This window comes from Macaca thibetana, chromosome 5 (assembly GCF_024542745.1).
Source record: "Macaca thibetana thibetana isolate TM-01 chromosome 5, ASM2454274v1, whole genome shotgun sequence".
NCBI lineage: Eukaryota > Metazoa > Chordata > Mammalia > Primates > Cercopithecidae > Macaca > Macaca thibetana.
Window position 1 is genome coordinate 122,307,462 of NC_065582.1, and position 72,089 is coordinate 122,379,550.

The 72,089-nt window shown below is 34.4% G+C and overlaps 2 protein-coding genes and 1 long non-coding RNA gene across 4 annotated transcripts; 2 read left to right on the top strand and 1 right to left on the bottom strand.

The window, feature by feature from the left end:
• The first annotated feature begins 19,986 nt into the window (after positions 1-19,986).
• Positions 19,987-28,088, top strand: FDCSP (follicular dendritic cell secreted protein). Its single transcript, XM_050791451.1, has 4 exons — positions 19,987-20,021; positions 25,048-25,101; positions 26,864-26,896; positions 27,914-28,088. The coding sequence occupies exons 2-4, from the start codon at positions 25,048-25,050 to the stop codon at positions 28,079-28,081; spliced, it is 255 nt and encodes an 84-aa protein (XP_050647408.1). The 5' UTR covers positions 19,987-20,021; the 3' UTR covers positions 28,082-28,088.
• On the bottom strand, positions 27,688-35,925 carry LOC126955167 (uncharacterized). Its single transcript, XR_007725820.1, has 4 exons — positions 35,790-35,925; positions 30,680-30,739; positions 28,825-29,050; positions 27,688-28,067 (listed from the first exon to the last, which is right to left on the bottom strand). It is a non-coding gene; the product is annotated as an uncharacterized LOC126955167 (long non-coding RNA).
• Positions 32,282-48,160, top strand: CSN3 (casein kappa). Of its 2 annotated transcripts, XM_050791435.1 has the most exons (6): positions 32,282-32,355; positions 36,317-36,370; positions 38,501-38,562; positions 41,544-41,576; positions 45,395-45,890; positions 47,996-48,160. In XM_050791435.1, exons 3-5 carry the CDS (start codon positions 38,509-38,511, stop codon positions 45,854-45,856), a joined length of 549 nt encoding a protein of 182 aa, XP_050647392.1. In that variant the 5' UTR covers positions 32,282-32,355; positions 36,317-36,370; positions 38,501-38,508; the 3' UTR covers positions 45,857-45,890; positions 47,996-48,160. The 2 variants fall into 2 exon arrangements, with proteins under 2 accessions (XP_050647392.1, XP_050647391.1); XM_050791434.1 differs by lacking the exon at positions 32,282-32,355 and having other exon boundaries at positions 36,299-36,370.
• Positions 48,161-72,089: the final 23,929 nt, after the last annotated feature.

The window sequence follows — 72,089 nt, forward strand, 5'->3', positions numbered from 1 at the left end:
TAGTATAACATGTTCTTTGAAGTGTACTACTTCTGCATATAGTTTTTAAATAATTTTTAAAAGAAAAAAATATATTTACTTACATGTTTACCAATTTCAGTGCTCTTCCTTCCTATAGGTCTGAGTTTTCATCCACTATAATTTCCCTTTTATATCAAGAAATGTCTCCAAAATTTATTTGGTTTGTATCTGATGGTCATAAATTTCCCCATTTTTTATTTATTAAAAAATGCCTTTATTATGCCCACATTTTGTAGATTTTTTTAAAATATAGAATTCTAAGTTGACTGATTTTTTTTCTTTCCACACTTTAAAGTTGTTCTAACATTATCTTCTGGCCTCTATTGGTTTGGATAAAAAATCACCTGCCATTCATATTGATGTTCCCCTGTATGCAGTGTATCTTTTTCTAGAGCTGCTTTTATGACTTTCTCTCTCTCTTTGGTGTTCAGCTGTTTGACTCTAGGAGACTTAACTGTGGCTAATTTTGTAGGAATCATATTAGGTGTGCACTTTGCTTTCTGAATCTGTGAATTGATTTTGATAAAAATTGGAAAAGTTTCATCAGTACTTCTTTGACTATTTTTCTGTTTCATTTTTTTTCTCTTCTCTCATTCTTACAACTCCAATTACATGTATATTGGATTAATTGATACTATTTCTTAGGTCATTGAGCCTTTGTTGATTTATGTTTTCTGAGCACTTCAGTTTGAAAATTTCCATTTACCTTCAGCTTCACATATTCTTTCTTTTATTAGAGCCAATCTGCTTCTGCTACTGATACCATCGAATAAATACATCCAGTTTTTAAAAATTTTAAGTTTAGGATTTTTTTATTTAATTTTTGACACTTTTCTTACAGTTCCAGAAATTTTCTAACTCATCACTCGATATACTCAGCATATTCCTATCAATCTTTTAGCATGTTTATTCTAGTTGAAGTGTCTTTTTATTATTATTACAATTTAAGTTCTAGGTACATGTGCACAATGTGCAGTTTTGACAAATAGGTATACAAGTGCCACGTTGGTTTGCTGCACTCATCAACTCACCATTTACATTAGGAATTACTCCTAATGCTATCCCTCCACCAGCCTCCCACCCCCTGACAGGCCCTGGTGGGTGATGTTCCCCACCCTGTGTCCAAGTGATCTCATTGTTCAATTCCCACCTATGAGTGAGAACACACAGTGTTTGGTTTTCTGTCCTTGCAATAGTTTGCTGAGAAAGATGGTTTCCAGTTTTATCCAAGTCCCTGCAAAGGACATGAAATCATCCTTTTTTATGGCTGCATAGTATTCCATGGTGTATATGTGCTGTATTTTCTTAATCCAGTCTATCACTGATGGACATTTGGGTTGGTTCAAAGTCTTTGCTATTGTGAATAGTGTCGTAATAAACATACGAGTGCATGTGTCTTTATAGTAGCATGATTTATAATCCTTTGGGTATATACCCAGTAATGGGATGACTAGTCAAATGGTATTTCTAGCTCTAGATCCTTGAGGAATCGCCACACTGTTTTCCACAATGCTTGAACTAGTTTACAGTTCCACCAACAGTGTAAAAGCGTTCCTATTTCTCCACATCCTCTCCAGCACCTGCCGTTTCCTGACTTTTTGATGATTGCCATTCTAACTGGCGTGAGATGGTATCTCATTGTGGTTTTGATTTGCATTTCTCTGATGATCAAGTGATGATGAACATTTTTTCATGTGCCCGTTGGCTGCATAGATGTCTTCTTTTGAGAAGTGTCTATTTCTATCCCTTGCCCACTTTTTGATGGGGTTGTCTTTCTCTTGTAAATTTGTTTGAGTTCTTTGTAGATTCTGGATATTAGCGCTCTGTAGGAAGAGTAGATTGCAAAAATTTTCTTCTGTTCTGTAGGTTGCCTGTTCACTCCAATGGTAGTTTCTTTTGCCATGCAGAAGCTCTTTAGTTTAATTAGATCCCATTTGTCTATTTTAGCTTTTGTTGCCATTGCTTTTGGTGTTGTAGTCATGAAGTCCTCGCCCGTGCCTATGTCCTGAATGGTATTGCCTAGGTTTTCTTCTAGGGTTCTTATGGTTTTAGGTCTAACACTTAAGTCTTTAATCCATCTTGAATTAATTTTTGTATTAGGTGTAAGGAAGGGATTCAGTTTCAGCTTTCTACATGTGGCTAGCCAGTTTTCCCAGCACCATTTATTAAATAGGGAATCCTTTCCCCATTTCTTGTTTTTGTCAGGTTTGTCAAAGATAAGACAGTTGTAGATGTGTTATATTGTTTCTGAGGGCTCTGTTCTGTTCTGTTGGTCTATATATCTGTATGAGTAGGAGTACCATGCTGTTTTGGTTACTGTAGCCTTGCAATATAGTTTGAAGTCAGGCAGCGTGATGCCTCCAGCTTTGTTCTTTTGGGTTAGGATTGTCATGGCCATGCGGGCTCTTTTTTGAGTCCATATCAACTTTAAAATAGTTTTTTGCAATTCTGTGAAGAAAATCATTGGTAGTTTAATGGGGATGGCATTGAATCTATAAATTACTTTGGGCAGTATGGCCATTTTCACGATATTAATTCTTCCTATCCATGAGCATGGGATATTCTTCCATTTGTTTGTGTCCTCTTTTATTTCATTGAGCAGTGGTTTGTAGTTCTCCTTGAAGAGTTCCTTCACATCCCTTGTAATTTGGATTCCTAGATAGTTTATTCTCTTTGTAGCAATTGTGAATGGGAGTTCACTCATGATTTGGCTCTCTGTTTGTCTGTTCTTGGTGTATAAGAATGCTTGTGATTTTTGCACATTGATTTTGTACCTTGAGACTTTGCTGATGTTGCTTAGCAGCTTAAGGAGATTTGGGGCTGTGACGATGGTGTTTTCTAAATATACAATCATGTCATCTGCAAACAGGGACAATTTAACTTCTTCTTTTCCTAATTGAATACCTTTTATTTCTTTCTCTTGCCTGATTCCCCTGGCCAGAACTTCCAACACTCCTATGTTGAATAGGAGTGGTGAGAGAGGGCATCGTTGTCTTCTGCCAGTTTTCAAAGGGAATGCTTCCAGTTTTTCCCATTCAGTATGATATTGGTTGTGGGTTTGTCATAAATAGTTCTCATAATTTTGAGATACATTCTATTAATACCTAGTTTATTGAGAGTTTTTAGCATGAAAGGGTGTTGAATTTTGTCGAAGGCCTTTTCTGCATCTGTTGAGATTATCACATGGTTTTTGTCATTGGTTTTGTTTATGTGATGTATTATGTTTATTGATTTGTGTATGTTGAACGAGACTTGCATCCCAGGGACAAAGCCGACTTGATTGTGGTGGATATGCTTTTGCATGTACTGCTGGATTCAGTTTGTCAGTATTTTATTGAGGATTTTTGCATCAATTTTCATCAGGCATATTGGTCTAAAATTCTCTTTTTTTGTTCTGTCTCTGCTAGGCTTCAGTATCAGGATGATATTGGGCTCATAAAATGAGTTAGGGAGGATTCCCTCTTTTTCTATTGATTGGAATAGTTTCAGAAGAATGGTACCAGTTCCTCTTTGTAACTCTGGTAGAATTCGGCTGTGAATCAGTCTGGTGCTGGACTTTTTTTGGTTGGTGGGCTACTAATCATTGCCTCAATTTCAGAGCCTGTTATTGATCTATTCGGAGATTCAACTTCTTCCTGGTTTAGTCTTGGGAGAGTGTATGTGTCCAGGAATTTATCCATTTATTCTAGATTTTCTAGTTTATTTGCATAGAGGTGTTTATAGTATTCTCTGATGGTAGTTTATATTTCTGCGGGATCAATGGTGATATCCTCTTTGTCATTTTTTATTGTGTCTACCTGATTCTTCTCTCTTTTCTTCTTTACTAGTCTTGCAAGCGGTCTATCAATTTTGTTGATCTTTTAAAAAAAACCAGCTCCCGGATTCATTAATTTTTTGAAGGGTTTTTTGTGTCTCTCTCTATTTGGTTCTGCTCTGATCTTAGTTATTTCTTTCCTTCTGCTAACTTTTGAATTTGTTTGCTCTTACTTCTCTACTTCTTTTAATTGTGAGGTTAGAGTGTCCATTTCAGATCTCTCCTGTTTTCTCTTGCAGGGATTTAGTGCTGTAAATTTCCCCGTACACACTGCTTTAAATGCATCCCATTTGACTTTGTCTTTGTCATTTGTCATTGTCTTTGTCATTTGTCTTTGTCTTTGTTCTCATTGGTTTCAAAGAACATCCTTATTTCTTCCTTCATTTTGTTATTTACCCAGTAGTCATTCAGGAGTAAGTTGTTCAGTTTCCATGTAATTGTGCGGTTTTGAGTGAGTTTCTTAATCCTGAGTTCTAATTTGATTGCACTGTGGTCTGAGGGACATTTTGTTGTGGTTTCTGTTCTTTCACATTTGCTGAGGAGTGCTTTACTTCCAATTATGTGGTCAATTTTAGAATAAGTGTGATGTGGTGCTGAGAAGAATGTATATTCTGTTGATTTGAGGTGGAGAGTTCTGTAGATGTCTATTAGGTCCACTTGGTCCAGAGCTGAGTTCAGGTCCTTGATATCCTTGTTAACCTTCTGTCTCATTGATCTGTCTAATGTTGACAGTGGGGTGTTAAAATCTCCCATTATTATTGTATGGGAGTCTAAGTCTCTTTGTAAGTCTCTAAGGACTTGTTTTATGAATCTGGGTGCTCCTGTATTGTGTGCATATAAATTTAGGATAGTTAGCTCTTCTTGTTGAATTGATCCCTTTACCATATGTAACGGCCTTCTTTGTCTTTTTTGATCTGTGTTGGTTTAAAGTCTCTTTTATCAGAGACTAGGATTGCAACCCCTGCATTTTTTGTTTTGTTTTGTTTTGTTTTCCATTTGCTTGGTAGATATTCCTCCATCCCTTTATTTTGAGCCTATATGTGTCTTTGCACATGAGATGGGTCTCCTGAACACAGCACATTGATGTGTCTTGACTCTTCATCCAATTTGCCGGTCTGTGTCTTTTAATTGGGGCATTTAGCCCATTTACATTTAAGGTTAATATTGTTATGTGTTAATTTTATCCTGTCATTTTGATGTTCGCTGGTTATTTTGCCTGTTAATTGATGCCGTTTCTTCATAGCATCGATGGTCTTTACAATTTGGCATGTTTTTGCAGTGGATGGTACTGCTTCTTTCTTTCCATGTTTAGTGCTACCTTCAGAAGCTCTTGTAAGGCAGGCCTGGTGGTGACAAAATCTCACAGCTTTTTCTTGTCTGTAAAGGATTTTATTTCTCCTTCACTATGAAGCTTAGTTTGGCTGGATATGAAATTCTGGGTTGAAAATTCTTTTCTTTAAGAATGTTGAATATTGGCCCACACTCTCTCTGACTTGGATGGTTTCTGCTGAGAGATCTGCTGTTTATCTGATGGGCTTCCCTTTGTGGGTAACTCGACCTTTCTCTCTGGCTTCTCTTAACACTTTTTCCTTCATTTTAACCTTGGATTATCTGACAGTTAGGCCGCTTGGGGTTGCTCTTCTCGAGAAGTATCTTTGTTGTGTTCTCTGTATTTCCTGAATTTGAACATTGGCCTGCCTTGCTAGGTTGGGGAAGTTCTTCTGGATAATAACCTGAAGAGTGTTTTCCAACGTGGTTCCATTCTCCCCATCACTTTTAGGTACACCAATCAAATGTAGATTTGGTCTTTTCACATAGTCCCATATTTCTTGGAGGCTTTGCTCATTTCTTTTTACTCTTTTTTTCTCTAACCTTGTCTTCTCACTTTATTTCATTAATTTGATCTTCAGTCACTGATATCCTTTCTTCCACTTGATTGAATCAGCTATTGAAGCTTGTGCATGCATCACAAAGTTCTCATGCCATGATTTTAAGCTCCATCAGGTCATTTAAGGTCTTCTCTACACTGTTTATTCTAGTTAGCCATTTGTCTAATCTTTTTTCAAGGTTTTTAGCTTCCTTGCAATGGGTTTGAATATCTTCCTTTAGATCAGAGAAGTTTGTTAGTACTGAACTTCTGTAGCCTACTTCTGTCAACTCATCAAAGTCATTCTCCATCCAACTTTGTTCTGTTGCTGGCAAGGAGCTGTAATCCTTTGGAGGAAAAGAGGTGCTCCAATTTTTAGAATTTTCACCTTTTCAGCTCTGATTTCTCCCCATCTTTGTGGTTTTATCTACCTTTGGTCTTTGATGTTGGTAACCTACAGATGGGGTTTTGGTGTAGATGACCTTTTGTTGATGTTGATGCTATTCCTTTCTGTTTATTAATTTTCCTTCTAACAGACAGGTCCCTCTGTTGCAGGTCTGTTGGAGTTTGCTGCAGGTCCACTCCAGACACTGTTTGCCTGGGTATCACTGGCGGAGGCTGCAAAACAGCAAATATTGCAGAACAGCAAATATTGCTGCCTGATCCTTCCTCTGGAAGCTTCATCCCAAAGGTGCAGCCGCCTACATGAGGTGTCTGTCGGCTCCTACTGGGAGGTGTCTCCTAGTTAGGCTACATGGGGGTCAGGGATCCACTTGTGGAGGCAGTCTGTCCATTCTCAGAGCTCAAATGTGGTGCTAGGAGAACCACTGCTCTCTTCAGAGCTGTTGGACAGGGATGTTTAAGTCTGCAGAAGTTGTCTGCTGCCTTTTGTTCAACTATGCCCTGCCCACAGAGGTGGAGTCTAGAGGCAGTAGGCCTGGTTGGGCTGTGGTGGGCTCCACCCAGTTCAAGCTTGCCAGACATTTGTTTACCTACTCAAGCCTCAACAATGGCAGACACCCCTCCCCCAGCCAGGCTGCAGTCTCACAGATCCATCCTAGACTGCTGCGCTAGCAGTGAGCTAGGCTCTGTGGGCATCAGAGCCATCAAGCCAGGCATGGGAGATAATCATCTTGTCTACCGGTTGCTAGGACCTTGGGAAAAGCACAGTATTTGAGCAGGGAGTCCCATTTTTCCAGGTAGTCTGTTATAGCTTTCCTTGACAAGGAAAGGGAAATTCCCAGACCCCTTGCATTTCTGGGTGAGGCAATGACCCACCCTGCTTCAGTTCACCCTCCATGGGCTGAACCCACTGTCCAATCAGTCTGAATGAGACAAACCAGGTACCTCAGTTGGAAATGCAGAAATCACCAGTCTTCTGTGTCAATCATGCTGGGAGCTACAAACCAGAGCTCTTCCTATTCAGCCATCTTGGAAAGGTTGGAGCCTAGATGAAGTTTTTATCTGCTGATTTCAATATGTAGGTTGTCTATGGATCTATACTGAATGATTTTTGCTCTCAAGTACAGGTCACATTCACTTGCTTCTGTCATATATGTAGGGTTTTTGTTTTGTTTTAGTTTTACTTTGGACTGTATGTTTGACTTTGTAAATGATTAGATAGAAACCCTGTATTCTTTCATCTTCCTCTGAAGAGTGTTGCATTGCTCATATTGTTCTTGTGGAGGTTTTGGTTTTGTTTTGTTTTGTATTATGTTTTTTTTAAAAAAATTATTTGCATATTTTTAAGTACCACCAGAGCTCTTTTGCTACATGAATATATATTGTGTAGTGATAGTTCTGGACTTTTAGTGTAACTATCAGCCAAATAAAGTACAATGTGACTATTAAGTCAGTTCTCACCCCTCAGCCCTCTCCCACAATCCCACTTTTCTGAGTATTATTCCATACTATATGTCCTTGTATACACATTATTTAGCTTCCACTAGTAAGTGAGGACATGTGATATTTCATTTTCTGCTTCTGTATCCAACTGAATAATCCATTTAGAAGTTTGATGGTACATCAAACCCAACCTATTAAAAACCTAACTTATTTATCCCTCTTTATATGCTCCTCACATTTATTTAATCCCTCAGCTGATGATCATCAATCACTCAGTTATCCAAGCAATCAATCTAAGACTCATCCTATTTGTTTCTTGTGCCTTCTCTTCCACATCAAATGGTCATTTACTTTTTCCTTCTTGTAATGTCCTTGAATAAATATCTTTCACTTCTTTGCCTTTTCCTTAGTTTCGTTTCTCATTCTCCTAGAGTGTTACAGTAGCCTCTTACTTAGAGTCCCTATTCCCAGTATTTTTCCTCTTCAAGATATCTCCCTCAGTCACCCTATAATGCTCTTTAAAGTAGCTTTCAAACTTTTAAAAAAAAAAGCCACAGTAAAAAAAAAATACATTATATACCATAAATCAGTCTGCACACACACACACACTGAAACAAGAGTTTAATAAAATGATTTTTATCTTGTTTACATGAGGAACATACTGAAATTTTCAATTTTATTTCAGGGATGTTATATTTTAACTAGTTTTTTACATGTCTTTCATTCGACTCTAATTTATGTCTCTTAAATTCAAGTAGTGACCCAAAAAATTCATACCTCAATGAAAAGAGAAAGACTTAAATAGTAGCAGAATAATAACAATCTAGAAAATGAAATGAACTGCTCAATGTATTATTCTTACTCATTTGAAGGTTTAAAATATTTTAAAATAAAATATTGAGGAAAATTATTTTTCTGAAACATTTTCTTCCTCATTGGCTCCTAAGCTCCATTAGAGCAAGGATGATGCATTTTAAATTCTTAGGTGTTGGACACCTAGCATAACGATTGCTGTATAATAGGTAATCAATAAATACTTGTTTTTCAAAGAATATGCATTTGACTAGTTCCTAATATATTTGGAAAAACAAGAAAGAATTCTGTTTTGAAAGGAATAAGATCAGAGGACTCCACTCTAGAAAAAGAAAGGCTAATTTGTATGAACAATTGAAAGTTGTTATAATGAAGTTCACTGGACAACTGCCCAATACCTTCTGTTACTATTGTTTATAATATACTTTTGCACTAATGGATAAAAATATGACTTAATACGAAAATATTTATGCCAGAATTTTGTATGAAAAGCATTCTTTTTCAGTTACATAAAAAAATACAGTTTTCAGAAATTAAAGCCAATCTTTATCCACTTGCAAACATGTAGGCAAACCACGAGACTCAGTTTTCATACCTTTGGTGTATAACTAAATGTATTTTAAATATTCAGTTTAATATGTTGACTTCATAATATTAAATGTTGTGTCGTGTACATTGCAGATAGTAAATAATTGTCAGCTGTATTGCAGGAATATTCCTCTCTTAGTCATGTTTTTACCTTCAAAGAAAATAAAAATTGCTAGTTTTTCAGGACAATCTCCCTTTACAGATTATTTTAACAGTGAATTTGAGTAACTGAGGAAGAGAATAAACAATTTTCATTGAACATTCTCAAGTTATCAGATACGTTTGAAATAACCTTTGTAGTTCATTTCAAGGTGACGCTGTCGGCTCTGGATTTGTGGAAGGTTTGTATTATTTTCTTCAGGAAAGTACTTTGGTAGAAAAACCCAACAAAAAGAAGCTATATATTTCTTATGTTGATTCTTCTTTCCTGCACAGAACTGGAGTCTAGTGAATACTTTTGCTTTCTTGATCTTTGGCTCTCATTTGTGTTGGCTCACAGGTAGTTCTGATCAAGCCAGGAGGTTGTTGCATAAATCTGTGACTATCCTGTTATTAAAATTCTAGCCACCACAAGGCAATAGGAATAATGAAGTCAAGGACGGATAGCTCCAAGCTAAATGAGTTAGGAAGAACTAGAGATTTCACAGATAAGACTGTGTTTAGATATGTAGATCCTCCCCTTTATTAGTTGTAAGTGGACAAATCAGGCTTTCTGAGTCTCAATTTTCATCTCTAAAGGGAATTGTCTCTGGAATTGAGAATACAGTGAAATGAAAGGTATAAAGGCACTAATCATGTGTCTGACATCATTAATGGTGGTTTCTGCAGCATCAGAGGCATTGGCTCAGGATATCCTTTAAGTGTAGCTTTCAGTAGATCAGACTTCTTGCTGCCACCCATTTTCAGGGGTCCTCAGTTAGGTTCGCTGGCTAATCTGAAGGTGTATGACAGCCACTTAAGTAGTAACTGGAATAAGATAGGCGCTTATTATGTTAATTAAATCTGAATGTAAGTAGGCGAATTCTGAAATCAAGCAGTGTCAGGTAGGGGTAATTATTCTTTCTGGTTGGCGATCTGGTTATGTGACCTCCACACAACCTCCCAGTATTGTCTAACTAACTGTAATCCTGGCTGAATTTATGCAGTGCAAGCTGGGGTTGCCTTCTTGTGTGAATCTTAATTTAATTGGCAAGAACGCAAAATATAGAAAAGTCTAACAATGTAAAAGTTACAGCTACAAAAATCCCCTCTGCAAATTCTTCAGCACATGATTGTCCTTAAAAGGCAAGGGCAATTGAAGGAACAGCAACCAGGATGTTTTACTGGAAAGAAAAGTTGTGAGTGGCTTCATAGGAAAGAGGTTGGACATGTTATATGAAAAAGTCATAGGTTTATTTGGAGGGATTCAGAAGGAAGAAGTAAAAACTAATTTATCAAGGTGTTAAATTACTCTATAAGAAACACTTTTTAAAGAATGAAAACATCCATCTATGCAGATATTCAAGGAGTGGATAGATGACGAGAGGCTGAATTACAGCAGAGGGGATTTTTGTGTAGTCATTGGAATTTATTAAACGAACTCTCTGTAATTCCCCTTTCAACCATAATATCCTCAGACTGGGTATTACAGGGATGAGAATTATCTACTGGAAGAGGTTAAGCAACTTACTAAATACAAAGGCACCATTATCATTAAAGGATTAGACATTAGTACTAGGGAAATGCCCCCTATGGGAAGTCTTAGCAGTGGACTAACTCAGTATTATATCAATAAGAGAGCAGAAATATTTTATTTCATGTCTTTTGGCCTATAGATTTTGAAAAATTCAAAGCATGCATACTTTTTAGGCAATCATCCTTCTCTACTGTGAATTGGAAACCATGATAAATGATCTGACCTTTACCAGGCTCGCATATATGTCAATACTAAGGAGCAATTTTTAATTTTAAAAAGGATTTGAGAGACTTTCTAAGAGAATAAACACAAAACAATCCATGAATTCTTATTCCGTACTCTATGCCCATGTGTACACATTATTTAGCTTCTACTAATAGGTGAGGACATGTGGTATTTCATTTTCTGTTTCTGAGTTGCTTCACTTAAGAAAATGGCCTGCAGTTTATTTTACTTATTCATATTCTTATTTAACTTTTACCCTTAGTGCTAGGGCAAAACTCAATTCTATCAACATGGTGTTTGCAGTTACAAGGTTGCTTTTCTGGTAAAAAGCCAGGGATGTTTATCAGATTCAATAAAAAGCCAAGGATGCTTATCAGGTTCAATAAAAAGCCAGGAATGCTTATCAGTTTCCTCCAGTTAGGTAGGATTCTAACTGCTTGCTCATCTCCACTGCAAAAGGAACTGCTGAAATGACTGCTCAGTTTTTTTTTTTTTAGTTTTCCAGCTATTGGTTTCCCCTGGGATCCTTAATATCTTGTCTTGCATGTGCATAATTTATGGGTCAGCCAAGGATTTGGAAGAAATACATACACAGATTTCAAGGCTCCTAATTCAGAAGTTCTCACCTTTATGGGACTTTCTCCCTCAGCCATTCCCAAACTCTCTCTTTTGATGCCTCAGGCTAAAAAGACTGTGACTTCCTTCTTGAAGTTTCTGCCCTCACACTCTGAAGTTGGGAAATGCCTACAAAGGGAAACACAAATAAATGTTTATCTGACATTTCTCTCAAAAATCAATTTCCTTGAGTTTCTGCCTGTATTCCGTCACTGTTCAATGCCTTCAAAGTGTTTTTTTTTTTTTCATATTTTGTCCAGAGTTTATCATTATTAGTAACAGAAAGTTTTAGGTCAATATAAGCTTCGTCATTACCAAAGGATGCAAGTCTATATTCTGAAGGTTTTTCTCTCATGAGTATCTCTTCAATCTCTTTCTCTTTGTCTTCATTGTCACTACTCTCCTAAAGGTCACCCTCTTTGCTTGGGAGGATCAGGATACACAATGCTTTCATGTTCAGTCTTCTAACATAGAATGATCCATTCAGAAACGGAAGCCTAACCATGTTCCTCCCTTCATTAAAACCATTCAATATCTTCCAATTGGTTTCTGTTTAAATTTCAAACTGTTTTATTTGGCTTAAAAGGTCCATAATCACTTGGTCCTGGTGATAAATGGTCTGTCATTTACCTTTGTTGATTATTACACTCTAGCCAAAGTAAATTCCTTTATGCTCCGTGGAATATGCCTTGTACCTATGATCTCTAAAATTTCACACTCTGTTCCCTCTGTCTGGAGCATTGCTCTTGATCCTCTTAATTTGGCTGATGCCTTATTGACTTTCACATCTTTACTTTTGTGTATTTCTATATGGTACTGAACTTCCTCAGTCATTTCACATAGAAATTCTGTTGTTATTTTTGTTCAATTTGTCTAAGAAACTTTATAGCCTCTTATGGCTCTAGGAAGGTAAGGACGATGTCTTCCCTGAATACTGTATTACAGTGCTATGCCTAGTGCCTGGCATATAATTAAAACACGATAAATGTTTAATGAATTAACAAATATAAACTACTTTGGAAACAATCTTATTCTATCCATAATTTCGAAACTTAAATGGCAAAGGTCAACAGCTGGCCAGTCACGAACTAATTTATAAGTCTTACAAATCATAAGACATGAAAAGTCTACCAAAACAATTTCTATATCATATCAAATTTTATTAAGAATTGTGGTGGGAAGCCGAGCTGAGCAGATCATGTGGTCAAGAGATTGAAATCATCCTGGCGAACACGGTGAAAACTGGTATCTACTAAAAATACAAAAATTAGCTGGGGGACGTGGTGGTGGACACTTCCAGTCCCAGCTATTCGGGAGGCTGAGGCAGGAGAATCGCTTGAATCCAGGAGGCGGAGGCTGCAGTGAGCCAAGATCGCACCACTGCACTCCAGCCCAGTGACAGAGCGAGACTTCATCTAAAAAATAAAAATAAAAAAATAAAAAATTGGTTGGTTTCAAAACTTCACTTGTCTCAATCAAAAAGTACCACCTTTTAAAATATATAGTTATTATTTAAAGCATATAAAACTAAAAAACTACGTTGTCAACTAGTCTTTTGTTTAAATATATTTGAATGAAACCTCTTTTTCATTATAAAAATTGTTTTTAAAATAATAGCTAATGAAATTATTTAAAATTTTTGCCATCCCTCTGTGATTCACTAAGTGGACTTTCCCCTAACTCATTTCATGTTCTGTGTTTTGTGGTTAGAAACTGATTAATTCTGAATTCCAGTTACACAGTTTACAGATTTGTAATCTTAAATACCTAACTTCCTAAGCACATTTTCTTCACCTGTAAAATGGGGCAATTTTATAATTTATCCTATGTACATCTATGGTGAATGTGTGTGCATGTACATATACACTTGTTTGTGTGTGGGGGAGGGGTGTGTATATAAAAAAGTGCTTGTCGATTTCATAAGCATTTTGACAATGTTACCTTAAATAATGTACACCTAGCAGGTCATTATCTAATTATATGAATCCCTTAGGATTTAGTGTAATTAGAATCTTTGTTAAATGCAAAAAAAAGACTTCTCATACTTAGATAATTCAAAGATAAAAAAAATGGGACAAAAACTTAAAAGTTTGGATAATTAATGTGGTGAGATCAGATATATACCCAAAGGAGACTAGCAGTTGAAGTTTGTACTTTTGACGTCAACACACTGCCATATAGAAAGCATCATTTTTTTTTAAATTGTTGCTGCTGTGTGGCAAATAGGAAAACATGTTATTGTCATTTTAATGTGGAAAAAACTAAATGTTTCGCCGGGCATGGTGGCTCACATCTGTAATTCTAGCACTTTGGGAGGCCGAGGTGGGTGGACCATGAGGTCAAGAGTTCAAGACCAGCCTGGCCAAGATGGTGAAACTCCATCTCTACTAAAAACACAAAAATTAGCTGGGCATGGTGGCAGACGCCTGTAATCCCAGCTACTCTGGAAGCTGAGACAGAGAATTGCTTAATACCAGGAGGCAAAGGTTGCAGTGAGCTGAGATCATGCCACGACACTCCAGCCTGGGCAACAGAGTGAGAATCCTTCTCAAAAAAATAAATAAATAAAATAAATGACTGTAAAAGGTTAAGAGATTTGTCCAAGTTAAATCTAGATGGGCATGATTCAGATCCATATGCATGACTCCTCAGGCCTCTCTCTTAAACTCTGCAAAAGAAGCTTGTAACTGGGAAAAATATCTACTCAGTGGAGTCACAGGAAGACTGTCGACAGAGCTCTGTGTAATACAGACATGGCACCAGTACAGTAAACCATGTTTTATATCAAAATACTTATGGTCTAGTCAAACATTATAGAAAATATATATGATAGTGTATAGAAAGGGGTCTTTAATTTTTGGTGGATTTATATTTAAAGCAATATTAGTTTTAAATGGAGATATTATATATTTTGCAAAGAGAAGTTTAGGAAAAGGTTACATAGGCAATTTGTAATATATGCAAAATATAGACCTTTCTACCACTTAAGCCATATGAGGTATATAAAATTATTAATAAAACGATATACATTCAAATAATACTGGTAAAATCATATGTTATGAGTGTGGGGGACAGTTAATAAGCAGGGCTTCTCAACTGTTGCTCTTCAGGCTTCAAGCTATGATATAAATGAAAAAAAAAAAAGCACTAAGAAATGTCCAAGACAGGTACTGAGGAGCTTAAATCCTTCACTCAATATTTATGAAGCACATAGTTGGTGCCAACGTAAGCCGAGCCCATTTCAGTGAGCAGTACGGTGGACATAGGGCTGTCTGGTAGTGGCTCTGGCAGTGGTTAGTAAGAAATCTGGGCATGAGAACTCTGCAACTACTTCCCTTTTTACAGCTGGGGCCAAGTATGCCCTAGAGATTCAGGAATTGACACCTCTTCAGATTCTACAACATTGACACACAGGGTTCTAATTATTTTGTAGGAATCCACAGATGCTAAGTTGACTTTTAGTTGAACGCATAATGTTAGGAGAGGCTTTAATGAGAATTCATGGATTAATTTGTATTTATTCTCTTAGAAAGTCTCTCACAGGCTTTTTAAAATTAAAAATTGCTCCTTAGTATTGACATATATGCGAGCCTGGTAAAGGTCAGATCATTTATCATGGTTTCCAATTCACAGCAGAGAAGGATGATTGCCTAAAAGGTATGCATGCTTTGAATTTTTCAAAATCTATAGGCCAAAAGACATGAAATAAAATATTTCTGCTCTCTTATTGATATAATAGTGAGTTAGTCCACTGCTAAGACTTCCCATAGGGGACATTTCCCTAGTACTAATGTCTAATCCTTTAATGATAATGGTGCCTTTGTATTTAGTAAGTTCCTTAACCTCTTCCAGTAGATAATTCTCATCCCTATAACACCCAGTCTGAGGATATTATGGTTGAAAGGGGAATTACAGAGAGTTCATTTAATAAATTCCAATGACTACACAAAAATCCCCTCTGCTGTAATTCAGCCTCTCGTCATCTATCCACTCCTTGAATATCTGCATAGATGGATGTTTTCATTCTTTAAAAAGTGTTTCTTATAGAGTAATTTAACACCTTGATAAATTAGTTTTTACTTCTTCCATCTGAATCCCTCCAAATAAACCTATGACTTTTTCACATAACATGTCCAACCTCTTTCCTATGAAGCCACTCACAACTTTTCTTTCCAGTAAAACATCCTGGTTGCTGTTCCTTCAATTGCCCTTGCCTTTTAAGGACAATCATGTGCTGAAGAATTTGCAGAGGGGATTTTTGTAGCTGTAACTTTTACATTGTTAGACTTTTCTATATTTTGCATTCTTGCCAATTGAATTAAGATTCACACAAGAAAACAACAGCAGCTTGTACTGCATAAATTCAGCCAGGATTACAGTTAGTTAGACAATACTGGGAGGTTGTGTGGAGGTCACATAACCAGATCGCCAACCAGAAAGAATAATTACCCCTACCTGACACTGCTTGGTTTGGACTTCGCCTACTTACATTCAGATTTAATTAACATAATAAGCGCCTATCTTATTCCAGTTACTACTTAAGTGGCTGTCATACACCTTCAGATTAGCCAGCGAACCTACGTATCTGAGGACCCCTGAAAATGGGTGGCAGCAAGAAGTCAAGTCTACTGAAAGCTACACTTAAAGGATATCCTGAGCCAATGCCTCTGATGCTGCAGAAACCACCATTAATGATGTCAGACACATGATTAGTGCTTTTATACCTTTCATTTCATTGTATTCTCAATTCCAGAGACAATTCCCTTTAGAGATGAAAATTGAGACTCAGAAAGCCTGATTTGTCCACTTACAACTAATAAAGGGGAAGATTTAAATATCTAAACACAGTCTTATCTGTGAAATCTCTAGTTCTTCCTAACTCATTTAGCTTGGAGCTATCCATCCTTGACTTCATTATTCCTACTGCCTCATGGTGGCTAGAATTTTAGCAACAGCATAGTCACAGATTTAGGCAACAACCTCCTGGCTTGATCAGAACTATCTGTGGGCCAACACAGATAGGAGACAAAGATCAAGAAAGGAAAAAATGCTCACTGGAATCCAGTTCTATACAGAAAAGATGAACCAACATAAGAAATGTATAGCTTCTTTTTGTTGGATTTTTCTATCAAAGTACTTTTCTGAGGAAAATAATACAAACCTTCCACAAATCCAGAGCCGACAGCTTCACCTTGAAAATGAACCACAAAGGTCATTTCAAGTGTAACTAATAACTAGGGAATGTTCAATGAAAACTGTTTATTCTCTTCCTCAGTTACTCAAATTCACTGTTAAAATAATCTGTAAAGGGAGATTGTCCTGAAAAACTAGCAATTTTTATTTTCTTTGAAGGTAAAAACATGACTAAGAGAGGAATATTACTGCAATACAGCTGACAATTATTTACTATCTGCAATGTGCACGACACAACATTTAATATTATGAAGTCAACATATTAAATTAAATATTTAAAATACCTTTAGTTATACACCAAAGGTATGAAAACTGAGTCTCGTGGTTTGCCTACATGTTTGCACGTGGATAAGGATCGACCTTAATTTCTGAAAACTCTTTTTTTTTAATGTAACTGAAAAAAGAATTCTTTTCATACAAAATCCTGGGATATTTTCATATTAAGTCATATTTTTATCCATTGGGGCAAAATTATATTACAAACAATAGCAACAGAAAGTATTGGGTAGTTGTCCGGTGAACTCCATTATAACAACTTTCAATTGTTCATACAAATTAGCCTTTCTTTTTCTAGAATGGAGACCTCTGATCTTATACCTTTCAAAACACAATTCCTTCTTGTTTTTCCAAGTATATTAGGAACTAGTCAAATGCATATTTTTGCACAACAAATATTTATTAATTACCTATTATGGGACAATCATTATGCTAGGTATCCAACACCTAAGAATTTAAAATGCATCATCCTTGCCCTAATGGAGCTTAGAAGCCAATGAGGAAGAGAATGTTTCAGTAAAATAATTTTCCCCAATATTGTATTTTTAAAAATTTAAACCTTCAAGTGAGTAGGAATAATACAATGAGCAGTTTATTTCGTTTTCTAGATTGTTATTATTCTGCCACTATTTAAATCCTTCTCTTTCCATTGAGAAATGAATTTTGTGGGTCACTACTAGAATTTAAGAGATATAAATTAGAATAGAATGAAAGACATGTAAGAAACTAGATTAGAACATACCTGAAAAAATTGAAAATTTCAGTATGTTCCTCATGTAAACAAGGTAAAAATTATTTTGTTAAATCCTTGTCCTAGTTGTGTGTATATGTGTGTTTGTGCAGACTGAGTTATGACATATAATGCATTTTTTACTGTGGCTTTTATTTTTAAAACTTTGAAAGCCACTTTAAGGATCATTATACCATTGCTGTGGAGGATAGCTTGAAGAGGAAAATACTGGTGACAGGGACTCTATATAAGAGGCTACTATATAACTCTAGGAGAGAATGAGAAACCAAACGAAGGAAAAGACAAAGAAGATGGAAGAGATTTATTCCAGAGCATTATAAGAAGGAAAAAGTTAATGACTATTTGATGTGGAAGAGAAGGCACAAGAAAAAAACAGGATGAGTCTTAGATTGATTGCTTGGATAACTGAGTGATTGATGATCATCAGCTGAGAGATTACATAAACGTGAGGATCATATTAAGAGGGAAAAATAGTAAGCTAGGTTTTGAATAGGTTGAGTTTGATGCTTTGATGCTTATTCAGTTGGATACAAGACTGTGGGTAATTAGAGAAGAGTTTTAGCTGAAGGCAGAGCTTAAGGAGTCAGAAGTAGATTATATTACAAGAGAAAGTGAAGAGTAAGAAAACAAATTGTCAAGTATAATAAACCAAAGAAAAAGAATCAGTAAATAAGACCTATGGCTGCTACTAAAAGAAAAAGAACATGAAAAATTGGCTTAAAGAATCCAAGGAAGAGAAAAATAGATTTCTAGATGGGAATAGTCACAGTTAAATGTCAAAAGAATTGAAGTAACACAAGGACAGAAAATCATATATGGTTTTCACAATTCAGTGGCAATTGCCAACCTCCATTAGAGCAATTTCAGATAAAAGAAATTGAAGTAAAATACATTGAAAGATAGGTTTTAGGCAAGGAAATGGATAATACACATACACACACACAGACACACACACACACACACACACACACACACACACATCTGTCATCCCCAGCCCTGGGGAAATGTACTGTGAGCCCCAAATTGGTCAAAATAGAAAACAATATACAATAACATACCAGGTTTGATATGTTAAGTTTCTGATTCAGGCAGTTTTCTTTAAATCATTGAGATAAGATTAAACGTTAAGTTAGAGGTAAAGGAAGTTTAATGTTTCTCTGAAATTGTGCTGATTTTTCTCACCTTCTGTTACAGTGACAGTATAAGGCACTAGTTATAAATGTGGGTTTTAGAACCAAATGGCTGGTGCTCAATTCAGTATCTGACAGAGACTAGTTATAATACCCAAACTGATTACTAATATTCTCGCTTCTCAGTCTCAGAATGGGATGGTGTTGATCATAGTACTTTCCTCTTAAAGTGGTTTGGGGGATTTAATTATATTATATATATAAAGCATTTAAATTTGTGCTTCAGCACTTGAAGTTCTCAAAAAACTTAGCTGTTATTATTTTTCTGAGTTCCCTTGAGAACTGATTTCTAGAAAAAATAAAAAGAAGAAAAGGGACTTTGATGCACTACTACTACAATCTGGACTATATAACCTCTTTTGAAGTAGAACTTGAACTCAATAATAAAATATTCTTGAAAGCTCTCAAATGAGTTAAAGCTCAAATTTTATGACTCTTGAAAATGGCATATCCAATATGCATGCATATTTAAGGTAATTCTTGAATGTTTTGTGGGCTTTAGTTTCTAGTCCAGCACTTAATGATGATACCCTTTCTGTTGCAAGTGAATTTTTAGTTGAGAAACAGAGTAATAGTGTTCCATAAGGTAAACAAGATGCTGTGGTGCTCCAAAAATACAATTCACTCATCTATGAAGCTCTAATCCTGATAATAAAATGAAGAAGCTGAACGCAGAATCATGCAAAAGATTTTAATCCCATCTTTAACAATTTTTAGATTTTTTATTTTCTTAAGATTCCAGCACTATCAAATATGCTTTGCAATAGATTATAATCAATACCAGTAAAATGCTTGGAGGTATTTTAAATTGTGGGAAGTGAAGGAAAAAAATTGTGAGAGTAGACAATGGAACAACAACATGTAAAGTGATAAGCTTCAAATATACAAGACACAAAATTTGGAGATACAAACCACAAAAGATTTTGGTATTTGGTAGTTTCTATGAAACTAAACATTGGTTATTCCCCAATTTCAACATATTGTGATAGTTGATGAGTAATAACTGATCCTATGGGAGAAGCCTTTAAGCCACAGATTTCTCCACTCCATTATACCTTCGAGTATATAAAACAGCTGCAATATTCCAGGGCCAGACACTCGCCCTTTCTAACAGCGTCGGAGACAAAGAACTGACTGAAACGTTTGAGGTAAGAAAGGTCTTAAATATCATTGTAAACTAACATTGTATATCTATTTTGTAAATATAGATATATAGCATCTCTCCATATATTTTTCTTTAAATCATAAAAATTTAGATTATTGAGACTGTCATGTAATGGTTGCTTGAATTTGTACTTAGTAATTAGAAAATCACTTTTAGTATTCTGTTCGCAAAACTTATTTTTTTAAATCACTATCTTGTTGTAGTAAATATTTTAGAGTGACCATAAACGAATCTTTGTAGGAGCGGAACTCTGGTTGGGGAGAATGCGGACAGAGTGAGACAACAGAGCCTCAGGTTTATTTTTAACTTTGTGGCCATCAGGTCAGCAAAGAAAGGGAACATGCACCGCCAAAGATTCTCTAACGTCTGAGCAAGAGCCAATTTCTTTGGCCTCCTCTTTTATCTTTAAAATATATGCAGTACTTACATTCCATTCCTTAACATTTTATGTTGATTTTAATATAAAAGTCATTTGTCTTTCCCATAAATTCTTGAATAAAATTAATTTTCTAGGAAGATGCATCTAATTTATCTGGGGTATCAGTTATTCTATAGCACACAGCAATAAACTGCCATGGGTATCATGACTTGATAAGTATAAAAATAAAAGGAGATAACTGGTAATTATGCTATGTCCTGACTCTAAGATATGATCTGGAAGAGTCTGTGTTATGGTTTATTTACTTCTTTGCTTAATGTAGTTTTAAATAATTCTTGAAACCCGTTGAAAGAAATTGTAAAGGCCCTGCTTGAATTCTATCCTCTCCAAAACTATTTCCTCAACCTGTCTCTTTCTTCTTCTAAATACTCCCAATATTTTGCAATTTCTACATATGGTATATATCACACTTTGTATTGCATTATAGAAATATCTGTAACTGTCTTCCATGTGGAAGTCTCATATGGAAGAAATTATGCTTTCTCATTGTATCCCTGAAGGCACCCACCACAATGCTTTGCACATAGAAAGTAGACTATGTATATGTATATGTATGTGTGTGTCTGTGAGAATGCGTGAGTGTATGCATGTGAGTGCTTGTATAATTTTTTACTCTTGATTTCCTACATTAACAATCTGCCTGTAGAAGTCTGAACTTGACTGGAATTTTACATTCTTGTCTTCTCAAAATTATTACATTATCTGGTACTTTTTTGAATTTGAATTCAAGTTTTGATTAATATCAGAAAATAAAGGCAGAGATCAAAACATTGCTACATTTTTTACACTGTGTTCTTTTGTCTCATAGATATATAGGAAACATCAAAAGGTGATAAAATTTCCCTAGAATCTCCACTATCTCAAAGGTACTTCAAAATGATAATGACATTAAAAATTGACATTTTCCTCAATGTAAAATATTAAATAATCTTTAGAAAACTTTGTAATGTATTTACCTATAACAATGTAACAGTGAGCTTAAAGGATCCATAAATCAGGGACTTTCCAAACTGATATTACAGGTAAACTTCAGAGATACTGCAGGTTCAGTTCTTAACCACCACCACAGAATGAGTATCACAGTTAGGCAGGTCAAATGAATTTCTTGGATTCCCAATGTACATAAAAGTTATGATTATACTATAGCATTATATGTTAAGTGTAATAGCAGTATGTCTAGAAAAACAACATAAAAATCTTAATTAAAACATACTTTATTGCTCAAAAGTACTAACAATTATCTCAGTCTTCACTGAGTCATAATCTTTTTGCTGGTGGAGGGTCTTGCCTTGATGTTGATGGCTACTGACTGATCAGGGTGATGATTCCTGACGGCTAAGGTGGCTGTGGCAATTTCTTAAAATAAGTCAACAATGAAGTTTGACACATGGATTGACTCTTCGTTTCACAAAAGATTTCTCAGTAGCATGAGATGCTGTAGCATTTTGGAGCACATGAAGCATTTTGCCCACAATATTTCTTTCAAAATTGGACTCAACCCTTGAAAACCCTGCCACTGCTTTACCCATTAAGTTTATGTTTTTAAATCATTTACTGTCATTTGAAAAATATTTCACAGCATCTCCACCAGGAGTAGATTCGATCTCAAGAAACCACTTCCTTTGCTCATCCATAAGAAGCAATTTTTCATTCACTCAAGTTTTACCATTACATTGAAGCAATTAAGTCACATGTTCAAGCTTCACTTCTAGCTCTCTTGCTATTTCCACCACATCTGCACATTACTTCCTTCACTGAAGTCTTGAATCCCTCAAAGTCATCCACAAGAGTTGGAATCAACTTCTCCCAAACTCCTGTAATGTTGATATTTTGGCCTCCTCCTATGAATCACAAATGGTCTTAATGGCATCTGGAGTGGTGAATATTTTACAGAAGGTTTTTAATTTACTTTGCCCAGGTCCATCGAAGAAATCATTACCTGTGCCAGCTATAGTCTAACAAAATGTATTTATTCAATAATGAAACCTGAACATCAAATTTCCTCTTTGATTCATGGGCTGCAGAATGGATGTTGTGTTATCAGGCATGAAAAACGACATTCATCTCTTTGAACATCTGCTTCAGAGTTCTTGGGGGCTCAGATGCATTTTCAATGAACAACCATATTTTGAAAAAAATATTTTTTCCTAAGAAGTGAGCTGAAAACATTTAGTAACCCAAGCTCTGCTAGATGTACTGTCATCCAGGCTTTGTTGTTCCATCCATAGAGCACAGGAAGAGTAGATTTAGTATAATTCTTAATGGCACTAGGATTTTTGAAATGATAAATGAGCATTGGCTTCAATTTAGGAAACCAGCTATATCCCTTAAAAAGAGTCAGCCTGTCCTTTGAAGCTTTGAAGCCAGGCATTGTTTTCTTCTCTTTAGCTATGAAAGTTCTAGATGGCATCTTTTTCCAAAATAAGACTGTTTCATCCACAATAAAAATCTATTACTTATTGTAGACACCTTCATCAGTGTTCTTGGATTTTCTGGATAACGCTGCAGCCTCTATACCAACACTTGCTGCTTTATCTTGCACTTTTATGTTATAGCCAATCTCTGCTGGCTTCTGACTTTTCTTCTGCAGTTTCTTCACATCTCTAGGGCTTTGTATAATTAAAGAGCATAGGGACCTTGTTCTAGATTAGGCTTCTGCTTAAGAAAATGTGCTGTCTGGTTTGATCTATCCAGACAACTAAAACTTTCTCCTTATTGGAAACAAGATTCTCGCTTTCTTGTCATTCCTGCGTTCATTGTAGTAGCACTTTTAACGTCCTTCTAAACTTTTCCTTTGCATTCACAACTTGGCTAACTAGTTGTTGCAAGATCCTCCCTTTCATCTTATCTTGGCTTTTGACATTCCTTCTTCACTAAATCGTTTTTACCTTTTGATGTAAAGTAGGAGACGTGTGACTCTTCCTTTCATTAGAACACTTAGAGGGTATTGTAGGGTTATTAACTGGCCCAAATTTAATATTCTCATATGTCAGGAAATAGAAAAGCCTGAGGAGAGGAAGAGATAACTGGGGGCATGGCCAGTGAGTGAAGCAATCAAAACATTCACAACATTTGTCAAATAAGTTTGCCACTTATTTTTCCCATAACAGCCCCAAATAATTGGATCAAAGTAACACCACCAAAGATCACTCATCACAGATCACCATAAAAGATATAATAAAATCTTATTACATATTTATAATATCTTATAGATATTAAAATATGTTATAATACTAAAAACTACAAAATATTGCTAAGATTACCAAAATATGACACAGAGACACGCAGTGAGCACGTGCTGTTGGGAAAATGGTGCTGATAGACTTGCTCGATGCCGGATTGCCACAAATTGCCACTCAATTTGTAAAAAAAAAGATATGTATAAAGTGCAATAAAATGAGGTGTGCCTGTACATACGCAACACCTAGAATAACATCTCATACTTAATCAGTTATCAAGAAAAACTTTATAAACTAATAAATTAACAAATATGAGGCAAACTTCAAGAAAAGTCCCATAGCCAATCCACATTTTCAACTTGATTGCCTTTCCCAGAACCCCCCACATGTTCTCTAGCATATATGGCATTCACACCATGACAAAGAAGAGGATTAATGCCTAATGATACCATCCAATACAGAAAATTTCCCATTATTATTTGAAATCCAGTAATATGCACATTTATTGTATTAATGACAAATATTTATAAATGCAAATGTTCTATGTTTCATTGTGTACTCCATTATAAAATTATTGAATAAATCTTTAATTTAGCTCAGTTTTCTCAAATGTAATATTAATGAAATTGTAATTGATACATTTTAACAGTGTGTGATATGATGAGGAATCTACAGTGAAAATTAAAATACAATAAAATGCTTTGGAAAAGTCCTTTATTATTTATTAAATAATAAAACTTGAAAGTCAAAATTACCCTTTGATACATGGACTGCAGGATGGATTTTGTATTAGCAGGCATGAAAACAGATCCTTCTTCACATCATGGACTTTTTGGGGTTGCCTGGAACCAGTGCAAATAAATCTGTCAGCTACATTACTTTCATGGACATTAGTATAAGGAATGTTGAACTTTCTGAGATCACTAAATTCAAACTTACTTCTTACTTCCAAACTAACATTCTTACTTCCAAAGCTAACATTCTCTGTATAAACCAATGCATTATTTCTTCCAGGAACTATGTACTTTACAAGTACATAGAAGTATTATTCTTTTATTTGTTATTTTAAGTTCAGGGATACATGTGTAGGTTTGTTACGTAGGAATTATTATTCTTAAATAATATGTGAATGCTTATTTTTAAAGCAACCGGTGTAATATAGTTATGAAATTACAAAGCTCCTTTTATTTGACCTTAAAAAAGTTCTTTATTAACAAATAGATTGATTCTCTATGATTGTAAGTGACTTGCTCAAACTCAAAGAGCTATTTGTCGAATAATTCGTACTTTAACTGGATCTTTTGAATTCAGTCTTTTTGTTGACTTCTAGGATATTTATGAATAAAATGAAAGTTCTTCTTATTTTTTATTTTATTTATTCCATTTTGCAGATGAAGAAAGTTCTCCTGATCACAGCCATCCTGGCAGTGGCTGTTGGTTTCCCAGTAAGTATCGATTTCTACATTCCAAAATATTTATGTATAACCATGTACCACATATTTCCGTCAACCAGGAACCGTATATACAAGGATGGTCCCATAAGATTATAACAGAGCTACAAAGTACAGTGGCTTATGCCTGTATTCCCTGTAATTTGGGAAGTCAAGGCAGAAGAATCACTTGAGCCCATAAGTTCAAAAGCAGCCTGGGCAACATAGCAATCCTACCTCTCTTAAAAAAATAAAAAAGAAAAAAAAATCATGATGAAGCTGAAAAACTCCTACCACCTAATGATACCGTAGCCATCATTATGTCATAGGGCAATGCATTAGTCATGTGTTCACGTGTTTGTGATGATGCTGATGTAAACAAACCTACCCTCTGTCAGTCACATAAGAGTAGAGCACAAAAAATTAAGCACAGTTCATAATAAAATAATAAATATTATTGTGTATTTATTGTACTATGGTTTGTGTATTTATTGTACTATGCTTTTATCATTATTTAGAGTTTACTCCTTCTACTATTTTTTTAACATTAACTGTAAAACAGCCTCAGACACGTCCTTCAGGAGGTATTCATAAGAAAGCATTATTATCATAGGAGATGAATGTTCCACGTGTCTAACTGCCCCTGAAGACCTTCCAGTAGGACAAGATGGGGAGGTGGAAAGCAGTGATATTGATGACCCTGACCCTGTGGAAGCCTAGGCAAATGTATATGTTTGTGTCTCAGTTTTAAACAAAATAGTTTAAAAGTAAAAAAGAAAAAGCATATAGAGTAAGGATATAAAGAGTGAAAGTATTTTTGTACAGCTGTAAAATGTGTTTGTTTTAAGCTAAGTGTTATTACAAAAGAGTTAAAGTAAAATAGTTATAGTAAGCTAAGGTTAATTTATTATCAAAGGAAGAAAAATACGTTTTTATAAGGTTAGTGTAGCATAAGTGTACAGTGTTTACAAAGTCCACAGGAGTAAACAGTAATATCCTAGGCCTTCATATGCAATAACTCACTCACTAACTCACACAGAGCAACTTCCAGTCCTGAAAGCTTTATTTATGGCACGTAACCTATATAAGTGTATAGGTATCTTTTCCATCTTTTATACTATATTTTTTCCTGTACCTTTTCTATGTTTAGATATGTCTTAGATATTTTTAGATACATGAATACTTACCATTGTGTTACAACTGCCTACAGTATTCAGGATAGTAATAAGCCATACAGTTTTGTAGGCTAGGAGCAAGAGACTATACTATCTAGCCTAGGTATGTAGTAGGCTATACCATCTAGTTTTGTGTAAGTACACTCTATGATGTTTGTATGATGAAATCATTGAACTACCCATTTCTCAGAACTTATCTCTGCTGTTAGGCAATGCATGACTGTTTATTTTGTCTTGATTCATGAATCTTCAGGGTTTTTTCTCCTTCACATGCTGTATTCTGTAAGAATACCTAACACACATGCCCTTTTATCATTACACTCCAGAAAATATTATAAACCATATACCATTCAGTGCATAATTCAGTTCCACATATATTTGGTATAGTGGTGAATCTGAGCCATTTGAGAATACATATTAAGACTTTTCAGGAAAATCATTTCTACATTTTCTAGACAAATTCTGGGTATTTTAAAAAAATGGTTATTATGAAACAATATTAGGTAATAGATTGTCAAATTATTTCCCTCATGCATATGTATATATTTATTTGTGTGTTTTCATGAGCATGAGTTTAATTAACTTCACTGTTTGACCATTAGGTCTCTCAAGACCAGGAACGAGAAAAAAGAAGTGTAAGTTACCTTTTCTCTTTTTTACATGTAAGTTTTATGTGTGAAATATTCATAACTGTTGTTAAAGATATTGATTTACCTAAACCTCCCAAACTGTGGAGAGATTCATAAAGAGATTTTGGTATTAGCACTCAACAGAGGTTTAGACTTCAGGGATGTGAGCTCTGCCCATAGAAAGGAAATTATCTCCATATCTCATATCACGGTAAGAATTGGATTGAAATCCAAATCATTCTGTGACGATTTGGGTTACAATATTTTTTTCTAGATTTATCTAGCCTAATAACTCAGGCCTCCATAAGCTAAGGCAGAGGCCTTAGCTCTATGAAACTCATTTCAAAAAAAGTAAAAAATGAAACCTGAGCATTAAGAGATGTGGGCCGGCTTTGATGATCCTCCCAGTGGCAAATTCGCTCATGGATTATTTGAGTCTAAAGAGTTAACTAAAATTGTTTAATAAAAAGAAAATAAAATTCGAAGAGGGAAAGCCTTATTTAAAGATTTGTTTTTATTTATGGAAATCCTATTATCTGGAAAGCATGATTTTATCGCAAAAACTACAGAGAGCTAAGAATACAAAAACTAATAGAGATACAGACAGATAATTGAGAGAGAAAGCAGGAAGAAGGAACTGAGATACTGAAAGAGAGAGGTTGTTTCCCACATGTGGTTTGGGTAAAGAACTTGTATGAAGGCAAAGGGAGAAATTTTATGGTACTACAACACCACATTCATCTTGGCCTTGTAGGTAAAGAAGTAATTGCCAGAAAAATTTGTCTTTATTTTGTGGCAAGATACAAGGTGGAAAGATACAAGAACATACCTTTCTAAATAATTTTTAAATGATGCAAATTAATAAACTCCCTGTCCATAGTACACACAGAAAGGATAAAGGATTTTAGAGCTTCTAAAGCCTCTTCCTAAAAATAAAGGCCCATTATTTAAAAAAACAAAGCTGTTCAATTTCTCTTCTTTGTAAAAAGTAAAATAAACCCTTTAACTTCTTTCTTTCAACAGGTCAGTGACAGCGATGAATTTTTTTCAGGGTTTCTTGCGTTCCCTTACCCATATCCATTTCGCCCATTTCCACCAATTCCATATCCAAGATTTCCAAGGTTTGGACGTAGTTTTCCTGTTCCAATACCTGAATCTGTCCCTACAACTCCCCTTCCTAGCGAAAAGTAAACAAGAATGAGAAGTCACAATAAAATTGAAGATGAAATATGTGGTAAGTACACATAGTTACAATCATAGTTTAAGTTTGCAGATTGGAATCCATAATTTCAAGGAAAAAGAAATGTTAACTACGTCCCCAGTTGGCCCCTTCAAGTTTCAATTTGTTTTAATGTTTTTCTCTAGTAGATACCGTCACGTGTGTCCACTCAGATACACATATGTGCCCTTCCATGATCTAATCAGCACAGCACTTTCAATCCCTCCTTTGTTGTGATGTAACAGAAACAATCCCTATGTTATTAAAATATTGTTTACAAAGTGTTTGTAACTCTTTATACTATTGTCAGTAACTGCATTTTAGACTGAATCAGAGTAACCAAGGTGGAGATCATAGTAGATGAATTTATGGGCCTAGAGTTTAAAGTAGACTTCAGCTTAGTCCTTAGAGAACCATGTAATTTTTCTAATACTAAAATTCCAAACTTAGCTTCCGAATGTCACATTATAGTAAAAAATTTTAAAGGCTTCATGCTTCACCTATAACAGTGACCCCTGTCATTTCATCACATCAAAAACAAAGTGGATGATGTGTCAATTACTAGATAAATTGAGGAAATATAGTCTATACCATAGACTATAGATCTAATCTACTATAATAATTTAAAATTTAATATATATAAAAGTCTTATCTAAGATTAAATTAGAACCCAGAGGACTGTTCTAGGAAACAAAATATTTCAGATAATACTTACCACTAAAGACCTTTGCTTTCTTTTTACATCTACTCAGTGTTCTTGAGCAGATGGTTTCCCAGTCCTTGAACTAGATATATTTTTAAGCCAATAGTTGTCATTAAAATGCAGAAAATGTACATGTTTCCAAAAAAATAACCCATTGGAATTAATAACCTTATGTCTGTTATTTATTTCAGGTCACCTAAAATTAAATGTGAGCCACTTCTTTGAAGAATCAAAATTCCTGTTAATGAAAGAATAACAAATGTAATTGAAATAGCACACAGCATTCTCTATTCAATATCTTTAGTGATCTTCTTTAATAAACATGAAAGCAAAGGTCTTGGTTTCTTAATTTCCACAAATTCCATGATAAGTACTTGATTTGTTTTCAATCTTCAGCAATATCTTGAAGAAGGAAGAGGTGGCAGATGGTGATAATAACAAACTGTCCTACAGCATGTGACAAAAGTCATCCAACAAGATTCTACTTGCACAATAAGCCTTTCAGTGGGTCACAATGACTGCCTTTGTCTCCACAAGCTGATTATCAGGAAATTAGAAAAATTCTCTTTGAATAAAGATTGTGTTTCTTCACCTTAAGTTTAAATTGTTCATAGCTGAGACCCTTAGCATCAACAATGGAAATTCTGCCATCATTCATCCATAACTGGCTACAAATCAAAGTCAGCCTAATGAGCCACTTGGCACTTGACTAGGGAAATGGCTGACTCCCTTGATCACTTTCAGGGATTACAGGTACCTCAAACATTTAAATATTTCTTGGTATTAAAGTCAGTGATCCCAATTGAAATATGGGAAAGACAACAAGAAAACCAAACAGTCGTCAATACAATTTGGTAAATTAATTTTATAGGCATTGTTTCCTAACTTCACAGCTGACAGATTGGAGGCAACTGCATGACCAGGGAGAGACAGTCATGGGAAAATAAGATAGAGGGGCAGAGAGACAAAGGCAATCAGAGCCCTGAAGAGGGGCCAAAGACAAATGGTTGCTCTGAAATGTGGAAGACTCAGCTCTGCAAGTAATCTACTGTGCCACTAATCTACTATCTAATCTAATCTATCCCAGTTTTTTGTTTCATTAAAAGTCCTTGACATCTCGTCTTAACTCTCAGAGCTTTTATTTCATCTGCCTCATTTTGTGTCATAACAACTTTCTGAAGAAAAAACAACTCTGTCATCTACTTTAACTGCTAGATTTGTTTCTATTAAAATTAATTAACTATTTCCCCCACCCAGTGAATTTGGGCATTATTCTTGAATACTATAGGTAAATATAAAACAACAGGGACTATTTGTGTATTTACACATAGAAAAATACAGTAAAATATGGTATAAAAGATTTTAAAAATGGTACAACTATATAGGGTACTTACCATGAGTGGAACCTAGAGACCTGGAATTTGCTCTGGGTGAGTCAGTAAGTGAGTGGTGATTAAATGTGAAAGCCCAGGACATAAATGTACACTACTGTGAACCTTATAAATACTGCAAACTTAGGCTACACTAAATTCATGAAAACATATTTTTCTTTCTTCAATAATGAATTAAGGTATAAAAATATCTTTAGAGTATAAAGATACAACAAAAGATACAAATACATTTTTATTCTTTATATCTTTATTCTATAAGTTTTTTCTACTGTTAAATACTTTTTTTACTTTTAAACTTTTTTGTTTAAAACCAAGACACAAACATACATATTAGCTTATGCCTAAACAGGGCCAGGATTATCAAGACATTCCTAGCAACAAGAGTTTTTCAGCTCCATTATAACCTTATGAGATCACCATCATAGATAGTTAGGCATTGACCAAAACATTGTTATACAGCACATGACTATACTTACTTTTTGTCAATTGTTGTGCTAAATACCGGAGATTTGGAGAAAATATTGTTGTGCTAAATACTGGAGATTAAGAAAAAAGATTCTCTTTAATGATCTTACAGGTTAGATAGGGGAGATAAACATATACAAAATTTCAAGAAATGTAATAAATGCTTCAAAAAAGTACAGAGCTTTTTGTTTTAAAGCAGAGGAGAAACTAGCTCTGCCTACACAAATTAGGAAAGGTCCCACAGGTGACTTTGAGTTGAACTTTAATGGATAAATAGGTTACTGACGGGGAAACAGGAACAAATTCTATGCTCAATAGACATTTACTAGATAAGCTCTACACTCAAATTGATATTTTTGTTTGTCGCTTTTGTTTTCTTTTTGTTTTATATTTTATTGAAAATGGGTATTTTTAATGATGTTTATTTCCATTAGACAAAGATAAAAGAGCAAAAGATGGGAGTAAAATACTTTAAAACATATTTCTAATAAATATATAAAGTTCTATTAATCTTAGGAACAAACTCTAACCTGAGAAGCAAAAGATAAACATCTTAATAATATTCTTGTTCACTAAATAACATTTCTATCAATTTTTCATGCAGATACAGAGTAAAGATAACCTCATGAGTTATTTCCTTATGAAAACAGCTAATATATCTAGGAGACAGTATTTATTTAGGATTCTATGTCAATTCAATAATGCCCGGGCAGAGTTGAAACCCTGGCCAAAGCCATGGGCATCAAACCAAGGTAGCTGAAGGACACTAACAGCAATACAGCAAGGCAAACAGCAAGGCATGGACCACCTATTGGATCCTCCCCACAATTGCTTAAGGAAGCATCTACTTTCCCCTCAAGTATCCAAGACTTTAGCACGGGAATGAAATAAGAGCAGAGAGACACACTGAATTCCACTGGTCACTCTAAATGAGAGCCCAGCTAGAGACCAGCCTCCCCAACACTCAGGGGAAGGTCAGTTCTAATACACTCACAGGAAAACAGAGCCCAAAAAAATCCATTCTTCATCTACATGTTCTAACTCTTCTATGAAGTTAGAATTCAAGGGGAAAACAGATAATATGCCTGCCCATTTTAGACATTCTTCTTGACTAGGTTCTGGCCTCATCCAGAGGAAAGTAGTAATTCCAAAACATTGATCTGCATAAAAAATTATTCAGTTTCTTATTTGTTATTCAGATTTCTAGGAACATTCCTGCTCTGAAAATCTTGACTCTGTGTTGTGGGGTTAGGCAGGAATTTGCAACTTAAACAAGTAGTACAGAGAGTTAATCATTTGCTCAACGAGTATGTGTCTAATATGTGCCAAGCAAAGGTTTAGAGACTGGGACCATTATTTTCTAGTGTAAAAGGACAGGAAATAGTAAATGAACACATATAAGTAAAAAAAAAAAAATTATATTGTAATATGAGGAAAATAAAAGGTAAAATAATAAAATGATGAAGAAGTATTTAGACAAAGTGCCAAAGAAAGCCTCTCTGAAATGAAGACATTTGAGGTGAATCCCAAATAATACAGGGAACATTTCTGAGAATTGAGGTAAGAACATTCCAGGGACCATGAATATAAGTGGAAGTTCCTGATTTAGGAAAGAATTTGGCACATTTAGGAACAGAAAGGTCATTGAAACCAGCACACAGTGAGAGTAAAAGGGATAGAAGTTAAGGTGAGATGGATAAAGAGAGACCAAATTATTTAGAAATGGTCCGTGGTAAAAAAGTTTGAATGTATTGTAAGTGCCTAGGAATCCATTGAGAATTTAAGTAGAATAATTATCATGTCAGATATATGTTAAAAACACTTTTATAACTGTGTAAAAAATGATTATAGGGTGATAAGAGTGAAAGTAAAGAGACCAAAAACAGAAATATTAGGATGGTTCAGGTGTGACACACCAGTGGTTGGGACTAAAGCAACAAAGGTCAGATTAGAAAGTGGTATCAGATTTGGGGTATATTGTTGAGATAGAACTAATAATTCTTCTAACAGGTTGTTGCAGGGATGAGAGAAAAGATGACCTATAGGAGTCACTAGATGGCCCTTCAGTCACTAGTAGTATCATGGCTCTGTTTACTAAAGGAGAAAAGAGATTAGTGGAGAACTAGTGAAACAGGGTATGTTTGGAAATAAAAGATTCTGCTTTGTTCATGATAATTTGGAGATGTCTATTTTACATTCTAATGGAGATTTTAAAATAGCTATTAGATACTTGAATCTAGATTTCAGTGAAGGCAATAGCCTATTGATGATACTTAAGGTTACAGGAATTGAGTACATCAACTAGAAAGACATTAAAGATAGAGGGAGAAAAGATAGAGTGGTGGTGGATGCTGGAAGAATTTTTAAAAGTTCTCCTAAATTTAGAGTTTGAGGAAAATAAGAGGAACCAAAATGAAAATTAAGAGCAGCTTTAAGTGATTCGAGGGGAAAAAAAAGGAAGGAAAAGTCAAAAAGTTTTACCAGTCAGAAAAATGAATCACCATGCCAAGAGTTGCTAAAATATTGAGTGGGAAAAATATCTAATAGCTCCCATTAGATTTGGCTACACAGAGATCGTTGTTGATCTGGCTGTTTATTTTGAATGGTAACAAGAATGACAAGAATGAAGTAAACATAGGACAGGATTATAGGGGCCTTGGGATCATGTTGGAGAAATAACACTTTACATAAATTGATTATCCTTTGTATTTTTAAATCTTTATATTTTAATGGTTTCAGAAATCTTTGCACCCTAAAACTCACTGAGGAATAAATTAATGTGTGTGTTAATGCTAAAGCCATAATGACACTCACTTTAGGCTCCAGATGACATACAATGTCTCCTCACAATCTCAAAATCGTCTTTCTGTAAGTGTTCAGGAGAAAACACTATCTCCTTAGAAAATCTCCTCAAACAGAGATTGTGGCTGTCTATTATACTCCCAAAAGTACTTTATTTCTAATACAAACAGTTTGTATGTGCATTGTTTGTTTAACAGAAGTGGCTACAGGAGAGTAAAATTTTGATATTCCACTTTGCTCTAGTTTGTTGACCATTTTTAAGAGCATCGTACGCTATTTTTTCCATGGTTTTTACATATAGCAAAGATTGTTGAAGCATACAAATTTCTACACTAAAGTATCAATTTTCAGATGCCTTACTAATCCTATGGAAAGCTGTGTTTGTCATTTACATTGCAGCTACTGTTACAGACATTATTGTACTTCAAGAACAAAATAGAGTGTTGAGGTCAGCCTGGTACTAATGAAGTGGCCGATAAATAAAATGAGACAGAAAAAATAAAACTACATGCATATAAATACCTTCAAAGGAAGATAAAATAGACATGATGTACATTTCAAATGTAAGAAACATTAACAGAGTAACAAGAAGTTGTTACTAATAAAAGAGTGTATATGCGTCAATAATCATCATGTCACTTATTGCAAAATGTTTTTGTTTATAATGCTTAAAATGTGAACTTATGTACCCACAATAGCCTCTTACCCAGTCCCACTGTGTGAATGGTGGTATGAATATACACTGATTATCAGGACCTAAACAAAGGGAAGTTGCAGCTGGACTGAGAAGCCTGTTGGTTCTCTTCCCATAATCCAGGGATATTCCAGCATCAGGCCATGCCCCCTATTGATGGATGCATAACTAGATAAAGACTGATGGATTCGTTCCAAATTATAAACACTCTCAGTTTGGAGGCCTTGTTCAGCACTATTGCAGCTTCCTTGGAGATTTCAGATCAGGAGAGTTCTGATCCTCCTTTTGCTTCTCTTTGGAAAACACAAGAGCATTGGATAGCTCCATTATAGAATCCACCTAGTTCATCTACTCCAGTCACTCAAAACACTTTCACTAAGATTGCCTTAGATCAGTAGATATGGGAAATACCCAATGTTACCAGTATTCAAGTAAATTTTAGACTACGAGCTCCACAAGAACAGAGATGTTTACCTGCTTTGGTACTAATTTATCCCTACTGCCTGAAACAGTACCTGAAATAAAGTATGTGCTCAAAGAATAATGTCCAGTACCTAAAATAATGTGTGTGCTCAAATAATAATGTCCAGTTTTGCAAAGCCCCACAAAAGCTACATTAGTGTTTGAAGTGAATGGATGATACCATGGTAAACATGTTTTTATCTTAGTGGGAGAAAAGATTATTAGCACTCTCAGGTGTTCTTAAAATATATTTTCCTGTGAAAACAATGTCTTCAGAAGTGTTCTGAGTGTCTGCTACTTGTAAGTTAAATAATTCAATACTCAACTGAAAAATCATTAACACTCATGATTTTAAATCAATGGCTGAGAAATTACTATGTGAAATAGAACACCTTCAAAATTTAGGAATGACCAGATCATAGTCTTTCAACCATGGACCCTGAGAATCAAAGGAAAACACTGTGACTAAATAGTTCAGATAGAATGGCTGGTGTTATTACTTTAGCAACTTGGTGTAGCAATTTTAAATTCTGTCATCTCTTTTTGAACTGCAAAAACCAACTATTCTGAGAAACAGAAAATCTCATTTTACTCTGTGTAATCCAAATAAGTATTCTACGGTTTAGAATATTGTTCCTAACTTTCTAAGACATGCAACAGTTCTAAGAAACAGATAGGAACATAGACATAATTACAATGCTGATATTATTTCTTGTTTGTGTTCTGGCAGTCTTACATTAATTCCTGTAAGTTCCTCAATCTGGTCAGTTCTTCACAGGCAAAATGAAGTCACAGTTAACATTATTTCTTGAGAAAAACAAGTAAAAGAAAATAATTCTTTCCTGAATTATCTAAACAAAATTTTTGTTTAGCTATTTTTTGCCAAAATATTCACAATGTCAGTGGGTTTGTGATGTATGCTCTAAGTCAAAATGACTTTCCTTAAAACAGAACAAATATCTCCAATTCAATAATTTAATAATGTTTTTTCAAAATGGTTCACCTATATTAATGAAATTTAAAATCTTAAAAATGTTTATTCATGAGAAAATAATAAATCACTAAGTATTTAGTCAATGCATATGGGAGAAAATGTGCTGCAGCTCAAATGCAAATAGTTCCCCACTTTACACCGATTAAAATGTTTCATATACGGGTTTTACCTTTATAAGGAGGTGCTCTTGGGTATGTGTGAGATGGCCAATTATTTAATTTTTAAAAATCAATAATTGTAATTCTGGAAGGAAGAAGACCAACCACAGTCTATACCAGATGCAGTATCACTTGAAATCCAGGTTCTTAAACTAAAAGAAACAATTAAAATGTGAAAGTATTGTGACTATTTTTCATTTCAACAGCAGTTTTAAGTTCAAATACATAGGATAAGTTGAATAAGAATACAATTAATATTTTTTAAAATTCTTCTATATTTCTTTATAAAACAAAAAAGATTGTTTAAAAAGATATGAATACTCTTTTTTCAAGCTTTATGAGTGATGACTTTACATCCTTCTCCGCATTTCATTAAAAAGGATTGACCCAAAGGTGACCCTGCTGTCATCAAATCTTTCCTTTCTGTCATCATCTTATTGGGTAAAAAGTAGGAGGGAAACAGAATAGCGTGACTCAAGGTACTAATATCCTTTCATTGGTCTGGTCTTCAGTTATTTATCTTGGGTCTTCTCTGCAGCTGACAAGCCAACTCAACCTACTGCCAACCAAGACCTGACTGGCACGAGGAAAGGTAATGCTGCTGAAACACCTGAGAAAAGAAAGTGATTATTTTCACAGTAGTTAGTTGGGACATCACCATAGTTATTTCAGAATCACATTTTCTTCCTTTTAGTTATTGTTAAGCTTGAATATGACCTAGCATCACTTTAAAATTAATTTCTAACCTAAACCTAAGTTCTGAATGGTGTTATGATCAAATTTATTTTTAACTTTAATCTGGGTTCCAGTCGAATTCTGACACCAGCTAAATCATAGTAGACATTGTGAATTCCGAACAAAAAAGGCGTTTAACATATTCCTACAGACAAACGTTGAGAGTTAATTCCTCAGGAAGTTGGACTCATGATAATAATCGCAATTGATCCCTTAATAACTTTCAAAATTTATTTCTATAAAAGTCATAATTTTATGTGTTATGGAATAATAATTTTTTTAAAACATGTCTTTCAAATACTCATGAAAGCTGTATAACTCTACCATTTCACAAACTATTTCTTCTTACCAAGTGATGAGGGCAAATGCAAATGTAGCTGATATGCAAAGTATGGTCTTATCTCTGTAATTTTTGTTTGTGCCAAAAACAAATTACTATCATTTTATAGAATATTTTCTTTTGTTTACATATCATTTTACTGTGTGAATTGATAAGGGGTCTGTGATTCATCATGAAAATATTTTCAGTCTATAATCCTAAAAGATCACTAGCAAGTGAAGCATTAATAAGGAGCTTCATCCCACTTAAAGAAATACGAGTTTTCTTAGATTGTTCAAATTGATTACAAATGAGTTCCATCGAATGGAAATTGGATGACATCGTATGGGCAGTTTTGAAGTCACTTCAGTAGACAGCCTTCCTAATCATTATTGCCTGAGAATCAGACGCTAATGGAGTACAATGTGCTTTCTATCCCCTATCTGAGACTTTAATTCTGTGAATCTTTTTTGTAAAGTTCAAGTTTGTGGTGATTTAAGTTTATATGAGTATATCAATAACAATAGCTGCAACAAGATGAAGTTAGTAATTACTTCCTAAACATAATATATACTTAAATATAAAAAGTTTGGGGTATCATATATTATTATTATCTAAAAAGATGATTTATTAAAAATCAAATAAGAAGGTATGACACTGTATATACTCTTTTAGAAAAATAAGGTTAATTTATTTCTTTAAATATTTTAGTCAAAGCCACTGTATCATCTCTATATTTCCTATTAAAACACTCGAGTTAATCATATCGGTTATGATTATTAGAGAAGCATGTTATAAAGGAAACAGTTTCATAACCCTCCACTTCCCGTTCCATCCTACATACTTCTGTTGGATTGATCATGGAATTACAGAATTTTAGAAATCTCTAAGTTCAAACCCTAGTTTTACAGGTAAAAAAATGTAAAGCCCAGGAAACGGAAATCACTTGATCAAAGTTACAGAGGTAGAGAACTCTGGTCTAGAACTCAGTCCTCCAAAAAATGTATAGTCATACACTTTCTAGTCCGAAAACAATCAATTGTTTTCTGTTGTTTATAAAGCCATGCCTAGCTTTTTCACCCATCATTAACTTAAAGGTGTTTACTCTTTCTGCTCTAAACTTTCCTTCCAATCTTGTATTTCTCTTCTCATACAAGATTCCAATCAAATGTTCATGGTGATTCTCAAGACTTTCTCCTCTACTTGAAATACTTCTCTCCCTATTAAACCCTGCATAGGCAAGCCTCACCTGTATGTCATTTTCCCACACAAAGACTGCTGCTTCTCTTAACTGAAACTTTTTTTAGTAGAAAACCACTTTTGTGGCATTTTCTACTTTTTTCCCTCTTACAGTTATTCGTGTATATTTCAACACTCTTCCTAAAATTGATGCTACTCATTGCATCATATTTACCTTGATAATCTCAACATTTGACATAGTAATGATAATTTTATAATTCCATTAATGCTGTCAAAAATTAAATTCAGAAATTTTTTTACTCCAACTTTGAGTTTTTACATTCTTTTGTTAAAATAAATTTTTCACATTGGCTAAATCTACCTGTAAATCTGGCTTTTTTTCTTAATCAAAGCAAACGTTGTATTCAAGTCACTCCTAAAATTCTAGTAACAAATTCTTCTAAATTAATTTTTTAAATGTATCTTTAGGTGCAATAATGAAGAGTTTTCTTCTAGTTGTGAATGTCCTGGCATTAACCCTGCCTTTTTTGGTAAGTTAATTTCATCTAACCAGTTTGTACTGACTTTAAGAAATTTTTATTTAAGGGCTCTAACTATTCAAATTTCTTAATACAGTTATACCTCATAGACCAAAATATCTACAAACTTGTTATATTTTAAGGTTAATTTTTTAAATATTATTTCTATTATAAAATCAAAGTCATGTTCTTTTGGATATCCATTTAGTTCTGTGAATTAAGAAATCATAGTTAATCATATATAGGAAACTTTTAAAATTCTCATACTATAGAGAAAATACATTCTGTGGGGAAAACAATACTGAAAACATTTTAAAATTATAAATGCATTAAAGATAATTCAGAAAGAATAACTACAGAAATCATAGTCCGGGAATCAGAAATTATTTTAATTAAGTTCGTATCTCACCCAGACTCCAATGTCTTTATGGAAACAAAATCCTTCAAAGGTCAACTTTGGTTAAGCTTTTTCACAAGTTTCAAAGACCTTGATACTTCTGCCTTTAACATTCGAATCATTATCTTTTGCTACATTCTTCTCCATTATGTCAATTGACTGACCCCTTTCCAGGGATCCGTGGCCATAAACAGCTTGAAGGTTTGCAGGCATTATCTTGAATTATATGCAATGTTTTAAGGCTACTGGACCTAGAAAAAGTTCTGGTTTTGTCTTTTAATTTTTTGACTTGTTTTTATTGTTGTTTTGGCTATTGCCTCTTTTTATTTTCATGTTCATCTGGGGATTCTAGGCACTCACAAAGGAGGCAAGCATAATAATGGTATATGTCCACCTCCTGAATTGTAAAATTTTGGGGAGCACTAGTCCTTGTTCTGTAAATCTCTGTAATATTTATTTATTATTAAGTTTAGACTTGCTTTTAAGTTAACATCTATTAATTAATTCTATTATCTGCATGTTGTGCCTATGTATAACATGTCTATTAACTCTATTAGGTCAATTCTTGGAGTCAAAATTACCTTTTAAAACTTTGAGTTCTACAACTCAGATACTTTGTGGCCACCTGAACATTTAGAACTTAGGTTTTCTCTTTGAGTAATAGGGCTTAAAGTTTAAATCATAAAATGATCCACAAATCCCCGCTGCATAGCAACCTGTTCCTGAGCTACCTGAGCCGGATTTGTCTTTCAAACATTCCTTCCCATTTTCACAAAGGCTTCAGGCCTCAGGGACATGAACAAATATACAGAAAAAAATAATTTAAGTTTATTGATTTTTACCATTCAATCTTATGAGCAGTCAAATTTATACAAATTAAAACATCAATGTGATACCATCTTTTATGTACTATTTTATCCCTTCCCCCAAAATGAAAAGAGTTAGATAATATTTTACTAGCAATTATGTACTAAACTGCATAAATACATAGCCTATTGGTGACATTTTAATTTGGCACAAATTTTCTGTACCACAATTTGATAATTTCTATCAAAGGATCGCTGAAAACTAATGACATTTGTGAAAAATCTTTTTAAGGTATTAATGAAAATTATTAAAAAGGCCACTGGTATACAGATGTTAATCATCTGTCTGTTTATAATTAAAATTTTATCTTAATAGATAACAATAAGAAATAAACATTTCACGACATAATCATTGACAACTTAGTTATCAACTATAAAAATGTAGGTATGAAACCTATGATATAAATTTAAAAAAATGAGATACCACATTTCTTATAAAAACGCAGGATACTTTTTAGACAAGCATATACCAGGAATACATAGCATAGGTTGATATTGCATTAAGGTATCCAGATTGTCAGAATTTTTTAAAGTATACTTTCTATAATATTCTATAATATTCATATTACTTCTATAATATTCATATTACTTCTTTTTTTTTTTTTTTTTTTTTTTTTTTTTTTGAGACAGAGTCTCACTCTGTCACCCAGGCTGGAGTGCAGTGGTACGATCTTGGCTTACTGCAACCTCTGCCTCCCAGGATCAAGCAATTCTCCTGCCTCAGCCTCCTGAGTAGCTGGGACTACAAGCTCCCGCCACCATGCCCAGTTTATTTTTGTATTTTTAGTAGAAGCAGGGTTTCACCATGTTGGCCAAGCTGGTCTTGAACTCCTGACCTCAGATGATCCACCCACCTCTGCCTCCCAAGGTGCTGGGATTACACAGTGAGACACCATGCCCAGACTCATATTACTTCTTTACATTTTAAACTAATGATTTAATATATTTAAAGAAAAGCAAGTCTTTGTCTTAAAGCAAGGAAACTTTATTACCTTCTCAAATTTCTGATTTTCTATACTCACACCTTCCAAAAGGTTTCTAGAGTCATTTTATACCCAACGAATACATGTGTAATGTCCTAAACCAGAACTGCCAATTTAAAACTATTTAATATTATACCTCCTTTCAAAAGTTTCTAAAAGCTTTGGAGTTTTTAGTTTTATAAATATATGTCCATAAAATTGTGTTCTCACTCCTGATTCTCTAAATATGTCACAATTCAAAACTAAGAAAAGCACTATAAAAACAAATGAAAGATGGTATTTAAAACACATATTTATATGTTAAGTTTATGCAAGAGGCAATATTTTAAATCTTCTAAGTAAACCTTATGAATCATCTTAGTATGAGAGCAGAGAAAGGAAAAAAGGCTCAATACTCCTCTAATTTTTAACAATGTATATTTAATAAAAACTGAATAGAAATTATTCATACTTTTCATTTAAGTGTATTGTGTATTTGCTGGCACAGCGGTCAGATGAACAGATTTTTCCCACAGTGACTTTTTCATTCTAGGTGGTTATATTTAAAGACAATATAAACATGAAGTTTATTATTACTAATCAGTTACACTACTGTTGCTTCTTAAGTAGTCCAACAAGCCTCATAGATCAATCATGAAAAATGTTTTAAAAAATAAAAAAAAAAACATATTTTGCCTTTAACGCAAAATTTTATTTAACTGATTTAAGTCTTCCTTTTTTTTTCTTACTTCTTCTGGAACTCCCTAGGCTGCAGAGGTTCAAAACCAGAAACAACCAGCAGTAAGTCTATTTCAATTATTTCTATTAGAGGCATGAACTGCAAAATATATTCTGTAAAGGTCAGTCATACTACAGATGCCTTCTGTCTAAAACTTAAATATTTCATCTCATTAAATAATCTAATAATATTTCCAAAATTCATTTCAGCAAAAGGTGATATGAATCAACATTGACGTTCTAGCTGAGAGTTTTGTTTTCTTATATAACCTGTCATGTATCTTTGGTTTTCAGGTATATTTCACAATATGAGAAAACTCTTTCAGCATTTCATATTGGAAAAAAATGAAAACATAAGTAAAGCTTAATATTTCCCCTTTCCACTTTTTAAGACAAGGAAAGGTCCTTCTCTGACCCCTCCTAGAATACTTCTCATACATCTATATTTACTTCCCCTTTTGTTCCCCACATATGTTTGAATACATTAAATATATCTCATTTTAGGAGTTTGCTTTGTAGTATAATTTTGCTGATTTATTTCTATTTATACGGAAAGGTCTACCAATGAATTTTTATGACAAATTTTTAAATAGAGGCACGTAGTTATAGACAATTCTTTTTTTTAAACATACCCTAAGTTCTAGGGTACATGTGCACAGCATGCAGATTTGTTACATATGTATACATGTGCCATGTTGGTGTGCTGCATCTATTAACTCGTCATTTACATTAGGTATATCTCCTAATGCTATCCCTCCTCCCTCCCCCCACCCCATGACAGGTCCCCAGTGTGTGATGTTCCCCTTCCTGTGTCCAAGTGTTCTCATTGTTCAATTTCCACCTATGAGTGAGAACATGCGGTGTTTGGCTTTTTGTCCTTGTGATAGTTTGCTGAGAATGATGGTTTCCACCTTCACCCATGTCCCTACAAAGGGCATGAACTCATCCTTTTGATGGCTGCATAGTATTCCATGGTGTATATGTGCCACATTTTCTTAATCCAGTCTATCATTGATGGATATTTGGGTTGGTTCCAAGTCTTTGCTATTGTGAATAGTGCTGCAATAAACATACGCATGCATGTGTCTTTATAACAGTATGATTTATAACCCTTTGGGTATATACCCAGCAATGGGATGGCTGGGTCAAATGGTATTTCTAGCTCTAAATCCTTGAGGAATTGCCACACTGTCTTCCACAATGGTTGAACTAGTTTACAGTCCCACCAACAGTGTAAAAGTGTTCCTATTTTTCCACATCCTCTCCAGCACCTGTTGTTTCTCGACTTTTCAATGATCACCATTCTAACCGGTGTGAGATGGTATCTCATTGTGGTTTTGATTCACATTTCTCTGATAACCAGTGATGATGAGCATTTTTTTCATGTGTCTGTTGACTGCATGAATGTCTTCTTTTGAGAAGTTCATATCCTTCGCCCACTTTTTGATGGGGTTGTTTTTTTCTTGTAAATTTCAGTTCTTTGTAGATTCTGGATATTAGCCCTTTGTCAGATGAGTAGATTGCAAAAATTTTCTCCCATTCTGTAGGTTGCCTGTTCATTCTGATGGTAGTTCCTTTTGCTGTGCAGAAGCTCTTTAGTTTAATTATATCCCATTGGTCAATTTTGGTTTTTGTTGCCATTGCTTTTTGTGTTTTAGACATGAAGTCCTTGCCCATGTCTATGTTCTGAATGGTATTGCCTAGGTTTTCTTCTGGGGTTTTCATGGTTTTAGGTCTAACATTTAAGTCTTTAATCCATTTTGAATTAATTTTTGTACAAGGTGTAAGGAAGGGATCCAGTTTCAGCTTTCTACATATCGTTAGCCAATTTTCCCAGCACCATTTATTAAATAGGGAGTCCGTTCCTCATTTCTTGTTTTTGTCAGGTTTGTCAAAAATCAGATGGTTGTAGATGTGTTGTGTTATTTCTGAGGTCTCTGTTCTGTTCCACTGGTCTATATCTCTGTTTTGGTACCAGTACAATGCTGTTTTCGTTACTGTAGCCTTGTAGTATAATTTGAAGTCAGGTAGCCTGATGCCTCCAGCTTTGTTCTTTTCACTTAGGATTGTCTTGGCAATGTGGGGTCTTTTTCAAGTCCATATCAACTTTAAAGTAGTTTTTTTTCAATTCTGTGAAGAAAGTCATTGGTAGCTTGATGGGGATGGCAGTGAATCTATAAATTACCTTGGGCAGTATGGCCATTTTCACAACATTGATTCTTCCTATCCATGAGCATGGAATGTTCTTCCATTTGTTTGTGTCCTCTTTTATTTTGTTGAGCAGTGGATTTTAGTTCTCCTTGAATAGGTCCTTCACATCCCTTGTAAGTTGGATTCCTAGGTATTTTATTCTCTTTGAAGCTATTGTGAATGGGAGTTCATTCATGATTTGGCTCTCTGTTTGTCTGTTATTGGTGTATAAGAATGCTTGTGATTTTTGCACATTGATTTTGTATCCTGAGACTTTGCTGAAGGTGCTTATCAGCTTAAGAAGATTTGGGGCTGTGATCATGGGGTTTTCTAAATACACAATCATGTCATCTGCTAATAGGGACAATTTGACTTCCTCTTCTCCTAACCGAATACCCGTTATTTCTTTCTCCTGCCTGATTGCCCTGGCCAGAACTTCCAACATTATTTTGAATAGGAGCAGTGAGAGAGGACATCCCTTTCTTGCGCCAGTTTTCAAAGGGAATGCTTCCAGTTTTTGCCCATTTAATATGATATTGACTGTGGGTTCATCATAAATAGCTCTTATTATTGTGAGATGTGTCCCATCAATACCTAATTAATATTGAGAGTTTTTAGCATGAAGGGCTGTTGAATTTTGTCAAAGGTCCTTTCTGCATCTATTGAGAAGAGCAACTCCAAGACACATAATTGTCAGATTCATCAAAGTTTAAATGAAGGAAAAAATGTTAAGGGCAGCCAGAGTGAAAGGTTGGGTTACCCACAAAGGGAAGCCCATCAGACTAACAGTGAATCTCTCCGCAGAAACTCTACAAGCCAGAATAGAGTAGGGGTCAATATTCAACATTCTTAAAGAAAAGAATTTTCAACCCAGAATTGCATATCCAGCCAAACTAAGCTTCATAAGTGAAGGAGAAATAAAATCATTTACAGACAAGCAAATGCTGAGAGATTTCGTCACCACCAGGCCTGCCTTACAAGATCTCCTGAAGGAAGCAGTAAACATGGAAAGGAACTACCAGTACCAGCCACTGCAAAAACATGCCAAATTGTAAAGACCATCCATGCTAAGATATAGACAATTCTTTATCTAATCTTTTGTGAAGAAAATTAAACAAAAAAAAAAAATCCAAAATTCAAATCCAGGAATCACTCCACATCACGTTATATTACTATTCTGCTATAATTAGTTTAGGAAAAATAAATGTGCTCTTAGGCTAATTTTTAAATAAATAAAATTTGAGATCAATTACAAATATGTGGTGAGAATACATATGTGTGTGTGTGCCATTTTGTGTGTGTCTGCATGTTGTGCTTGCATATAACATGTCAAAGTTCTGAGTGAGATTTTTCTCTGTGTTGTACCTATAATAGCTAACATGTCAGATCACTTTCTATATATGCCAAACTCTGGGCAATATGGTTTACATTATGAATAAACTCATCTAATTTCTTTGAAACAAATATTATATTGATATTATCAAAATAATATTTATAATATTGAAAATCATGAAGTGGAAAGGCAATGTACAAATCAACATCTTATAAAATAATATTGTTGCTGGGTTCCCTACTTCTAATATCTTACTCAATGGCACATACTATATTATTTCAAAAAATGCAGATTTAAGGTATTTCCACATTTGGGTCTATAATAATAATATTCTGTATAATTTATTCTTTTTTTGTAGTGCCATGAGAACGGTGAAAGACGGTTCTATCAGAAAACAGCTCCATATGTCCCAATGTATTATGTGCCAAATAGCTATCCTTATTATGGAACCAATTTGTACCAACATAGACCAGCTATAGCAATTAATAATCCATATGTGCCTCGCACATATTATGCAAACCCAGCTGTAGTTAGGCCACATGCCCAAATTCCTCAGCGGCAATACCTACCAAATAGCCACTTACCCACTGTGGTACGTCGCCCAAACCTACATCCATCATTTATTGCCATCCCCCCAAAGAAAATTCAGGATAAAATAATCATCCCTACCATCAATACCATCACTACTGTTGAACCTACACCAGCTCCTACCATTGAACCAACGGTGGACAATGTAGTCACTCCAGAAGATTTTTCAGAGTCCATCATCACGAGCACCCCTGAGACAACCACAGTCTCAGTTACTACACCTACGGCATGAAAACACCAAGGAAATACCAAAGAAGACAACACAGGTAAATGAACAATATACAAAATGAATAATTCTGACAAGAAGCATGGATTTATGAAAACAACCATAAATTCTAAAATAGTACAAATAGATAAACTAAGTGTATTACAGAAGCAGAAAAAACAGGGTACTTACAATTTTACCTTGGTAAACCCATAGCATTGATATACCAGATTCTGTTCCAACTAGAAATTTAAAATAATTTTATTTGACAAAGTGAAAATAATTGGCCACTTTATTATCAAACTTTTTTATGACAATTGGGACACTCTTAGAATCTAATAGTTTTATTTCATCCTTATTCACACACAAACTATGACAGTAGAGTAAAACAGCAAGTAACACTTTCATGATTTTTATTTCAAAAGTAATTTTAGAAGAAGTTATATAGAATATGGGTTTAAGTAAATTTTAATTCTGTAACAATTCTCTTGCACTCTCATTGTAGTATGAAGAGTGAAAGGAACGATATGTTTCCATGCATTTCTTTATTTCAGACATCATTTCCAAATGATTCATGAAGTTAAGCCTCTCATATTTCTCCTATTCTAAGATAAACCCATGGAAGAATTATAATGCTTAACTTGAAAAACATAAATATTAAAAGGATACTTTCAGAACACTGAATGTGATGCAAAATGTTACTATTTATTACTTGGACCAATGGATAATGGTAGAGTTTAAAATAATCTGAAACTTATGAGAAGAATTTAAACAAATAGAATGATTAACAAAGTGAAAAATATCCAAAGAGTGTAAAATACTTTGGGGAGGCTGGGCGTGGTGACTCACGCCTGTAATCATAACACTTTGGGAGGCCGAGGCGGGTGGATCACAAGATCAGGAGATCGAGACCATCCTGGCTAACATGGTGAAACCCCTTCTCTACTAAAAATACAAAAAATTAGCCGGGCTTGGTGGCGGGCGCCTGTAGTTCCAGCTACTCAGGAGGTGAAGCAGGAGAATGGCATGAACCCAGGAGGCAGAGCTTGCAGTGAGCCGAGATCGCGCCACTGCACTCCAGCCTGGGCGACAGAGCGAGACTCCGACTCAAAAAAAATAAAAAATTAAAAAATTAAAAACACACTTTGGGGAGAAAATTGCAAAATTTTGAGTTTCTTTGCAACAAATATTTTCAGTCCATCAGATATTTACATGTTTTATGATCTAAAATACCAGACAATGGTCTGCGATATCATGGGACTACTATTAGCCCAGAAAAGGTTGCTTCTTTCATCTTCTTGCCTAATGACCATAGGCTGGTCATTACTTTCTCTGAATTTTTATTTTCTCATTTCTGGTTGCTGTGAGACTCAAGTGAGAATGCACATGTGAAAGGATTTTAAAAACTGATCGATCTGTAAAATGTCATGTATTGGAAAAGATAAAGTAAAATTAATAAATATTAACATTTATTTTTAACCAATATCCTAAGTCTCCACCAAATGATAAAAACTGTGCATAATTATGTCTGTTGATTCCCATAGTGACTATATGAAACAGATACTATTCCTATCTCAAATTTAGGGATAAAAACCAGTAGGACTGAGGACATTAAGTAAATTATCACAGCTAGAACATGCAAATGGGAGGCAAACCAAACCTGTTTAATATCAGACAGTGGGGCTTAATTACTATGTCATTTATTTTTATATGGGCTAACTTGCCAAAAACCAGGAAAAATACACTGTGATTTCCTTAGACTAGCGTATGGGTAAAGTGTGTTGTTTAGTTGCTGTTCAACAGGATATCTGTTAAGAAAAAGAGAATAAGAGCTGGTTAGACAGCTGGCTTATCCTATTTTTGAGAACAAAATAAGAAAATTTTATTAAAGACCACATGAAAGCAAGTTATTTAATAAGTAGTTACATATTTTACTGATGCAAAATGTAAAGAAACATGTAAAAGACAGTTTTTCTGTAAATATTACATGTCTATTATTTTCAGTTTACTATATGCCTATTTTAAATATTTAAATTTAAATATTTAATCTCATTAACTTATGGGATACAGACAAAAAAGAAAAATTATGGAAGCTAAATAAATATGTATCATGAGAACTGTTAACACACTATGAATAAATTTCTAAACTATCTTTATTTTTTATAGGACTTGCTGAAACCAAACGACTACTTCACACTCCTTCAGTCATTTGTCCACCTTCAGTCAATTGAAAATGTGATTTTCACAGATTCAGCTCTTCTCTCCTTACATTTTACATTCATGCCACATTCAATATTTTGATTCTTGCACAATAAAGCCAACTGATTGCAACTGATTCTTTGAGAGGAGTTTGCAAAGGGACCTCAGGGATCTCTGAAACTTTGAAATGCTGACAAATTTAGTGTGAGTTAGAGTACACAAATTTACCTAAAAGCAGAGTTCATAGTTTCATCAGGTTCTCAAAAGTGGTTCATGGTCTGACACTAAGAATTTCTCCTCTAGGATGACACTGGGACCAGAGAAGAGCCAAGCCATAGTGTTCCAATCCAGGGGACTACAGAACGACTCTTGAGAGCCATGGGAACTCTAGAGTTAGAATTAAATTTAAGTGCCCAAATGTATTTCTAACGTTAGTCTAGATTATTTCTAAGAGCAAATTCTGGGCACAGGCAAATTACAAATGTCCACAATTACAAACACAGATACGTTGCAAAATTATAAGTGTTGACAGAGACTCTAGACATGCATGACCATATCTCCCCACACTGGAAGCCACAGTCTCACATCTGTTCAAACACTCACACACACACATCACATATCAGAAAGCTTCTGGAATTCAGGTATTCCAGTTCGGAAAAACTTGTAAATATTCAAGGTCCAAGGATATGACATAGCTGTTTTCTTAAACAAATATTGCAAGGAAAATCAGGTCACCTTTGTGCTTGGTCATATTTAACATGCCAGAAAAAATAAAACTCACTCAGCCCTTACAAAATGTTTACTGGTCATTTATCTAATCTGCTGTGACTCCCAACAGATGTGTTATTATTAGGATTGATTTACAGTCTTTTACCTGCTCTCTCACTCAAATGGAGAGTCTGCAACAGAGGCATGGAAGGAATATGACATGACTAGACCTTATTTGCTATGGCCGTTAATGATATTATTAATTTCTTGAAAAACAAAGTAAATATGTGGAAAAGGCAAAATTTATATCATTAAAAATCTTATCACCTATTATATACAAGGTATTTCAAGAACACAAACAATAATAATGGCTGATAACAATAAGTAACAAGCAGTTATAAAGTACATAATATTTGCCAATCTTCTATTTGTTTGTATGTATTTACTCATTTAATATGTAGTCATGAACTACATATATTTGTTCTTGTTGTTATTATAAGTGAAAGAGAAATGAAGTAATTTTCCCCATGTGAGGCTGAGATTTGAACTCAAAGTCTTGCTTTAAAGTCCATGCTCTTTAAAAACCGACACATGGAACAGCGTAAAGAACCCATACATAAACCTGAACGTATGCAGTCAACTAATTTTCAGCAAGGGTGCAAAGAAGACACAATAGCAAAATTACAGTCTTTTTAATAAATGGTGCTGGAAAAACTAGATATCACATGCAAAATAATGATATTGGACCCATATGTTACACCATACACAAAAATCTGCTCAAAATGGATAAAAAGTCAATGTAAGATTCGAAACCTTAAAATTGCTAGAAGAATACATAGGGAGAAAGCTCCTTGACATTGGCCTTGGCAAAAATTGTTTTGGATATCACACTAAAAGCTCTGGCTACAAAATCAAAAATAAGTAAATAAACTACATCAAACTAAAAAGCTTCTGCTCAGCAAAGAAAATAATCAACAAAATAAAAACCCCATACGTTGGGAGAAAATATTTGCAAACCATTTATCTAATAAGGGATTAATATCCAAAATATATAAAGAACTCACATATGAAAGGATGATCAGCATCACTATCAAGAAAATGCAAATCAAAACCACAATAAGATATCACATCACATCTGTTAGGATGACTTTCAAAAAGACAAGGGATAACAAGTGTTGACAAGGATGTGGACAATAGGGAATCTTTGTGCATTGTTGGTGGGAATGTAGATAGGTGCAGCCATTGTGAAAAGCAGTGTGGAGGTGCCTATAGAAAATAAAAATAGAATTAGTGTATGACCCAAAAGACCCTTTTCTGGGTATCTACTCAAAGGAAATGAAATCATCCTTCGAAACGATATTTGCACTCTCTTGTTCATTGCAGCATTAGTCATAACAGCCAGTGTGGAAAAAACCTAAGTGTACATCAAGGGACATGGATAAAATATGTTGAAACACACACACACACACACGCACACACACACAAACACACAGGGATATTATTCAGCCTTAAAAAAAAGAAAGAGATTCTGCTATTTGCCACAACATGGATGAACTTTGAAGTTGTAGGACAGAAAGCTAATTTCACTTACATGTGGAATAAAAAAAAAAAAAAATCTGTCAAATACATAAAAACAGAGAACAAAATGGTAGCTACCAGGGATGGGCCACACTGGAAAGATGTAGGTCAAAGAATACAGAGTTGAATGCAGGATGAATAAGTCTAGAGATCTAATGTACAACATGAGAACTACAGTTAATAATATTGTATTTTATTTGAGGTTTTTGTTAACAGATTTTTGGTGCTCTTGACACACATAAAAATGGTAACATTGTGAAATGATGAAAGTGTTAATTTGCTTGATTGTAGTAACCATAGCACTATGTATATAAAAAATTATGTTGTATACCTTAAATATGTAAAATAAAAAATAAAAAGTCTATGCTCTTAATCATGTAAAAACTACTATAAAATCATTTTCAATGTAGCAAGTGAAATAAAATGTGAAGCAAAATACTTTGAAACAAGAAAAACATTCTTAATATTGGCTCATATTAATATGATTATGTCTCATTAAATAACATTAATAATGAGTTGCCAAAAGTAATATTTAAGTTAAACACTTACCTCCCAGATATGATGTTAATCCATATTTGCATCAATTGGATTAACTAACTGGAATATGTACTTAATCCCTCAGCTACTATTTTTACATGTTCACAAAATACATTGTTGAGCTGCTTATCTTTGACTTGGATAAATTACTTCGGATGCAAGGATTCATCCAGGTAGAAGTGGTTTGTTACACATGAGAAATTCGGTTGTTGGCACAGAAGAGATCTGATCTGGAGATGGTCACCTGTAGTCATTTACTTCTGTCGATTACTAGTTGATTGCTCACTGTAAATACAGCATGTTTCCCTCCCACCTCTAAGACATCATAGTAAAATGAGACTTAGAAAAACATTTTATTTCTCAATCCTGCAAAATAGCCATATTTGAAAGTTCCCAGGTACTCAGAATCCAGTGCTACATTATATAACAAGTGTTTACATAGCACTTTAAAATGTATAAAGCACTTGTACACATGCTGACCTTTTAATCTTCACCAATAAACTCTTGAAGTAATTTGTTATTGATCCTCATTTTACATATGTGGAAACAACTCCACATGGACAAACATATGGTAATGAAAATGTATAGGGTTCATATTTGTATAGAATCTGATTAAAGTGTCAGCTCAATATTAGCTGTGTAACTTTGGGCAATAAATATAATGGAAAGTATTATTTATTGATTTATTGATGTACCGTCAGGCTCTATAACAAGGGTTTTATAGGTATTTATTTTATATTGCATTCTCTTAGGAAAGTATTATTATTATACTTATGTAGATATGAGGAAATTGAGGCTCAGAGGGATTAAGTAATTTGGTTAAGATAAGAAAATACTGAGTAGTAGAATTTAGCTTTGAACTCTAGCAATTCAATCCACCAACCCTCATTATCATAACACTAGGACATATAACCTTTACTCTGATTAGAGTATTCAAGGTATTAGAGTACCTTATTATCATTGTCATATCCATTATCATATCACTAGAACATATAACCTTTTATCTGATTAAAGTAATTAAGGTATTAGAGTACGTTATATTAGTTGGTCATTCAATAAATGTTCATTCATTTATCCCTTAACTCCCTAAGTGATATTGCCAAGGACATCTGTTGTCCTTAAGATAAAGTCCATTTTCATAGTCCTGTTGTTTACCTTCCCACTTCATTTCTCTTCATTAGATCATCATGCTATTCACCCCAGTGACTCAAAGACTTCTGTCACTGCTTTAGCTATACCATCACCATCCTCCAGCACTTTTCTGAAGCTGCTCAGATCACCATGATAATTCATAGCATCTAATCAAAATTTGAATCCCTGACTTATATCCTTGAGGAAATAGTTCCTGAACTTCCAAAATCAAGTGATCCACTAATGTGCCACCCAGCATCCTGCCCCTCCCAGCTCCTCTGTCCCTTAATACTCCTTAAACTCAATGATACTGGCCTCTCCACCTCTCCCACCAGGGCTATAAACCCTAGAGACTGTGTTCTGCTCACCACTGTCTCTCCAAGGTGAGGTCTAATAGAGCGTAGCAGCTAAATAAATATTTGTTAAGCAAATAAACAAGGAAAGGAAAAATGGATTGTTGGTGACTAAAGTAGAAATACTGATTTAATTGAATTAAATAGCCTAGGCTTTTCTTACCAAAATCCAGAAAGAAAAAGCAGTGTTGACCTTAACAGTTCACTAGTGATTATGAATCAAAGCTATCAAAGGCAATGATACACTGTCAGGCCAACTTTAAATACAAAAGAAAATTACTCAAATTATATTATCAATCACAGAAATCTGAAAGTGTAAAGAGAGAATGTTTTTATAATTTAATCTCAGTTTTCAAGGAAAGAAAATTGAATGTCAACAGAATGATAAACAAATTGCTATATCAATATTATATATTATCTTAACTCTAGTTCAATATTTGGAAGAAGATGGTAGCATCTCCTCTTCTTAATCTTCCTAACCTGATATGCTATCATAGTTGCCAGATGTCCATGATATTGGGATAAAGATTATAAAGCTAATAGTCAAGGCTAATGAGCAAAATTATACTTAAAAGATCAAGTGTATTATGTCTATATTTTATTGGCATATACTAAGAAATCCCAGAAACTTTGGAAGGTAAGATTAAACACTTAAATGTTCCCATAAAATAAACATTTTGTATTAATACAGTTATTTTCCATATTAAAAAAATAATTCTTTTGAATCATTCATTACAAAATATTTACAACTATTGTTAGAATGGCTAAGACAAGGACCTTAAATAACAAAATCTTGACATACTTCATGCAATGGAAGCAATAAATTTTAAACTTAACATTTGAAGTCATCATACAAATAATAAAAATGTAGCCAACAAAAAGAATCAGAAATTTATGTCCACACAAAAACTACACAGATGTTTATAGCAACTCTAATTCCTAATTGCCAAAACTCAGAAGCAACCAAGCTATCCTATAGTATGTGAAAGAATAAATAAACTGTGGTACATCCAGACAATGGAATATTATTCATCATTAAAAAGAAATGAGTTATCCGTCCATGAAACGACATGGAAAAAGTCAATATTACCAAGTGAAAGAAGCCATTCTAATACAGCTACATACTGTGTGATTCCACTATATGACATTCTGATCAAGGCAAAACGATGGAGACAGTAAAAAGATCAGTCATTGCCATGGATTCAATGAGAGGAAGGAATAAATAGGTGGAACACAGAAGATTTTACAGCAGTGAAAACTATTCTGTAAGGTGTTATCATGGATATATGTCATTATACATTTGCAAAAACCCACAGAATGTAAAACACCACAAATGAACCTTAATGTAAGTTATAAACTTTGGGTGATCATGAGGTGTCAATGTAAGTTAATCCACTGTAATGAATGTGCCACTCTAGTACAGGATACTGATAATAAAGGAGGCTGGGATAGGGGGCTGAGATAAGGGGTATATGGGAACTCTATGTACTTCCCACTCAACTTTTCTGTGAACCTAAAACTGCTTTTGAAAAGTAGTTTTTAAGAAAAAGAAAGAAATGAAAATCAAAACGTGAATAACATCAAAATGGCTATTTCCTATTGTTATCAATTAATATTTTTAAATACACTCAATGTAGCTTGATGTCACACGTACTTAGTCTTTACTTATACATGTATTTTTAATTTAGACAAGTGAGAGCCTTAAAACTCATGATCTATTGAGACAAATGCCATCAAGGTTAAATTCATCTTTCAAAACCAGAAAAACAAAGTCCTCGCATAGCCAGGCTGCACTAAGACAAGCCTACATCCAGACATCAAAGCAATCATCAAGCCAGGCTTCACTTACTGTTACTCAACCAAAATCACCTGTATCAGTTTTACCAAACCAATCTCTAACAACCAACTCTTTTAAATCTTCAACATCCAAGTCTACATCCAAACATTCATTATCCTCTCAAAATCCAGCAAAGGAGTCTAACTCTGCCAAAAAGCAATTTCTAGCTAAAAAGACTGTAAAAAATCAGCCTCAACCAAAACAACTTCAAAAAACAACAGAAATTAATCCACAGGTTTACACATAAAGTGACCTTACCTGACAAGTCTATGCCCAATCAGGCGTCTCTCACCAAAACTGCTATAAAAAGACAGCTGCTAAGCCTAAACAGAAACAGTCAAAAGTTACCAAATCTATAACCAAGAGGACATCATCTTCTCACAAAACAAACAAAAGATCATCAGTTGTCAGTGCTACACAGAAATCACTTGTAAAGGGACCAAAAGAAAGACTACAGCTGCCAAAGCTGCACTTTGGCAGACATCATTTTTCCAGGGTGCAGTGAGGAGCCATCTAGTTCCTACACCTAAAGTTTCCACAGGTAAAACAAGGACAGTTTCTTCTAAGAGGGGTCCACTAAGCAATTTCTCAGGCTCCAGATCTACTTAAAAACAGTGGCAAAGTTCACAGCCAAAAAGTCTCAAAGATGCAATTCTGCTGGAAGCCAGTGTCTACCTTCCAAAAACAAACCAGAGAAGATGGGTCCTTTACGTCCTGGTCTCCAACTTACTTGACTTTACTAAATGTTCCCAAGCACCATGTGCACAAACTTCATCCACCATCCTCATGTTCAATAAAAATGCATCCATCCCAATTTCAAACTCACAAATCTAAACCTCATAAGCCCATACCTTGTCCACATCAACCAAAAAAGTATCCATCTCAGAATTCTGGAGAAGCAACTACTTCATCACACACAACACCAACTCCTATCCTTGCAGAGATCACCATGGCAGCCGTTGGAGATAATAATGATATCACTACTAGCATGTCTTAAATTACACCTACCTCAAAGGCCTTTTCTACTACCCTCTTACCTACCACAACTATCTCTGTATCTCAAATCATCACCCACTCTGCAGATTACACTACCACCAGGCAAGGTACCGCTACGTTTGAAAGTGGCACTGTTGTGGTAACTAACACTACTGCTGCCGCAGTAGGTAAAACCATGTTTGAAGTTGAAGCCACTATTGCTAAAACTGACACAACTATTAAAGAGACTGCTATAACTGCTTCTATGACCAAACTCACAGCCACTATAGATAGCACTTAACAGTGCAACTGACACTGAAACCACTATGGAGGCTCTAGAAACCATGACAGCCGCTCTAAGAGTGACTGCTTCTACCCTCGGCACGACTCTGCCTGAGACCAATAACACTTCCACTACTGCCCCTAATTCCACCACTGCCCTGGATGATGCTACCAGTGCCAACAATACTACTGTTGACACTAAGCCTGAAAGAAATGTCACTGTCCCTGAAGAGTACACCTACGACATTGAAGATTATAATCCAGTCTCTGAGTACGAGTATGACCCAGAGCTTGCTGAAAGTTCCACCATAATTACAGAATCTAATGCCACAAGTGCTGTTATTCCTTCATCTCCAGGGGCCACTGTGCCTATACAAAATGCCTGAGAACCTACAACTGATAACACTGCTCAGAATCTACAGGTGACAGCCACTCCACATAGCCTTTGAATGTTGATTGGATACCCCAAACAACGATCAAATATTTGAGAAAATACTGAAAATGTTTAGCAGTGAAAACATAGCAATGCTGTAAGCATATACTATAATGTAGATTTTAGTCTTTTTTCCTTTTATGCCAACATATCATATCATATATCTGAAGCACCACAAGAAGAATTGTCATTGCATTTTTAAATGATGATTCAAAAAGTTCATAGTTCTCAACACTTGACATGAGTGGAATTTGTCTTTTATTCTTATTTCATTCTAAAGTGTCTTCGATGTCCTAAGAGCAACAATCCTTAAATTCTCTTAATTCCCCTCTCTTAAATTCTTTTAATTCTCTTAAAATCCCTCATTCACTGACCTTGATTAAATTATCCAACAAAACTTTGTCTCTTATAGTTTAAAGGGATAATTTATTGGCTTGGTGAATTTCATTCTTATGAAAGGAAATGAACACTTAAAATTGTTACCTATCGAAAAATAGGAATTAATTTTTGTAGGCTATGACATTTCTAGGCTGCTATAAAACAGGAGACAGATTTATTCAGATCATCTAAATTTCTTCTTGGCCTGAAAGAAAATTTGGCCCAGAAGAGTCCTAGAAATCTATACATATCTCCTTGTATAGAAAGACTTTTTAAATCATTCCTGAGTTATAAGGCACTGAAAGAACAAGACATGAGCTTCTCAGATCCAACAAGACTGTCTTGAATGAATAATGTCAGTGGCAGCTTTGGGACTTCTCCCTACTACTATGATCACATACTCATAGATCGGGTCCCAATGCATACATCGAGTCCCAAGGGTAATTGGACTGAGGAATCCTGCACCTGGTCCTTTTCTCCAAGGTTATCACTATTCCTTCAAACACCTACATCCTCTGAGAAATAAGCAGGATGTTGATCTAATTTCATAGGGAGTGTTTGTGTTGGGAGTGTTGGTGAGAGAGAGAGAGAGAAAGAGAGAGAGAGAGATGGAGAGAGAGAGAGAGAACTATCATTCTATAGCTCACCAGAAGGGCTGTACTCATAAATTTACATTTCCCATCACAAATTTCTTCTGCTCTTTTGCAATGTGGAGTCAACAGAATACATACATCATAATCTAGTATTTTAAAAGAATTAAAAAACAAATATTTTTCCTTTCAGACCACAAGTTTTAGATTGATCAGTTTTTATCTTAAAATACTTATTATCAAGACTATTCCACAGATTTTAAAATCAATGTACCCATGATACACAATTGATATGTATCATGAGTACATATTATATTTTCATAATCTGGATTCATATTATAAGCCTAAACCAAATTAGTAGACAAGGTTTCTCTTCTTTGTATAGCCTTTGAAGATATTTTAACTGCAGATGAGAAATAAGATAACAATCTGCTAAGCACAGGCATAAGTTTTCATCTGCTCTCTAGTGTCACACATGTTAACGTCTAATAATTTTCTGCTAACTGCTCTGCTTTTTCTTATACATTTAAACAATTATACACCTAAAATATTGACCAAGGCTCTTCTTTTGTTAAAAAAAAAAAAGTAATTTCAGATAAGGGGGTATATTCATTTAACATGTTCACTTAAAAATACATTTTGAACATCTATTAATAGCAAGTTCCTCTGCTAAGTGCTATGAGACAGTGCAAAAAGACCCAGACAATTATTCTGGACTAATGAAGTTCACAGTAAAAGAGGAAACATACTATATGTATATAACTAATGATAATACAATTCAAAATAGAAAAGGAGATGTCTTACAGACTGAGAGATCACGGCAGTGATCAGGAAAAAACAGTGTTATGATGGTGTGCACTTGTAGTCCTAGCTACGTGCGATATTTGAGTGGATTGCTTCAGCCCGGGAATTCAAGGCTGCAGTAAGCTATGATTGTGCCACTGCACTCCAAAGTGAGATTCTGTGTCTTAAAGAAAAAGTGTTATGGAAAAGATGGTACTTGGGTGGATGTGTGCTGCAAGCTGGCTGCTGGACCATAAACTGTTTACCGGTCAGTTATGAGTGAAGGACATAAATCACTTTTTGTCATTATGCACATGTACTATTTATTTCCGTTTCCTTTTAACTATTGATTCATTCATTTACTCTTTCACTCATTCAGTAGCAAGACTTTCTTGTTGACAAAGGCAATGTGTTCTGGTGCAAGCTCCTTATCTCATTCCTGACCAACAATTTGAGTATACCTGAACTAAAACTAAGTAGCGGCTACTCCCTGCTCTTACAACTGGGGCATGCTCTCCTCATTTCACCTGTTTCCACCTATTCACTGTTGAGTAACTTCTCATAAATTTAGGCATTTAAACTTGTAATCCTTGCTATAAACAATGAAATAACTTAAGATTTGTGTAAAAGAAGGTAAATTCTTTTAGCTAATGTAAGATGAAGGTGAGAGTTAGTAAAGGCCTAATGGTGAAATTGAGGGGACAATTTTGAGATATATTAGGGAATAAATATCAGTAAAAATTGAGAATTTGTATATTAGATAAGATAGCATTAAAGAAGAAGCAATTTTCTGAATTGGATAACTGGTTACAAGATAATATCTCCACAAGAAAACTATTAGAACTGATAAACAAATTCAGCAAAGTTGGAGGATACAAAATCAACATACAAAAATAAGTAGCATTTCTATATGCCAACAGTGAACAATCTGAAAAAGAAAAAAAGGTAATTCCATTTACTATAGCCACACATAAAATGAAATACCTGGGAATTAACTGAAGAAGTGAAATATCTCTATAATGAAAACTATGAAAGGCTTGTAAAAGCAATTGAAGAGATATCAAAAATGGAAAAATATTTCATATTCATGGGTTGGAAAAATCAGTATTGTTAAAATGTCCATACATCCCAAAGCAATCTACAGATTCAATGCAATCACTATCAAAATACCAATGACATTCTTCACAGAAATAGAAAAAAAAATATCTAAAATTTACACGGAACCACAGAAGACCCATAAGAGCCAAAGCTATCCTAAGCAAAAAGAACAAAACTAGAGGAACCACATTACCTGACTTCTAATTATACTACAGAGCTATATAACCAAAACAGCATGGTACTGGCATAAAAACAGATACACAAACCAATGGAACAAAATAGAGAATCCAGAAACAAATCCACACATCTGCAGTGAACTCATTTTTAACAAAGGTGCCAAGAACATACACTGCAGAAAAGACAGTCTCCTCAATAAATGGTGCTGGAAAAACTGGATATCCATATGCAGAGGAGTGAAACGAGGCTCCTTTCTCTCAGCATTTACAAAAAGCAAACCAAAATGGCTTAAAGACTTAAAATGAAGACCCAAAACTATGAAACCACTACAATAAAACACTGGAAAAGTCTCCAGGACATTGGTCTGGGCAATAATTTCTTGAGAATACCCAGAAGCACTGTCAGCCAAAGCAAAAATGGACAGATAGGAACATATCAAGTTAAAAAGCTTCAGCACTGCAGAGCATAGAATCAACAAACTGAAGAGATACCTAGAATGGGAGAAAATATCTGCAAACTACCGGTCTGACAAGGGATTAATAACTAAAATATATAAGGAGCTCAAATAACTCTACAGAAAAAAATCAATGCTCTGGGTTTTAAAATGGGTAAAATGCAAGGTATGGTATACGCCTGTGGTCCCAGCTACTAAGGATGCTGAAATGGGAGAATCACCTGGGGGTGGGAGGCAGAGGTTTCAATGAGCCAAGATGGCACCACTGCACTACAGCCTGGGTGATGAAGCGAGACCCTGTTTCAAAAAAAAAAAAGGCAAAAGATTTGAATAGATATTTCTCAAGAGAAGACATACAAATGGCAGAATGGCAGATGAGTATATGAAAAGATGTTCAAACGCAAATCAAAACTACAATGATGTATCACTTCAGCCCAGTTAAAATGGCTTATATCCAAATGGCAATAACAGATGCTGGTGAGGATGTGGAAAAAAAGGAACTCGTACACTGTTCATGGGAATGTAAATTAGTACAACCACTATGGAAAACAGTTTGGAGGTTCCTCAACAAAACTAAAAATTGAGTACCATATAATCCAGCCATCCCACTGATAGGTATACACCCAAAAGAAAGGAAATCAGCATATCAAAAAGATAGCTGCACTCCTATGTTTGTTGCAGCACTTTTCACAATACCTAAGATTTGAAAGCAAACTAAGTGTCCATGAACAGATGAATGGATAAAGAAAATGTAGCACATATACACAATGGAGTAATGTTCAGCCATAAAAAGAATGAGATCCAGCCATTTGCAACAACATGGATGGAAGTGGAGACCATTATGTTAATTGAAATAAGCCAGGCACAGAAAGACACATCACATGTTCTCACTTATGTGTGGGATCGAAAAATCAAAGCAACTGAACTCACGAACATAGAGAGTAGAAAGATGGTTACTAGAGACTGGGAAGGGTAGTGGGGGGATGGGAGGGGATGGTTAAGGGGTACAAAAAAGTAGAATAAGACCTACTGTTAGATAACACATTAGGTTGACTATAGTCAATAATAACTAATTATACACTTTAAAATAACTTAAAGAGGGTAATTAGATTGTTTGTAACTCAAAGGAAAAATACTTTAGGGAATGAATGGATACCCCATTCTCTATAATGTGCTTATTTCACATTGCAGCCTGTATCAAAACATCTCATGCAACCCATAAATATATACACCTTCTATGTACTCACAAAATTTTTTACAAAAGATATTACAAAACAAGGTTTATAAGTCAGTCTGTAGGCAAAAGGAAGAATTTACTTTCAGATGGGCTGCATCTATTCTAACCTGTGGTAAAAACTGAGAGCACATCATTATTTTAAACACCCATGGTACATTACAAAACTGGATCACAGATTAGACCACAAAGATAACCTTCCTAAATGTTAAAAACACAGAAGTTATATTACCAGAGGCCTCTCTTGGTAGACTGCAACAAATCTAAAAACTATGAAATATTTAAAAGTTTACTTTTTCAAAGGAACAAAACTGTAGTAAAATAGGCACTAGTATGATTTTAAAAATACGACTAAGCAAACTCATGGGGCACAAAGTCATAGGAAGAGGTAAAGTGCTGTATTAATTTATAGTATCATGGGACATTAGAGTAGATTTATCAAAAAGTTATACCTCTATTTATGCATCTCAGAAATTAATAAAATAGATTCCCAAAATAGTAGGGGAACTATACAAATATATTAATTTAATTACAACAAGTATTTTTCCCTAATAATGTGAAGAAAAGGAGAATACCTATAATTACAGTATATAATTGAGAAAGAATAATTTTTGCAGTACTCTCAACTTTACCTTTGAAACGACATATTACTGATTCTTAGGAAATCTCGGATTCATACAGGTAAAACATGTAAACAGTTACACTTAAGGAAAGGGATTAAAGTATCATTACCAATTAACAGATACCTTGAAAAAATCTTTGTGGTTATAAAAATATACATAAAAAATAAGATGGAATGTCATAATAATAACATACAAATATATAACATAATAATTATTCATTGATCTCCACTTATTATCTTTTTTTTTTTTTTTTTTTTTTTTTTTTTTTGAGACGGAGTCTTGCTCTGTCGCCCAGGCTGGAGTGCAGTGGCCGGATCTCAGCTCACTGCAAGCTCCGCCTCCCGGGTTCACGCCATTCTCCTGCCTCAGCTTCCCCAGTAGCTAGGACTACAGGCGCCCGCCACCTCGCCCGGCTAATTTTTTTGTATTTTTAGTAGAGACGGGGTTTCACCATGTTCGCCAGGATGGTCTAAATCTCCTGACCTCGTGATCCGCCCACCTCGGCCCACTTATTATCTCTTTTACGCAATAGGATTATTCTGAAAAGTCATATCATGCTTGTGTATGAACACTGGGCAATAGTCAGCACGCATTTTGAATATAGATTTTCAAAACCAGAGCACATATATAGAGTCTCTGTAGAGACTAAAGATTTCTGCTTCTAAAAAAACACACACAAAAAATGTAGAAAGTATCTTTGAAATAAACTTTATTAAAAATCCTTTATATAGACTTAAAATACATCTCAATTATTCATACCAAATCTCAGTTTATTCTATACAAAAGTTAATGAACTTCTAAGAGAGAGTTAGATGATTGAAACAAGAGAAATCAAATTTCTAACAGAATAAAAGGAATTAATTTTTTGAAGTTAAGATGGCATTATTAAGAGAATCATATATGAAGAACCAATGCTTATCAAAGAACTGTCACTTTATTTTTCCAAGAACTATTTACAATTAAAACACAAGTAATTACATAATGTTCATTTTTCCCCTTTTTTCTAAGAGAATAAAAGTAGGAAGAATAGAATGTGTTCTTGATTGTCTCATTAAATTAAGATTCAGCTAAAAATTCTCGTAGTGGCTCACACCTGTAATCTCAGCAATTGGAAGACCAAGGCTGGCAGATAGCCTGAGCTCCGGAATTCAAGCCCAGCCTGGGTAACATAGTGAAACCCCATCTCTACAAAAAATATACAAATTAGCCAGGCCTGTTGACACACCAGGCGTCTCAGCTACTTGGGAGGCTGAGGTGAGAGGATCCCTTAAGCCTGGAGGTTCGAGGCTGCAGTGAGCTATGATCGCGTCACTGCAATCCACCGTCTCTAAATAAATAAATAAGTGTAATTCTCAGTCAAATCAAGAACCATTGATTCATTCCTAGGAATTTGAAGATCCCAAACACCTTATCTGTGTAGGTAACGCCAGAGTCTTTGGAAATGTCTTCTTTTAGTAGGTTCATGATTTTTTTTCTCTTTCAGGCATGCATTAAAATATCGTGATATGTATTTGATATAAAGTTCAGTTATTTTGTTTGCATAAACTAGGTATGTGAAGAAAAGTTAAGAAATAATATTCAATTTGGTTCAAGAATAAAATAATCATGATCTCTTAAATTAAGCATTCTCTTTAATTAAGGATATTTTCCCCCATTTGAATCAGCACCTTCAATGAAATTGTACTTCTATCAGCAAAATTGTTATAAAAAATAAAACTTGTCTTGATGAAAATTAAGCTTTGATTATCATCAGAATAGTTATTTAAAATTAAGTACTATTTGCTTGTAAAAAAACAAGAATTTAACTGAGGGGCCACTCAGAATCATCTTGATATTTAATATTTCTCAACATAAGTTATGTTCTCAACTATGTGTGTATCAGTAAGTTCACTATTTTTCCCCTTATTGTTTTTATATCAAATCATGATTCTGTAGAAATGCTCTCAGAGTAGAATCAGCAGTGGCTATTGAAATATCTAAATATGTATATGTATATGTATTTTCACACACAGAGAAATACACACATATATAAGCAAACATTTATGGACATGTTTGATATGTAAAAACAAACAAGTAATTTCATAAAATCTTTTTCACTTGAATTATTATAAAAAGTCAATAGTTTTCATAGAATTTAAGACTATTGAATGTTTTGTCACCATTTCCTGCAATGCCTGATTCTATGGGCTAAGGTGTTTATATCCCTTTTGTTTTGCTTTTGGCTTCTAATACTTCTTGTTCCATTGTATGTTTGTTAGGTTTATCCTTTAGGGTTCTAGACTTTTCTCTGGAGATACATGGTATGAATTGTTTTGCAAATAAATATAGCCTAGAGTTGTTCTATGCATTTTTGCTGATTCACAGGAAAAATATCTTCTAATTCTTTGTGGACCAGTTGTGAACATTTGAAATAGAGATGAACCGATAGTATAATATCACTAGCTTATACATAGCCTTGTTTAGTTGTCTTTAAGAAGACAAATGCAGAATAGAAAGAAAGCGTTAAACCTTAAATATCTCTTTATCCCACACTTTAGACTTCTCTGTTTGCTATATTTTAGGTATATATAATATATCTTGTATAATACATGTGCATAATTTATATATAAATTTATTTTTTTAGTTTATTTTTTAATCAGCAGGGATGAATAATAAGAAACATTTAGAGTACGAGTTTATCCAACTTAGTGATCCTTGTCTTCAAATTTAACAGGTGGACTCATCATTTGCTCTTTCCTGCCCTGTCAGAAATCATATATCCTCAGTGTCATAGGTAAGAAAAGTTAGATTTCAAATTCTCATTTTAAAATATTAAATACACTTTGCTTCTCTTTCACTAGACATGAGAAAAATCATCAAACCAAGAGCTCCCTCTTTAGGTGATTATAAATGTAAACAAGATGGCTGCTTGTTTCTGAAGCTCTCAGATTACCTCAAAAGTTTTAAATTTTTGGGTGGTGGAAATTCACCTTATGCTTATACACAGTTACTTCAGCACAGTTTAGTCAGCAAAGAAACATAATCATAAATAAGAATAAGAATAGCAATAAAATTACTTATAAGTAAATAAAAATATGCTTATTTAGCAGTTAAAGACAAAGGAAGTAAGGAAAATAAGAGAAAACTTTATGAATAATATATTCATCGCAAATTATTTATAGTAATGATAAACTGAAAACAACCTATCAGTTAAAGAATGGATTAGAACCTGTCCTGTAGAATATCCTCATGGGATGACCAAAGTCATTAAATTTATATTTACAAAAAGTTTACAATAGAATTCTATGCTTACATAACATTTGGGATATAAAAAACTTAATGTGTAATATATAATACATAATGTTAATACATATTAAAATAATACATAATAAAAATATAATACATAATTTTTACATAATTCCAACTATTAAAAGTCAAATATAATTAGCTAAACTCGAGATTTTTTAAGAAAATTATCAAGGTAATGAGATTATAAGTAATTATTTTTATTTTTATTACAGTTTTTTGAGCTTTCCAATTCTATCATGAGTTTTAATTACTTTGAAAACGAGAGAATCAAACTTTCAGATATTTAATATTTCTTGAAATTTATTAACTAATCAAATTATTAATTTAAAACAACTAGAAATAGGTTTCCAATGTGTAAAAATCTACATTTAAAACACTTGTATTTTTTAAATTATGTTTCACCAATTACAATAAATACATTAACTGGGAGCTTCTTAGAAGGTCTTGTTCTAATGAGTAAGAAATTACTTTATAAATCTGGTAAACTAAAAAAGTCATTTAAACCATGTTGAGCTTATAAATTATTTTTAACTGTAAGCCACGGCATATCTTGCAACCATGTTATGAAGCTGGTGATCACATTATAAAGGAAAAATCATGTGAGTTAATATTTTCAACAAGCAACTCAGCACCAGTGAATTTATATGACAAAAAAATAAAAAGAGAATAAATATGTAGCTCAAAAAGTTACACAAAGATGGTCAAAGGATAACTCTGAGACATGCAGTGATTTGCACGCAGATGAAGGCTAATGTTGTCAATGAGCAAAGGGAAAACATGAGATTTATGATGAGGAAGAGAGAAGAGAAAAACATGGAAGTAGCCTGGAAACAATAAACCATGTTTTGCATTTTGGGGGTAAAACAGCAACTACCAAAGGGGTCAGCCTGGATGGGCTCCACTTGAGCAGACTGGCAAAAATCATAAAAAATAATTAAATTGTTATTATTTGTGGGTTATCCAAAAACCATGAGAAGTTGACTATGAAGTTAAACATGAAAATTGCATTACTTAAAATCTTCCAGCATCTTTCTGTCTATACCTCCAGGTTACTTAGGGAGGTCTGTACCTTACCATTTATAAGAATATCCCAAGACTACAAGAAATGGGGAAAGGATTCCCTATTTAATAAATGGTGCTGGGAAAATTGGCTAGCCATAAGTAGAAAGCTGAAACTGGATCCTTTCCTTACTCCTTATACGAAAATTAATTCAAGATGGATTAGAGACTTAAATGTTAGACCTAATACCATAAAAATCCTAGAGGAAAACCTAGGTAGTACCATTCAGGACATAGGCATGGGCAAAGACTTCATGTCTAAAACACCAAAAGCAACGGTAGCAAAAGCCAAAATTGACAAATGGGATCTCATTAAATTAAAGAGCTTCTGCACAGCAAAAGAAACTACCATCAGAGTGAACAGGCAACCTACAGAATGGGAGAAAATTTTTGCAATCTACTCATCTGACAAAGGGCTAATATCCAGAACCTACAAAGAACTCAAACAAATTTACAAGAAAAAAACAAACAACCCCATCAAAAAGTGGGCAAAGGATATGAACAGACATTTCACAAAAGAAGAGATTCATACAGCCAACAGACACATGAAAAAATGCTCATCATCACTGGCCATCAGAGAAATGCAAATCAAAACCACAATGAGATACCATCTCACACCAGTTAGAATGGCGATCATTATAAAGTCAGGAAACAACAGGTGCTGGAGAGGATGTGGAGAAATAGGAATACTTTTACACTGTTGGTGGGATTGTAAACTAGTTCAACCATTATGGAAAACAGTATGGCGATTCCTCAAGGATCTAGAACCAGATGTACCATATGACCCAGCCATCCCATTACTGGGTATATACCCAAAGGATTATAAATTATGCTGCTATAAAGACACATGCACACGTATGTTTATTGCAGCACTATTCACAATAGCAAAGACTTGGAATCAACCCAAATGTCCATCAGTGACAGATTGGATTAAGAAAATGTGGCACATATACACCATGGAATACTATGCAGCCATCAAAAAGGATGAGTTTGCGTCCTTGGTAGGGACATGGATGCAGCTGGAAACCATCATTCTTAGCAAACTATCACAAGAACTGAAAACCAAACACCGCATGTTCTCACTCATAGGTGGGAACTGAACAATAAGATCACTTGGACTCAGGAAGGGGAACATCACACACAGGGGCCTATCATGGGGAGGGAGGAGGGGGGAGGGATTGCATTGGGAGTTATACCTGATGTAAATGATGAGTTGATGGGTGCAGCACACCAACATGGCACAAGTATACATATGTAACAAACCTGCACGTTATGCACATGTACCCTACAACTTAAAGTATAATAATAATAAATAAATTTAAAAAAAAGAGAGAAATAAGTAACATATTCTGAATAAAAAAAAAAAGAATATCCAAGACTATAATTTTTAATAAAAAATTTTAAAAATCAAAATAGATTGTTAAACACATTGATTATGCAAAGATCACAGTTGTGGCATAGACATTTATAAAGTGCATAAAATATAACATTATTGAATCAATATTTGATTCAAAATTATTCATTATAAACATTAAAAATTATGTAATTAATAATTTGGTTGGCTTTATTCGAATTTAAAAGGAACACTTTAAGACAGATTTGAAGCTCTAGGTTCTGTGAAAAAGAAAATACTGCCCAATTAGTTATGATCTACCAAACTGATTTTCTAGAAAAAATGTTAATCATTTAAAATCATTCCAGGAACCTTATTGTGGTTAGTTATTACAAGTTCAAAATCACTGTTTGCAAAAATATACATCACAGCATCTAAATAGGTAACTCCACAAAGAATTCAAATTGGGAAAGTTTTAAGGAAAGGCTCACAAATTTGATCTCTTTTATTTTCATAATCCCAATACAATTGTTAGCAACTAGAGTTGGAAAAAACAGTCTATCACACTCCTGTTCATTCTTGAAGTTGAGACAATGAGTGAAGAAAGATAAACTAAGAGAATATTTCTCATGTTCAGAATGAGCCTCATGACATTTTCAGAGTTAGTGGAAAAGCCACTGTTAGTCATGGGCTATTCATTGACCACACAGAGCCTAATTTCAAATGATTTAAAAAGATAACTTTAAGAGTGCAAATAACTGATAGTGTAAAGGAGATGCTATAGAAAATTATTCCACATATGTGAATGCTTTCATAGTTCTTGAAAACCCTTTTCTTACAAAGGTAAAACAATTGACTTTTCTTTGCAATTTTGTTTCAATGATTTATTTAGATCTTTATTATTCACACTTAACATGAATGTAAAGTAGCCTATCCCTTGTGAAAATTCCCACATTCTGTATATGAGTCCAAACTTTTATACATATTATAAAATTTTAAATTCTAAGTTGGATAGATTTTTATATTTCAATACTTCTGAAACTTAAATGTTCTATAATTAATGAAGATTTATTTTATGTTAGTAGTTGTTTCTTTACACTTGTAATCTGTTATTTAGTCAATGGTTCCTCACGCAATGTTTGACATTTTAGAATTTTTTAAAAATTGTATTTTTCTGATCATCACAATAACTCATTATTTTTACCATTACAGAAATGGAAAAATGCAAAGATAGTAAGAAACTTTTCAAGGTTGCAAGGCTGAGAGGTGCTTGATCTGGATTTGAACTCAGATCTCTCTGATTCCAAAGCCCGCGCACTTTCTACTATGTCAGCTTGCCTCTGTCATGTAACATAGGATAATTTTTCTTGCTATACTCTTATTAATAATACCAATGATAGTAATAAATAAAACTGAGTTTATTATATACCTTGCAATGTTATAAATGCTTTACATATATTTTTAATCATCAAAATGACCTTATGAAGAGAATACCATTATAATCTTCTTTTGCATATAGGTAATCTGAATGAAGCACAAGATTATTTTTATATGTTGCTTTGTTTTTATAATGGCAGCATAATTCCTTATTTATCTTCATTTAGATTATTTTTTGTTTTTTACATTTTAGTTTATTTTTATATTTTTTAGTTATAGTAGGGAATAGGAAAATCTCTGTAAATGTTGATTTGCTGTTAGCACTAAGGTAAGCTTATTACCTTTGTTTGATTTTAATGAACTTCAAGTGAATTTAATAAATTTTTTCCTTTAATTTGCCAAGTATCAAGAAATATCTGATCAACCAAACTGAGCCCCTCATTATGGACTGGACCTTCATGGGTTGTACCCTACTGGCCTTCATCTCATCCAGATGCATCTACTCATTTGTACCACAATCATTTAACAAGATCTATGACTACCTTTTCAAACTACAGAAAACACTTTATTTCCTTCTCTGTTTACATCAATTTAAACTCTACCACACCCATTACAAACTCTAAACTCTTCAAATCCACTAAGCAAAGCTCATCATTGCTCAACTCCATTTAAGGAAAATCAGCAAACTCAATTTCAAGCAAGAATAGCCCTAGCACATCTACTGATACAGCTAAATATTAGAATGACTGGTTTCCACCAACTATGTATCTTACAAACCTACCATATTGGAATCCTTTCTCACAACATATTCTTAAAGCAATGTCAACAACTCCTCTGTTAACCCCTATTGTTACCATGTCTATCCAAAATCCAACTCCTTATACCATTACTAAATATCATATTGCTATTGTCTTCACAACCACTCAAACCTACCCTACTACCACACCACCACAGAACCTACTCTAATTGATGCTCTCTCTAATACTAATGCTGCAATTCCTATTCAATACACATTTATAATTGTTGCTTATGCCTGGGGCCATATGGCTATATTGCATTATGTGTGTGTGTCTGTGCGTGTTTGTGTGTGTGTGTGTGTGTGTGTGTGTATTGAGAGAGCAGGATTAAAAATTACGAAGCATGCTCTCGCCCATCACAAAATTAAAACTCTAGTTAAAGAAATATAAAACCAAAGTTTACAAATTTTGCAAAGGCTTGCAGGAAATGTCATGGGACTAGGATACAGTAATGAGAAGTAGTAAGAAATACCACATTCACAATACCTGCTTTGTGTAGCCATTCAAGAGAGAAATAAGCCATTATGTTTAAATAGTGCTAATGTATGATTTTTGAAATAATACATGACTTTACATAAATATATTGCATACATTCAAGATTCTAAGATTAGAATTCTGATAACTAATTAAATTGTGGTATTTTTGTACGTAAAGTGCCACCTGGAAGTCTTATACACTAGATTAGGAAATCATCGTCCTATTGGGATAATGCTTCACAGCATGGTAATGCTTCTCTTGAATATCATTTAATTGTTGTTACTCTGAATAGACCTTTAATATATTCCTCAATACATTATAATAAAAGCCCTAATCTAATTATCCTCATTAAACAGTTAGCATTTATTTAGTACTTTCCTATGTTCCAGGTAGTGTGAATGTAAGCACTTCGCATTGATTTATTCATGTAATACTTAAAACAACTCAACAATCATGAAGAAAATGAAGCAACAAAAAATGAAACACAGGTAGGTATGAAATCCAGGCAGTCTCTCTTCAAATAACCCGTGCTTAACTACTGCAATGTTTCTAAATATGCCTTTCTACATTAAAATTGTATATATGTTTATCAATACCCAACAAAAGGAATTTAGACTAAATAATTTGTATGTTTCTTTAGGTTAAAGAATAGAATAAGTTCTTACCATATTCTTATTCTTAGTGTCACCTAACATAAGGTACATTACTATAAAATTTCTCATGAATTCATTTCAGTAAAAGTATATTGGATATTGTATGTAACGTCCGACTTCTACTAAAATGATACTAAAAGAAAACAAAGGAGATATGGACCTCAACTGCAAGGGACTTAGGAATTCATTCTTGAATATTAGCTACATAAGTTTCATGCCAAAATAAAAGTGGCAAATCTCATAAAAAGTATATAAAGAATCATTGGATTTCAGATGAGGGAAAAAAATAATTTGAGTTGGGCACATAAGAAGGCTCCCAAGAGTGAGAATATTTTATTTGGGCCTGCAGGAACATGCAGGTCATTGAGACCCCTAGTTTAGAAGTCTAGGAGCATTCCAGAAAGAGTGAAGAGCATCAGAAAAGCAACAGACCTTTAAGGAAAATAGGATGTGGTTTAGATAATCCAGAGCAAATGGTTCATGAAGAGGGTAGTGGAGGAGAAAATAAGATTTACAAAAGGGGAAGCAGGGTTTAAATTACATAGACTTTTAAATGAACTCTTTTCTACAGGTATAACCAGTACCTGTCCTTCTGTTACTCACACCCTAACTTTCTTCATTTCTCTAGGCACAATCTTATTGTCACTCTTGTTTCTAAGAATCTACCACATACCACCACTTCCTCAGGGCCCACTGTTTTTACCACTCCCCAAATAGCCCCCAAACCTACTATTTCCACGAGGACCACATTAGCAAGAATGATCATCAACATGCTCCCAAATGTGCTCGCTACATCTCCTTCTTCAGAAACATGGGTGCCTATAACAACATCAGCATTAACCAACAAAATGTAAGCTAAGTTTAGCAACAACTGATATAGAGGTAAATTGGGGACTGAGCAAAAAGTTGCATCTGGAAATTCTTTGACTAATGCGAGCCTTAGCAAATTCAAGACTACCCTGAAACTTTGTAAGTCCGCACTAAGGGTGGTGACAATCATGTGGATTATGACATCGACCTTGAAGCTGACACCACCTTTGAAAAAGGAACAATTGCTATTTCTCCAAATGATGTCAATCCCAAAGATGCTTATGTTTCAATATAATCTATGCAGTAGATAGTGCTCCAGTCACAATTTGAATAAAAGTATGCAAGAGAAGGTGTTAAAGACCAAGCTAGAGAAACAAGTGTGTAGCACTCTAGCAATTAATTAGGAAATAAACTTTCATTTTAAATTCTCTATTGATTACTGTCACACAAAATAATTTACTGTGATTTTCTATTGCCATACAGTGTAATACTTTCAAAACTAAAAGTGACGCGTTATAGATGAATCACTTGAAGAAATCCTATAAAGAACTTCAGGTGGCAGCTGGGCTCAGTGGCTCACATCTGTAATCTTGGCACTTTGGGAGGCTGAATGGGGTGGATCATGAGGTCAGGGGTTCAAGACCAGCCTGGCCAACATAATGAAACCCTGTCTCTACTAAAAATACAAAAAATTAGCCGGGTGTGGTAGCGGGCACTTGTAATTCCAGCTACTAGGGAGGCTGAGGCAGGAGAATCACTTGAACCCAGGAGGTGGAGGTTGCAGTGAGCCGAGATTGTGCCAATGCACTACGACCTTGGTGACAGTGTGAAACTCCATCAAGAAAGAAAGAAAGAAAGAAAGAAAGAAAGAAAGAAAGAAAGAAAGAAAGAAAGAAAGAAAGAAAGAAAGAAAGAAAAAGAAAGAAAGAGAAAAGAGAGAGAGAGAGGGAGGGAGGGAGGGAGGGAGGGAGGGAGGGGAGGGGAGGGGAGGGGAGGAAAGGAGAAAGAAAGGAGGAAAGGTGGAAAGGAGGGAAGGAGGGAGGAGAACTCCAGGTGTATACTAATTTATAGTAGCTGACAAAATCCACATTAATCT

Bases quoted from the DNA above. Each gene is read 5' to 3' on its own strand.
- FDCSP (XM_050791451.1), top strand. From the start codon at position 25,048: ATGAAGAAAGTTCTCCTGATCACAGCCATCCTGGCAGTGGCTGTTGGT. The intron at 25,102-26,863 runs GTAAGTATCGAT...TTTGACCATTAG, and splicing joins CAGTGGCTGTTGGTTTCCCA to GTCTCTCAAGACCAGGAACG. The intron at 26,897-27,913 runs GTAAGTTACCTT...TTCTTTCAACAG, and splicing joins AGGAACGAGAAAAAAGAAGT to GTCAGTGACAGCGATGAATT.
- CSN3 (XM_050791435.1), top strand. From the start codon at position 38,509: ATGAAGAGTTTTCTTCTAGTTGTGAATGTCCTGGCATTAACCCTGCCT. The intron at 38,563-41,543 runs GTAAGTTAATTT...GGAACTCCCTAG, and splicing joins CATTAACCCTGCCTTTTTTG to GCTGCAGAGGTTCAAAACCA. The intron at 41,577-45,394 runs GTAAGTCTATTT...CTTTTTTTGTAG, and splicing joins AAAACCAGAAACAACCAGCA to TGCCATGAGAACGGTGAAAG.